Here is a 72,089-nt window from a genome sequence, read left to right on the forward strand (position 1 = left end):
CTTTGTTAGGGTGAGTAAAGCAAACGAGCGTCAACGAAAGTTAATGGCCATTGTAACGCCGTTAGCATAATTTTCCTTGTCGTGCAGGTAAATCCATGTTTTTTGTTGAAATTCCGTTAAATGTGTTATCACACCGTTAGTTATATAGTAGTTGGGTTGATGTACTTGCTCATTAATGCACTATTAATTCAAGTACTAACTTTCTCTGAATAGCCGCATATTTGTTTATGGTAATACGCAAAATTCACACAACCAATTTCTCACCAATGGGAAGCCAGTGTTGTTAATGCTATTAGATTTACATCCCATCAAAGGCAAAATTATTTTTTTACATTTCAACTTATTTTTAACTTTTTCTTTTTTGTGTTTCGGCATTTCGCAGCTGTGATAGTATAATCTTAGTATAATCTTTTTATAACGAATATTATTAGTTAAAAAAAAACCACTTCTCCAAACACAACCGACTTACGTCTTAAGATAATTATACTAGCAAATAAAAATTAAATAACCCTATAGGTGTCACCTTTTGACAGATAAGATAAAAAATGCCTAAAAACAGTGATCGTTACCCTAAATCTGCGAGTTTTTTGTCGTGAATTGTGTCCCTTAATACACATTGTATTTACCTTGTATTTTCCAAAAGAATATATTTGTAGAGTATACGTTATGAAATCTTGTCTTAGCCTAACTAAAGAATTTGCATTTTTGCTTTAAGATGTCTAATGACATTATTAATATATCTTTGATGCGGTATATTTTTAATGTCGCACTTAAGCACTAAATACGCGTACTTCGAGTATATATTAAACGTAGCTCCATTTAGGACTTCAGTTATTGCCGAAATAGTTGGTTGGCCACAATTACAGCTTTGTGTCCTTCAGCCTAAACATGCCTGACAGTTTGAAGCACAAAGGAGGCGACCAATAGCAGTGGCTCCTTGAAATATTTTTTTTAATGGGAGTTTCCTTTTTTAACCACGACAGTAACACATATATGTGCAGGAGTTTCCTTTTTTACCCCACACAAACACGTCAGGACTATAAGTTCGTATTCCTTACCAAAGGGACTTTGCAGTACATTATTCCTAGTCCAACCAGTATGCCAGGAATTAAACCATGGAATTGTGCAATATCCTAGATAACATGGGAACCACATGGTCACTTATTACGAATGGATAGTTAATATGATTATGATTTAATTACGATAACGATTACAGATAAATCACAATTATGGATAAATCACGATTATGGTTAAAGGTAATTTGAATTGGTAATTGTCCTACCGTATTTCTCCTAGATTATTATTATTAAAATACTACAGTTATGGGCGATTCGTTATGTATTGCTATACTAAGATAATAACAATTTTCTTATACCAAACCTGAAATCAACTAATTAATCCCCTTTAGAGGCATTATACTCCAAATTACTGAAAATTGCAAACAAAGATAGCTTTGCACCCTTAATGAAATGTAGTACATCATTTCAAATTTTTACCCAATATATTGTAATGCACACACACAAACCCTAATGTCAACTACCTATGTAATGTGTATTGCTATAAATAGAACTTCTACCTCCATTGACTCTTCAACCCAATACACTTTAACTCCATTCATCCTTACTCCATTATTGCATCCTTTTAAGATATGCCTCCTAGGAAGAATTCCAACCGACCTCCTCTTCCTGATATGCTTCCCGGCGGAAGGCGCCGTCGAAGTCAAAGGAGGCCAGATGGCCCTAGCCCTAGGGGTAGCATCCGCGCTCTTGCTATGCTTGCGCATGCTGCCTCCTCTATGGGAGTTTAGAATCCAATCCACAACACTCAGCCACAAGGTGACAACAACAACCAGGTCACGGATAATGTTGTTCCAGGGGTTATGCACCACGGTGCTACCCTTGAAAATGGTTGTGTTGAAGCTATCCACCTCCCTGAAAATGGTTGTGGTGATGCTATCCATCATCATGACGGTGCACCGGTCCTTGAGGGGGTTAACCCTGACCTTAACCAACCCCCCGAGGAAGTTGTTGAGATACCACCCCCCGAACCACTTGTGACTGACACTGTTGGTCAGTTGGTTCAACCAATTCCAATTAGGCCATCGTCTACATTGCCTTTTGTTCTTGCTCTTCGCCAAGCTTATGGGTACGCTATGCCCTACAACTACAACGGTGGGATACCCATGGTCACTGTCACGGTGAAGAGCACCAACCCCACTGACTTAGGTGTTGCATACACCTTGCCCGCTTCAGACACGCTTTACCGGATCTACAAAGATTACTCGGGGAGGGTTGATCTAGGTGTGGAGGATATTGTCCTTAAGTTCCAAGACTCTTTTGTTGCCACCCTGCAGACCTTGTTTGGGGCTGGAGTGAGTCACGGAGATGTGATCACTGTCGAAGCTAAGGTATGGTGATGTCCATTTTCTAAGTTGTGTTACATAAGGTTATTGTCTGACTTGTTTGATAGTGTGTAGCTGACTTTATACCCAGCCACATCAAGTAAATTTAGTAAACAAAGGAAGTCAATGACAGACCTTTTGGATACGCTTTGTTACGTCGCTATATGAATGAGCTCAGTAGTTTACACAAAAAATCACATACCCAAAATAGAAAAGCGTTGACTTTATTTAGTTTGTGTTTCCTTTAAAATGATCTTCTATTGGTTTGGCCTAATGTAGTATTTTTTGTTTGATTATTTATGGTTCTTCTCAATTATGTTTGGTGTAGGATCCGGAGAAAAATGTCGACACCCGCTTCAAGGTCTTTAAAATACAAGACTGTACTTCGTTCCCCCGTGAGGTGCGGCTGACGCTCTGCCACGAAGAGACTCTGTATGAAGCCTACGCTGATTGGGCAAGCCGGAACAACCTAATTCCAGATCATATGATTGGGATTTATGAGAACAAGGTTATCTCCCGTCTTAGCACGGTTCGAGAAGCTGGTATCAAAAACCAATTCCGCATCTATTTCGTCCCAAACCATTGGACAATGCCTTAAGCAAAATGTAGTGTGATGTGTCCGTGACAACCAGTATGGGTAGTACTTTAGATATAACTAAATAAGCAATATGGTGTAATGCCTCTGTGACTGATGTTGTTGTAGTACTCTTCTACCGTGTCTGTTATGCTACTTAGTGATATGTGTTATAATGTATTAGTGACTATGTTTGTTGGTACCTAAGTCATGTAATATGTCCAGTTGTTTGGTTTAATGCAACAATTTGTGTTATTGACTGTGTGTTGGATGTTTGGTAAAGATTGTTGATGAGAATTACCTGTCAAGCACTTATACTTGTGGCTATTACAGCTTAATCTAGTCAGTTAACCAATGAGGAATGTGATAAACAACTATGTGACTTTGTGTTGACTTAAAATCTAACACAAGTAAGGACTTTAGAGTTTCCCCCTTCTCTTACATAATTGGGCACAATGATGTTCCCTTTTGCCCAATAGTCATAAACCAGAAACAATTATTAGTTCTATTCATTTGCTGGTAGTTTGTACTTGCTCATAAGGAACATAAATGTTCCCCACCTACTAGAATTGGGTACATTTGGCAGTATAAATATGCATCATGAGTAATAAAATCTGCTGTTAAGAACATCAACATTGTTTCAAAAATCAAAAACAAAAAATGGGAGAAGAGATAGTGAGGCACTTTCTTCGCACTACAAGAAAATAACCTTTCCGTAGCGATTATTTTAACCTTTAGTATCGATTGTAATTGCAATAAAAAGCTTTCCCAACGAATGGTCATTCGATACAATATCCCCCGTTGCCTTAGCCTTTAGTAGTGGTTTTCAATATCGCTGGGGTTGGCCTCAATAATCGATACGAAAAACTACATCCAATCATAGTGATTATTGTAGCGATTACAATCGCTATAAATGTTCAACTCATTTTCTTCAAAAAAAAAAAAAAAACATGCGTATGATCTTTATAAGATTCGAACATGCAACCTCAAACTCTTATATTAAATGTTTCACCAATAAGCTATAACATGTTTTATGTATTATTTGTCAAACAATATTTATATATCTAGTGTTGAAAAGGCTTTTCGTATCGATTTTTAGGATTTAGTGGCGATTGTAAATGATACCATTTCTCAAAATTATATAAATGTGTAAAAATAGTGTGGATATGTATTATTATGCTTTCCGTATCGATTTTATATGGGAAAACCATGGCGATTGTAAAAATGATACGACATCCTTAATTATTTCACAAACATACTTGCATATTGTAGCGAATGAACAATCGCTACGAAATAATCGCTACGAAAAGTGATTTTTCTTGTAGTGTCGGCCCACCATAATTAAATCAAGTATATTTTGTGGTCCTAGGGACCGCATGAGTACAACATTCCTAAAGATCTTGATGGTTTTGACAGGCTAAAGTCGTATCACCTAATCAAAAGTATTACCTAAATCCTCTAACTAAAGTAGATAGGGAAGTAGGGTCGAATCCACAGGAAAACTGGTCTTTCTACTCCTAATTAATTAATATAGTCTAAATTATCAAGGTAACCAAATTATTGTTATAATATGAAACTATACTACGAAGATTAAGTTTAAGGAGAAAATCAGATATAAGAAGGCCTAGGGTCACAGGTTCACCAATAATTAATATTCCGGGATAAAACATAACAATCAATCAATCAACATTGCACAAATAACATGATTAACAGGCTCTCGCAATTTATTAACCAGCATAGATCTAACAGGCTCTCGCAATTTACTAGATCTAAGTTCCTATTGAAAATAGCCTTTAATATCGAATTAACATCTGCTCGATTCATCAATTCAATATTGCTAAACATTCACAATCAAATTACATCTGCTCGATTCATAATCCAATTGCAAAGAATTAGAACAATTCAATAAGAAATTATCATGCAAAGTCAATAATCAATAATAATAAATTACCCCTTCATATTAATTATGGATCCCCATAAACCCTAGAATTAAACTACTCGGACATAATCAAAACTAAACAAAGCATAATAATTAAACAAGACATAACAGAAATCGGAAAGAGTAAAATACTGAGATTAATTAAAGGAGAAATCGTACCAAGACGGCGGAATTACAAGAGTGTGAGGAACAAGGAAAGAAAATAAAATCTAGAGAGAGAAAGTTAAGTAGAGAGAAGGGAGAGAAAAAAAACTAAACTAGAGTAATAATCATGATAAGAGATCCTAATCTTGCCTAATAGAATTACATTAATACTAAGCAAGAGTTAACGCTAAAACAAAACAAAACGGAAAGCTAATCGTCTCTGAGGAACGACACGCGCCCGGTCGGGCAAGGGCTCGCCCGACCGGGCCCGCCTTTTTCTCCCCAAAAGCTTTCTCGCGCCCGGCCGGGCGCGTGCACCGGGCGTATGTTGATTTGGCCCGCCCGACCGGGCGCGCCTCCGGGCGGAGAGAGTGGACTTGGGCGATGCTCATGGGCTTCGAAATCTCCAACTCTTGGGCCTCCGAACTTGGCCCAAGTCCTCAAATCTTCATAACCGAGCCCTTAATCACCGATTTGATCCCTCCAATCGGCCTTGGGCTATCGAAAGCGGTCGCGGTCTTCCAATACTTGTAGATGCTCCTCGAAAAACCCGGGAAATTTCTCCAAGTACGCAAATTCCTACAAAACTCAAGCAAAACTACCAAAGCACTGGAAAACACAAATTAGTAATAAAAGTGGCTCGTAGGAGCCAAAAACACTACTAATTACGACCAAGGGACGGGGATAAATATATATATAAAATGAACACATCAAACTCCCCCAAGCCAAACCTTTGCTTGTCCCTAAGCAAAGAGCTCCTCAATGAACAAATAAAACATGCCTCACCCCAATATAAAAATCAAGCACAAACGATTCAAGGTAAATCAAGTGAACATGCTTCAAAATCAACCAATCTTATCCATCTAATCACCCTTCATCCCCAACAATTGTCAAATAGAGCAAACCACAAGAGCATATAAAATTCAAGACTAGTGCTCACACACTCAACTCTCATTTATGTGGCGAGTAAAAGATGTACTCGATCGCTCTCCATCCCAACCCCTTTAATGTGAACAATGCCCTCCCAAACTCACAACACTCGTGTATTTAAAAAGACATACACTCAACCTAATAGTCGACTCGGAATATGTCAAGTCATAACTTGCATTGATAAGCAACACTTTCACATCTACACAACTCTATGCACAAGGTCGGAAGGTCTTTAAAGCTTGTAATGTAAGGCTAGGGTAAAGGGTAGGATAAATTTGGGAATATGTGAGAGAAAAGCTATGCAAAAAGGGAGCCATATCCTAATAAACACATGACCAAAAATAATGGTCATAATCATCTCCAACAAAACTAACTCCAACATAAATCACCAAACATACTCCAATCATAAAAATCAATCCCAATACTTACAAAAATTCACTCATAAAAATATGATAATATAGAACAAGAGTGAATAACAAACTTTGAACTCAAAACTCAAATATTTACATTGAAACTCAAATTTTTCTTTCTTTTCTTTTGATCAACCTTCACTTAGAACATTTGAACATTAAACACTTTTTTTTCTTTTGCTCTTTTTTTTATATTATTATTAGAAGTTCATTTTTTTTTTGTTTGAAATTTCTCATTTTTTTTTCCTTGAACTTCTTTTTTTCTTTTTCATCACACTTTTATTTTTCTCAAATATATACACTTTTAAACTCATCAAAACAAAAATATGATCAAGCACAAAATACTTCTCACCCAAATTGTGCAAATAATGTGCACACTACAAACTCCCTCACCTCACTCACTAATAGCTCCCCCAAGCCAAGCTTGGGACTAGTAACCAATGGGGCAAACATGGCTTGTAATGTGGCTAAAAACAATAAAACGTCAAGGCAACAACAGGGGTAGCAAGAAGGGAACAAATGTATCTAATAAATCTGAAGGCTACCTAAAAGAACAAATGCCTTCGTCCTCCACATGTGCATAATAGTGAGTTATGAAACACTACTCATCGTTGCAAATCAATACTCAAATTCATTGACATACCAGGAACTAACACACATTCCTAACCAAATCAACTAGTCAAGCACTATATTCACAAGTAGTTAGACAAAATTGACGCATGTTTAGGAATCCAAGCAATTAAACTTCAAATCATGATCAACAAATCCACAATGCTCACAATCAAATACTAAGAATCAAAACAATTTTTCTCAAGTATGGGGCACAGGGAAGCATGATTTACAGTTCATTGGTTCGTATTTTTTTTTATTTTTTTGATTTTTTCAATTTTTTTGTATGTTTCATATAAGGAAAGCAATAAACTAATCTAAAAAGCAATAAATCTAAACTAACAAAACACACCAAAAATAAACAAAAATAAAGAAAAGGAAAGAGAAAAGTATATACCAAATCCAAAAATCCTCCCCCAAGCCAAGATCGGACAATGTCCTCATTGGCTCGAAAGTAGCCCAGCTGGCTACTCATCCTCATCCTGGTCCATATGAGAGGACCCACCTGCTCCACCACTGGAACCTGCACCATCTGCACCAAAAGAGCTACCACCAAAATAGTTAGCTTGAAAAGTCCCCCCCGGCGGTCCCCCAAAAGGAATGTCCTGGCCGTACCCATGGAACGAGGAATAGTCTGTGTAAATACCATGGGCAGTGGGATCCCTATCATATCCCTGAGGTGGGGGCTGGAACCAGTCTGGGTAAACAGCATCGTCGGGAATGTTGCCCCGACGAGCATAATCATCATAAATGGGGTAGAGTCCCCTACCCTGGTTCCTCTCTAGGTAGCCTAGCCTCTGGTCGACAGAACCAATCATCTGTCTGAACTCGGTCTGGGTCTGCTCTATGCGACCTATGGCCTGGCCAATACTCTACAAGTCCCAAACTGGGTCAGAGTCACCGTGAGGGACGGAATGGGACTGTCGGGGTGGTGATGGTGGCTGTGGAATGGGTTGAACTACGAGCTGTGGTTGAGCCTGGGCCTGCTGTGGATCCTCACCCTTAGCATGGGCAACTAACAGGGCGTAAGTGTAGGACTCTTGCCCTGGTGGAAAGGCGGTCAGGTCTGGGTTGGGCAAAGGAAAAATGGGCAAGGGTTGTTCAGTCCCTGTCCTAATGCACCAATGGGTGACCTGGTTCTCGTCTACCCGCAACCACCCAAGCTCCTCAAGGTACCTAGAGGTCATGTAGGTGTCGGGTCCCATGTTGGTCATCTTATGAGGTCCACTCTCTACAAAACCGGCCTTCTTGATGGCTATCCTAGTGATAAGGCCACCAAGACGGATAGGGGTAGTGTGGTGGTTGCTGGCCGTAGCATGCCTACCTAGGTGGTGAATAATGTACCGGGCGATGTTCAGTTTTTCATACCCAATAATGTAATGGCCAATCACAGCAAGTTCATTGGTCTGACAGTTATGGGGTTCATTTCTACCTAGGAAACATACACCGGCAAATCTTTGCCACAATTTGGGGATGGGGTGGTGAATGGGCCTAGCACTAGCATGTTGAGCAGAAACATTTGAAATGCCAGTCAAAGCTAAATAAACATCTTCCATTTTAAATTCAGCATTCCATTGTCTGTTCAAATCAGGTTCCAGTTCAAATAATTTACAAAATTCCACAAAAGAAAGAGTGATATTTTTATTGTTAAGCCTAAATATTAATTTAGGACCACTTTTATGGTTTTGAATAACAAGAGAAGACAAAAATTCACAAGTTAATTCACGGTATGTCGCATAATGCATATCTACAAATTTACGCATACCAATATCGTTTAAAAATCTCCTAACAAAACCATATAAACCTAAAGCTTCTAAAGTGGGACGGTGTAACCACCGTGAGGGAATTACCTCTCTTCCGTAGAGCACCTCCAATTTCTCCCGTTGCTCCGCCGTCGCGATCTTGATCGTCGGCCACTGAGCGAGTTGAAGAGCTGGATCGTACTGTTGGGACGAGCTGGAGCTACCCCCGAGCAAATTTCGAGCCCTTTTAGCCGCCATTAGGTAGTAGTCGAAAATTTAATTTGTGGAAATGTAGAATTTTTTTATGTAGGAATGTAGAGGATGAAGAGAGGAGTAAGAAAATGTAAAAAGTTTTGGATTTGGGTAAGAGAAGGAGGAGAAATCTTAGAGAGAAGTCAGAGGAAATTTAGAGTTTTTAGAGAGATAAAGCCGAAGGAAGAGAAATAAAATGAGAAAAGAGGAAGAAGACGGGAAGAAAAAGAGATGGGGAAGGCGCGCCCGGCCGGGCTTGAGGGCGCCCGGTCGGGCGATCTTGATTGGCACTTAGTTCAGTTCTCGCGCCCGGTCGGGCGCCGTTTCGCCCGATCGGGCGATCACATTCGTCATGAGCTCCCTCTCTCGCGCCCGGTCGGGCGCCATTTCGCCCGATCGGGCGATCAGAGGGACCTGGGTTCCTTTCGCCTCGCGCCCGGCCGGGCGTCTCACTGCCCGGTCGGGCCAATTTCTCAAGATTTTCGATCTTCTTCTCGCGCCCGGTCGGGCGACCTTCCGCCCGGTCGGGCGACCTTCCGCCCGGTCGGGCCAATTTTTAGTCCGTATACGTCAACTCTCGCGCCCGGTCGGGCGAAACTCCGCCCGGCCGGGCCCGAGAGCAAGTTTTGACGAACTTTTTTTCTTCCTCAAAATTTGACTAACTCTTTCCTGTAAACTGTACCAAAAACTCATAAAGCTCATTAAATTCCCTCCTCTCTCCTCTCATAAGAAAAAGAAAGAAAAACAAAAAATAAAGCAAGTAAAATACGGGTTGCCTCCCGCAAAGCGCTGGTTTATCTAGGTCCCGCACGACCTTTTTACCTCCATTGAGCTCATTTAGGAAGTGGAGTTAGGAGAGTCTCCTCCACATCCCTAATGGTAGCACCATCATGATACACTTTGAGTCTTTGACCATTGACCTTGAACTCTTCACCTTTGTTATTCACCAACTCCACCGAACCGAATTTGTTCACTTTTGTGACAGTGAAGGGACCGGACCACCTAGATTTCAACTTTCCTGGAAAAATCTTCAATCTAGAGTTAAAGAGAAGGACCTTATCACCCGGTGTAAACTCTTTTGGTAGGATCCTCTTGTCATGCCACTTCTTGGTCTTCTCCTTGTAGATGTGTGCATTGTCATAGGCCGACAATCTAAACTCATCCAACTCATTGAGTTGGAGAAGTCTCTTCTTGCCCGCGGCCTTAGAATCCATGTTAAGCTCCTTGATTGCCCAAAAAGCTTTGTACTCCAATTCTACGGGAAGATGACATGCCTTACCATAAACTAGCCTATAAGGTGAAGTACCAATTGGTGTCTTGAATGCCGTTCGGTATGCCCAAAGTGCGTCATCTAACTTCATACTCCAGTCCTTCCTAGACTTGGCTACTACCTTCTCTAAAATCGCCTTGATTTCTCTATTAGAGACCTCAACTTGACCGCTAGTTTGGGGATGGTAACCAAGCCCGGTTCTATGATATACACCATACTTCTTAAGTAAGTTGTCCAACTGTCTCTCGTGGAAGTGGGAACCTCCATCACTAATAATAGCTCGTGGGACACCAAACCTGGGAAATATGATTCTCTTGAATAGCTTGATGACTACCTTGGAGTCATTTGTTGGTGATGCTATGGCTTCAACCCATTTGGACACATAATCGACGGCCACAAGTATGTAACAATTCCCATTGGAAGATGGGAACGGCCCCATATAATCGATACCCCAAACGTCAAATATTTCAACTTCAAGTATCCCAGTTTGGGGCATCTCATGCCTCCGCGAAATGTTGCCAATCCTCTGGCAAGAGTCACAAGCCTGCACAAAAGTGTTAGCATCTTTAAACATGGTAGGCCAAAAGAAGCCTGACTCGTTAATCTTGGCCACCGTTCTAGAGGGGCCGTGATGTCCACCATAGGGTGAAGTGTGGCAACTAGTAAGGACGCCGTGAACTTCCCATTCGGGAACACACCTGCGAAATAATCCATCTGCACACTCACGAAACAAAAAAGGATCATCCCAAAAATAATGTTTAACATCAGAAAGGAATTTCTTTTTCTGTTGGTAGGACAAGTCAGGAGGTAGAGTACCACCCACCAAATAATTAGCAAAATCTGCATACCAAGGGTGATTCTCTACTACTGCATACAGGTTGTCATCGGGGAACGAATCATCTATAGGAAGAGAATCCTTACCCTCATTATACCTGATACGTGACAAGTGATCTGCCACTACGTTCTCTGCTCCCTTTTTGTCTCTTATCTCAATATTGAAATCTTGGAGCAAAAGAACCCACCGGAGTAGCCTTGGCTTGGATTCAGCCTTAGCTATTAGATATTTCAACGCTGCATGGTCAGTAAAAACAATGACTTTAGAACCAACAAGATATGATCTAAACTTTTCTAAAGCATATATAACAGCAAGAAACTCCTTTTCCGTGGTGGCATAATTGACTTGGGCCTCATCTAAAGTTTTGCTTGCATAATAGATAGCGTGCAAAACTTTATCCTTCCTTTGTCCAAGCACGGCTCCTAGAGCATAGTCACTTGCATCACACATAATTTCGAATGGAATGTTCCAATCGGGAGCACATATGATGGGTGCTGATATCAAAGCCTGCTTAATCCTGTCAAAAGCCTCAAGACACTCGTCAGTAAAAACAAAAGGGGCATCCTTAAGCAAAAGCTGAGTTAGTGGTTTAGCAATTTTAGAAAAATCCTTGATAAAACGGCAATAAAACCCCGCATGACCCAAGAAACTCCTAACTCCCTTAACATTAACTGGGGGAGGTAATTGCTCAATCACTGAAATTTTAGCTTTGTCCACCTGTATGCCCTTATTAGATACAATATGACCCAAGACTACTCCCTCTGTCACCATAAAGTGACATTTTTCCCAATTTAGAACCAAATTGCATTCTTCACATCTTTTCAGGATTTTAGCTAGGTTAATTAAACATGCATCAAATGAGGAACCATAAACACTAAAATCATCCATAAAGACTTCCATGATAGACTCTATGAAATCAGAAAAAATGCTCATCATGCAACGTTGAAAAGTAGCAGGCGCATTACACAAACCAAAAGGCATTCTACGATATGCAAAAGTGCCATAAGGACATGTAAATGTAGTCTTTTCCTGGTCGTCAGGGTGGATCGGGATTTGGAAAAATCCCGAATACCCATCCAAATAGCAAAAGAACTTATGGTTTGCTAACCTCTCAAGCATTTGATCAATAAAGGGGAGAGGGAAGTGGTCCTTTTTAGTGGCGACATTTAGTCTACGATAGTCAATGCACATACGCCACCCTGTAACAGTTCTAGTGGGAATTAATTCATTTTTATCATTTTTAACGACAGTCATCCCACCCTTCTTAGGAACCACCTGTACAGGACTTACCCATTTAGAGTCAGAAATAGGATAGATGATACCTGCATCAAGTAACTTCATAACCTCTTTCTTGACTACCTCTTGCATATTAGGATTCAACCTCCTCTGGGGTTGAACGCAGGGCTTGTAATTGTCCTCTAAGTGTATCCTGTGCATACAAAAATCAGGGCTTATACCCTTGAGATCATCAATACTGTACCCTATTGCCCTTTTGTGGGTTCGGAGAACCTCTAAAAGTTGAGAAATTTGTGGGTTATCCAGTGCAGTACTAATGATCACAGGGTACAATTCCTGCTCATCAAGGAAAACATATTTTAAATGGGAAGGGAGAGGTTTTAGTTCAGGTTTCTTCACCTCTGCAGGTTTTGATTCCTGAACCAAATTTACTACCTTCACACAATCATTAAGATCAGATTCCTCGGTGGCAAGAGCTCTTTCTATATCGTCCACCTTCTTGCTCCATACGCTCATGTCACCTGCAGACAAATTTCCACAAAGAATTTCCTCCAAGGGGTCCCTTGCAAGAACCTGTGGTAAGCTTTCCTCACAAATATCATCCATTATATCAAGCACATCAATCAAATAACAATTTTCTTCAAGCATTGGACCTTTTAAAACTTTCCCTAAATTAAACGTGATATTATCGTCGCCTACAGAAAGGGTTAGTTTACCATTTTTGACGTCAATAATGGCTCCTGCAGTATGGAGAAAAGGTCTACCTAGTATAATGGGAATTTGCGTGTCCTCAGCCATGTCTAGAACAACAAAATCAACGGGGATAAAAAATTTACCAACTCTAACAGGTACATCCTCTAAAATACCTAAGGGGTATTTAACAGAACGGTCTGCCATTTGCAATGTTATATTAGTAACTTTTAAATCACCCATATTTAATTTAGCACAAACAGACGATGGCATTACACTAACAGAAGCACCTAGATCACATAATGCTTTATCAATGAAGACATTACCAATATGACAGGGGATAGAAAAACTACTGGGATCCTTTAATTTAGGAGGGGATTTATTCTGTAAAAGTGCACTACATTCCTCAGTGAACGCTACGGTTTCTACCCCATTAAAGGCCCTCTTCCTAGTCAGAATGTCTTTCATAAATTTAGCATATGCAGGAACCTGAGTAATAAGTTCTGTGAAAGGAACTGTTACCTGCAAATTTTTAACAACCTCCAAAAACTTACCAAACTGTTTATCCAACTTAGTCTTCAAGTGACGGTTGGGAAAAGGTAGCTTGATAACTGGTGGTGCTTCCCTACTCTTCTCCTGGGGTGCATCCTTCCCTGGGGTTGTACCCTGCAATGAATCATCAAAAATATTAGCATCAGGAATTTTACCCTGCAGCCCTGCAGGGGAAATTGGTACAAAGGAATCAGGATTAGCAATGTCAGATAATTCAGGTTCATCCTCTTTGGGCATTTGGGGCCCATCATAGTGTGAACCACTCCTTAGGGTGATTGCATTTGCATGATCCGTTGGTTGCATTCCCTGCGCTGGTAAAGCTCCCTGCTGACGAGATTGAAGGGTAGAAGACAATTGGGCAATTTGGGTGTCCATGACTTTATTATGGGCTATAATAGAGTCAATCTGTTGGTCTCTACTCTCCATATGCTTTTGCATATTAGTCAGCATTGCCCTAATTTCTGATAAAGCAGGGTCAGATTATGTAGTAGGGGGTTGTGATGGGGGTTTCTGATTGGCATGAGGATGGTAATATTTCTGCTGTGGAGGGGGTGCTTGTTGTGGTTGTTGTGGAGGTGGAGGATTTTGAACATTGGTGCTACGGTAAGATAGGTAGGGATGGTTCCGGTAGCCAGGATTGTAGGAATTGGAGTATGGGTTATTTTGCTTGTAAGTTTGAAAAGCATTAACTTGCTCCATTGAACTCCTGCAATCTTGTTCAAAATGACCTACACTTCCACAATTTTCACAGAAAGCATCATTAGCATTATTAGAAACAGTAGAAACATTAGCAACAGAATTAGGATTGTTAGTAGTAAGATTATCTAGTTTCTGACAAATAGAAGTAAGCTGGGCTTGCAATAAAGTGACTGAATCAACATGATGCTTGCCCTTGTTAGCAAAGCCTCTAGCATTCCCATATTGGGAATTATGGATTGCCATATCTTCGATAACCTGACCTGCATCATCAACATTTAAATTCATAAATCTACCGCTAGCTGCGGAATCTAAAATTGTCCTAGATGCATTTCCTAAACCATTGTAAAAAGCTTGAATCAACTGCCACTTCGCCAAATTGTGGTGGGGACACTCCCTCTGCAGATCCTTGAATCTTTCCCAAGCTTCATATAATGCTTCATCTGCCTCTTGGGCAAAATTCTGGATGGTGCTTCTCTATAAAGCTGTTTTCTCTGCAGGGTAATATTTATTATAAAAATTCAACGCAAGAGTCTCCCAGTTAGTAATACCAAGTGCAGCTCTATTCAAACCATTAAACCATAATTTAGCTTTTCCACATAAAGAAAAGGGAAAAAGAATCTCCCTGATTTGATCCTGCGTTACCCCATTCTGCCTAATAGTATTGCAGTATTGACAGAAATCTGCAATGTGAAGATTAGGATCTTCACCCTTTGCTCCACTGAATTGCTTCCTTTCTATCATCGTAATGAATTGGGGCTTGATCTCGAACTGGACTCCTTCGAGATCGGGCGTAGGAGAAAGATGCGGAAAATCTGTCAGCGATGGTTGCGAATAATCGCTAAGCTTACGAGGTGGTGGAGGTGGTGGTGTACCCATCTCTAGTTCTGAATCAGAAGAATGCTCCGATTCACTAGAGGAAGGTAATGGATTTCCAAGAATATCACTACTCCCGGAATCTGCTAAGATCTGCCTGTAAAGATTCTTTTGTCTATGAAACGAGCGTTCGATCTCAGGATCGAATGGAATGTAACCTGATCTGGAACACCTGGGCATAAACAAAGAACTAAAAAAAAACAGATATTAGTACTACCTCAAAGAACTAATGTCCCTTGAGGCAAAAGAGAAAATAATCTAAACTATAAAAACAATTAGAAATAAAAATAAAACCGTTTCCCCGGCAACGGCGCCAAATTTTGACAGGCTAAAGTCGTATCACCTAATCAAAAGTATTACCTAAATCCTCTAACTAAAGTAGATAGGGAAGTAGGGTCGAATCCACAGGAAAACTGGTCTTTCTACTCCTAATTAATTAATATAGTCTAAATTATCAAGGTAACCAAATTATTGTTATAATATGAAACTATACTACGAAGATTAAGTTTAAGGAGAAAATCAGATATAAGAAGGCCTAGGGTCACAGGTTCACCAATAATTAATATTCCGGGATAAAACATAACAATCAATCAATCAACATTGCACAAATAACATGATTAACAGGCTCTCGCAATTTATTAACCAGCATAGATCTAACAGGCTCTCGCAATTTACTAGATCTAAGTTCCTATTGAAAATAGCCTTTAATATCGAATTAACATCTGCTCGATTCATCAATTCAATATTGCTAAACATTCACAATCAAATTACATCTGCTCGATTCATAATCCAATTGCAAAGAATTAGAACAATTCAATAAGAAATTATCATGCAAAGTCAATAATCAATAATAATAAATTACCCCTTCATATTAATTATGGATCCCCATAAACCCTAGAATTAAACTACTCGGACATAATCAAAACTAAACAAAGCATAATAATTAAACAAGACATAACAGAAATCGGAAAGAGTAAAATACTGAGATTAATTAAAGGAGAAATCGTACCAAGACGGCGGAATTACAAGAGTGTGAGGAACAAGGAAAGAAAATAAAATCTAGAGAGAGAAAGTTAAGTAGAGAGAAGGGAGAGAAAAAAAACTAAACTAGAGTAATAATCATGATAAGAGATCCTAATCTTGCCTAATAGAATTACATTAATACTAAGCAAGAGTTAACGCTAAAACAAAACAAAACGGAAAGCTAATCGTCTCTGAGGAACGACACGCGCCCGGTCGGGCAAGGGCTCGCCCGACCGGGCCCGCCTTTTTCTCCCCAAAAGCTTTCTCGCGCCCGGCCGGGCGCGTGCACCGGGCGTATGTTGATTTGGCCCGCCCGACCGGGCGCGCCTCCGGGCGGAGAGAGTGGACTTGGGCGATGCTCATGGGCTTCGAAATCTCCAACTCTTGGGCCTCCGAACTTGGCCCAAGTCCTCAAATCTTCATAACCGAGCCCTTAATCACCGATTTGATCCCTCCAATCGGCCTTGGGCTATCGAAAGCGGTCGCGGTCTTCCAATACTTGTAGATGCTCCTCGAAAAACCCGGGAAATTTCTCCAAGTACGCAAATTCCTACAAAACTCAAGCAAAACTACCAAAGCACTGGAAAACACAAATTAGTAATAAAAGTGGCTCGTAGGAGCCAAAAACACTACTAATTACGACCAAGGGACGGGGATAAATATATATATAAAATGAACACATCAGGTTTGTTACCCAAATGCAGGTTTGGGCCTGCGTGGGGTACAAGGCCAAGTTCCGCCGACTTCGATGCCATGCTCATGGCAGAAGTTGGCTACAATGGTGTTTCAGGAGCTGAAGAGTTCCCATCACCAACTTTCGAAATACCTTCGCCACATGATATTTCGGTTACTAATTTGTTGTTATTGTTGGCTATTAGGTCTCCTACTACAAGGCTGTTTTTTGATGATGATGGGGTGGACACTGGACCGCCATTTGAGGAGAACACCCAACAGCCGAATGTGGTCAATGGCTCAAGTCAAGGTGTGGATTTAAAGAAGTCGAAAAGAAATTATGGAGTTTACCAAAAGTTGTTGAAAGGGGCTACTTCAAGACTTAACAAGATTCGACGAGCCCGGTGTTGGTCGGTGTCTGGGGCTAATATGGCTGACAAGGAATACAATACCAATGTTGATGGAGAAGGAGTGCGTGGGTGTGCTACGTGTAAGGAATTGGGGCAGAAATAGTAACTTGGGTTGCATAATTGTGCCTTTTGCAAATTAATGTTCATCGTTGAATTGTCTTAGTAGTATGCTTGGTTTGCTTAATGTAATCCCTTTTGGTTAGAAATACGGGCCTTCAATTGGACTGCTAAATGTTTGTATTGTACTGGGCTAGTCTTAAAAGTTTATTCAAGTAGTCTTGCAATTGCCATTAGATAGGCCTTAGTTGTAATGTGGTCTTGTACTGTAGGTGTAATTTATGTATAATGGGCCTCGCCCTCAAGGGTATTTTTACCCAGAATTCCTATTAGAATCATGAGTCAGTGTTTCCAAGTACTCTTTATCAGAGTTTACATGTGTACCTTTTAAAACACTTTATAATTACAATGTAATGCGTCCAATTTCGTTTTAATAGGAAAACCCAGTTTAGTAGGGGTTTAAACGGCAATTTGGACATGGGCCGGATAAAAAATAGGGGAGTTCATTTAGAAATAAAAAAACCCAGTGTCGAATCAACATGGGCCATTCGTGATGATGGCCCAATCCTTTTCCACCAAAGGAAACCCCGGGTTAATAGGAAAAAAGGTAATGTTATCATGACCATATTGAAAATGAGCCACTGCAAATACAAACACAAAACACCCAGATTAGAAGGAAATAGAACAATGAGAACATGGGCCATCCTGAAAATTGCCCAATCTCTAAACACGTACAGACAACCCATCGTACTAGAACTAAGGAAAATGTGGACATGGGACATATTCTAAATGGGCCAGTGGAGTGAAAGATAGAACAGTCGCAGGAAAACAGTGAATGGTTGCACTGCCAAAACTTGATTGTCCATACATAAATACAATCCGTGCACGCATAACACATACTAGCCAAATAAAGGGAGAATATAAGAGTACTGAGTAAATCACAAACAGTTCAAGAAGCATATTGCGAATTTAGCACACAAATACAAACATAAGGCTCCGGAGATTGTACAGCATAAACCACAAAGATTAAGCAATAAGACAAAAGTCTGAGCAGGAGTAACATCCAAACAATCACTTACATACTACCCCATCAAGGCATTAGAAGACCCAATGACAAGGATGTCATCCTCAGGCACATGCCGTGGATCCCCATCTCCGTTTGCTTGAGTTGGAGTCCTACCACTCTTGCAGCGTACCTGTAACACAAATACATTCCATACGGTTTATAAACAACACTGAGAAGGTATGTATGGAAATTTGTAGGATGTCATACGTACACTTACATTCATTTTCTTCGGCGGGGGACCATTTTGGTTTCCAAGTGGATCAACATCAGCACAAACTTCCACAGCTTTCTTGACCTGTGTGTGAAACAAATTGTACAAATGAAAACACCCCCTGCACTTACAAACTGGAATATCATAAGAAAAGAATGGTTTACCTGGCCTTTTTTCTTTGTTGGTTTTTTGTACCCAATCTCAGCCAAGGACTTGTTGCGCGACCCTTTAGGCCTACCTCTCCCTCTCTTTTTTGTTGGAGGGTCCTTCAGCACAACTTGTTCTTCAGTTTGTAACTCTGAAAACAATTCTCCACCACCATTTCCATTCTCACATTGCTGTTGTACCATGGACTGTGTTTCATTATCATTCACTGAGTTCTCCTGGAAGGTATCAGGTCCTTCATCTGCATAGCTAATTGGTACTATTTCTACAAACTTGCGCTTACGCCGCTCACATACATCTGCCTTGATTTTTTGGAGGGAATTCATGACCATTGACACTGTTTCCTCGTTCACCAGGGCAGCCTCCTCGCAGATTGTCTCAAAAGCTTGCATAAGTGTGTTATACCTTTTCCCCTCTTTAGTCTTCTCCGGATCATGGTAAGACACCTTAACCATTGTATGTCGCCGGGGTATGTCTTTGCGCCAACGCTTCAGAATGTAGCTTTCAGGGATCTCAGTGACCAGGTTTAAATCAAGTATTCGAATTATATGCCTACACATAATTCCACATGTCTCAAACATACGACAGTCACAACAGACAACCTTCGTTTCCATGTCAAAAGAGGCGGAGTAAAACCTCCTCTTATCAGTTACTATTTCCTCACTACGACCCTCCGGGACAACCCACACCCTGTCTTCGATGAGGTACTGCAAAAGGGTGTCTGTGATCTTGTTCTCCTCTCGCGGGTAGCAATACATCACACGCATGCACTCCGTTTGAACTTCTTGAAATTTTGTGTCTGTGTAAATTTTCTGGAAAACTCTTTCTACCAAGAAACCTGTAACAATTCTCCTAATGTATTTGGAGCATTTGGCATCCGCATCTACCTCGGCCTCCACTCTCTTCGCCATTGCCTGAGCATATTTCTCTGGGAATTCACACAACTTGGTCTGCCTATCAACAAACCCATCGAAAAAACTATTAATGCTTTCCACCCTTTGAGTGGTCTTCATACCAGCCCAAAAGTATTCTCTCATGAATGCGGGAACCCACATATGTCGTTCGTTATACAAACCGTCTAGCCAATCATTGCCCTCCAACTTATACTTTACTACCATTTCCTTCCATCCATTCTCATACTGCATTATGGAAAAACTGTTGTAGACAACGGCCTTCATCTCCACTTTTATGTGAGCATACCTGCGACATGAAAACCAACAGTACATAAAAAGGTTCTGCATTTTTTTTGGTATAAGGAAGCTCGTACATTTATCCTAAATTATAACATGGATATCACAAACCTCTCTAATTTGCCAAGTTTATCCGGAATCTTTCGCATGATGTGCCAAATGCACCAATGATGTCTACTTGTTGGCATCACCTCCTCCAGCGGTTTTCTCATGGCGACTGCTTGATCCGTTAGAATTGCCAAAGGGGCTTTATCCTTCATGCACTCCAACCATTGGTTGAATACCCAGCGATACGTGTCACAATCTTCATGTGACACTAGTGCACAACCTAGCAGAATTGACTGTCCATGGTGATTGACCCCTACAAAATTCAGAAACGGGAGATCATACTGGTTTGTCAAGTAAGTTGCATCGAAGCAAACCACATCACCAAATTCATCATACGCTGCTCGGCTCCGTGCATCCACCCACAATACATCCTTCAACCTACCTTCATCATCAAGCCTTTGTGAATGAAAGAAATTCTGGTTATACCCTTGCATTTTGGTGAAAAAGTTCATCATAGCTGTTGAATCGCCCCCCTCCATTTTCAACTTCCTCGATTTGTAAATCTCATGCTGCAGGTCTTTAACTGTGTACGGCAAAGGATCCAGTCCCTCAAACTCTGAGCTTAAGCAGCCATGTATCTGAGACACAGGTACCCCTCGATCATAGTACTTTAGTAACTTCTTCCTAACTCGAGAAGTAAACTGCTTCATTCTATACTCTTTCACTAGTTTTGAATTGCTTGGGATGGGTTCGTGGTTTGTATGTTCCAATTCAACCCCTTTTATCACCCATTGGCCCGAACCATTAACCCTAGCATAAACCTTCGCTTCACACTCACATTTTTTGGATCGTCGTTTACTATTACTAAACTCTACCACCCCTACAATCCCTCCAACTTGCTCCCCTGCACCTGACACACCCATCACCTTAGCCCTTTTCCTGGCTTCCCTTTGGGCCCTCATATCTGGCCTACCATAACACTCACATCTCCAAGTTGTCGATATTCGATCTCTGACAATCCCCTTTGAGTATTCCCCCTGTACCCTACTCACACCAAATCCCATTTGTTCTCCATACTCCTTATAGTAGGATTCAACTTCTTGCCAGCTTTTAAACACCATCCCGACCCGAGGCGCTTCCACATAACTTACGCCACTTTGTTGATTACTTGCAACTACTGTCTGCTCTGTCTCAACTGTCTCCATTGGTGATGCATACTCAGTCCCTTCTTCATTACCTTGGGTTATCTGACCATCTATGTAGGGTGCTAAACCACCACCAGGCCTATCTGGAGTTTGGTTATCTCCCTCTCCTACATTACCAGCCTTCTCCCGAGTCCTCACTGCACTCCCCTTATCCCCCACACAGACTTCAATACCACATCCGGGACCAGGAGAATGCAAACAATTATCCATTACCAAACAGATTTGTTCACTGTTCTGGTTCAATATATAGTACACAGGATACCATTAAAATGACCACAATTAACACATCAACTACAAATTCAGGTATATAAGCAAATCAAGTCGGGTACTCAAATTACAGATTCAAAGATTTACAGCCAAAAGGTTTAAGCAGCTAATTGGATCAAACATATTATATGTCATTTTATATTGCAATTTCAATTCCATAACACAAACCACAGTTTATCCAATTAATCAAAACAAACCATAATTTATCCAAATAATCATATGTACAATTGTAGATCTCAAACACAAATTTGCATATTACACAGGTACAATTACTAGTCGGATTTACGCACAATCACACAAAACAATCAAATCGTGAATGTGGATTCACCCTGATTAAATATAAATGTAACAAATCTTGCAACTGATATTCACAAATCTTCCAATTGATACTCGCAATTCTAGCAACACATACATCAATAATCTCATAATTTATATCATCCACAATCTACAAATTCACACGCACCAACAACACATCGCACCATTACAGAACAGCGCGAATATCCTATTTCATAATTCATCATTCACCACCACCAAAATTTAAGATCGCACAAAAAAAGAAATATTTCGGATGGAAATTCGTAACAATTCAATTACAAGTACAAAGTGGAGAGTCTCACCAGATCTGAACAACAAGGCCGACCTCCAGAGCGACTCCAGGGCGGTGTTTCCTGGTGTCCGTCACACCTTCGACCTTACGCTTGGCTTCGCACTCCCGCTGAGCTTTCGCACTCCGGAAGGAGTACATTCCACCATAACAAATCCAACTAAATCGCAAATAATAGACTCCCCGTTCAAATTAACGTTCACGGAAACCCTTTACTTGATTTGCCGTTACGGCCAGCTGTAACATGTACAACACTTTTCGCCACGTTGGCGACACATCACCCATTCCTTTAAATCATATGTGTATATTTTACTGTTCCTTTTATTTACAAATCTACCCCAGGATAAACATGGAACGTTCATCATAAGGATGAATGGGGGCGGCCTCCAAGTAAAAGCATAAAAGTATTTCTTGCACTTGGAAGTATTTTTATTATTTATCTTTTTTTTTTTTCAAAATAAAATCTGCACACATGCACGGAACAACAAAATGCCAGGAATATCCCCTAATTTCTCGTTGCTTACTTAACTCGAAGCCGATTAATCTAACAAAATTTCCCAAAAACATTTTGCATTGCACCAATTTCTTTGCTATTCCAACTTTTTATTGCCATTTTCAGAGTTCACCTACTCATCTTCCTGCTGCTCAGGTGTGATTTTCTTCTTTAATCTCATCTGGGTGTTTGAATTTTCCATCTTTTTCTTAATTTACATTGATAATCTAAAGTGGGGTTTTCATTTTTTTTTTTTTAATTTTTTTGAGGAATTGGATTGAAATTGGCAAAATTTAGCGTTTTCCAAGATAAACCCAGAAAAATTAATGCTTTAATTGGGAATTGGTTTTTGGTTATTTGATGTTGCAGAGTTATAGGTCAATTTATGATATTTCCAAGTAGTTTTTTCATATATGTTGAAGTGATCAATCATATTGCATGTTTAATCAGGTTTCAAGGGGTATGAGTGTATGACTAATGAGCAAGTATTAGTGGGTACATAGTCAATAAGTCAATTATGAACGATGGGCTGCAGGTTGATGATCAACTGATTTTATTTGGTTTATAGGCCTTGAAAACTTATGATTATGAATGACTAAGAAATTTCTGTATACTTGTGTGTTCCTCTTGAGCCTCTAGAGGGGGTAGAATGTCTATTATACATTCGGGTGTAAAATAAATAATAACCTTGTACAATGAAAATTGTGCGGTTTGGGTTGGGCTGGTTAGTGTGTCAATCCTGTCAACTGTCATTTACAGTGTAAATTTCTGATCAAATATAGAGGTTTGAATCTCTTCATGAAATTTAAGGTCTGATACTCTGATGTGGTTATATTGGAAGTAATATGAGGATTTATATGAAGTTTAAATGCAATTGTTATATTTAGCATTTATACTTATAATTGGTGGTTTGAAGTACGAGACTTTGTTATAGGACATTGTTCAAGTTATGTTGCTTCTTGATGATCGTCTTTTAGGAAATTTGAAGTTATTTGCACTAGTGCTATGTCACAATGTCAACTTATATGACATTATATACTTTTTTGCTTTGTTTCAAACTGATAACTATGCCATCTTGTTTTCAAACTCATGCTCCCTTTTAATCTTGCAACCTTATTTATGTCATCTGCTATACCTTGTATAGGCTGAAAAACAATCTATGGCATCGACGGAAAATGAAGAACCTTCTTTACTGAAGAATGAAGTATGGCAAGATCAATCTTTTTTCAAGTGGAGAAAGAGAGATGCACATGTTCCACTACGCTGTCATGATACAGTAGAAGGTATAAGCTGTATCCGAATTTTGTGCTATGATTTTCTGCATGTATATCTATTGGGCAATACAGTGATAAGATATTATTTCATTTTCTGTTTAACGAATTTTTTTCTTATCAAATAATGCACTAAACAAAGATAACAATTACAAGTTACGTGATGAGGGTGAATGGTTGGAGTCTTTGGAGATAATGGCAGGGGGTATTGGTTGTCAGAAAACCTTAAATTTAGCTGGTAGGATCTATGTTGTTGGTCATTGGTGGAGGGTGTAACCTTTGTGAAATTATGATGTTGATGAAATTTGCTTGATGTCATGAATTCAGAATTGAGATATGGTTTAAGAAAATCAGTTGAGCAATAGGTCAACTTGAGCTAATTTAAATCCTCATTTATCAGTCATTGCTGCATTTAACCTTTTGATCTTGTATTTATTATGTGATATATACATCTGTTTCTGAGACAGGATCTCTCAGATACTGGCTTGAAAGAAGCAAAGTGGATATTTCAGCATCAAGCTTGGCCACATGGGATGATAATGCTGTAGCTGCTGCTCTGAAATGCGCTTCTTCTTGGGTCGAAGGCTTGCCTTTTGTGAAGTCTTTATCTGGTTGCTGGAAATTTCACTTAGCTTCTGGACCAAGTGGCGTCCCAAATTTTTTTTACCACAGTGACTTTCATGACAATGATTGGGGAACTATACCAGGTGCTTAGCATAAAAATTTTTCAGCCCCCCTCCCCCCCGATTTTGTATATAGGCCAATGAATAATGTGAACTCAAAAGTTTTATGGTGGATGACTCATATAGTTGGACTTGGACAGACTCATAAATTGAGTTCTTGGCATATATGACCTTCACAGTATGGTGACCAATTACTTTGAATTAGATGGATTACTGGATACTGTAGAATGTTTTACTGGATTTCTGTTTTAGCATTGGATGCAAAGAGAATATCCCATTGGGTTTAGGTACCCACCAAGTGACCACTTTACATTTTATGTCTGACCAGAGTTTCACTAGCATGATCATGGCGACTGGGTAGTTGTTATGCTACTCTTTCTAGTCAAACTCTCTTTCTGTGAAGAAGATTTTTATTGCTACATTTATTTGCTTATATTTGCGTATTTTGAGATGCTGGAAGTCTGGAAATTAATCTTACCTGGCATTAATCTTGTATGTATGTTATGTTTGGTCACATGGAGCGCTCTAGTCATAGAAACTAGTTTGAGCTTTGCAACTATACATATCTGAGGTGCCTCTCAATAATACATTAATGCCTGTGTTGATAAGGCTGGGTTTTACTCTGTCCTTTTTTTTGCTGGATTGACAAGTTTATAACAATGCCGGATTTTCTTCTGTTGATTGGCCAGTTCCTTCAAATTGGCAGATGCAAGGATATGATAAGCCTATCTATACAAACACTGAATATCCGTTTCTAGTTGATCCTCCCCATCTTCCCGCAGAAAATCCTACAGGTTGCTACAGGACATACTTTGAAATTTCTAATGAATGGAAAGGTACAGTCTGTTTCTTACAAGTTTGACTGAGTTGACGATGTTGAATACCTAGCTGGTAGTGCATCTTGAAGTAGCAGTACTGTTTTATGTAACTCCATCTAGTATATCTTCAACTGCATGACATGTTTGTCTTGTAAACCTCTTTTTCTGTATCTTACATTTCTGTGTCTTACATAAACATACAAGTGAAATTAATTGTATAACACTTTTCCTTGTACTTGCTGATTGATTTTGTCACCATTGTTTCCTTTTTATCCATAATATTATTAAATATTGAATTACACTAAGCAAAGTGAAAGTACCTTTAGCAAGTAAGCAACTGTAGTTCTTAAATGACCTTTGGAACAATACCTCTGTTCTAAGTGTAAAACCTTTCTTCAATGTATGCACAGTGAGTTTTTTGGTCATCCTTGCCAAAATAAAAAAAATAAAAAAAAACCTTGGTGCATTTGCAGTTTATCTATATTTGTATCACAAAAAAAAAAAAAAAAAAAAAAAAAAAGGAAAGAAAGAAAGAAAGAAAAATGAAAAAAAAAAAGAGGATAAATAGCCTGCTAAGAATTTTGGTGACTTCGGTTGAGGTCATTTTTCTACAGAGGCTTCTCTATTCTTTTCATGTAACAATTTATTACTCTTAAGAATTTTATTATTAGCCTCCCTTTATCTGTTATCAGATCCTTTGATTTTATGCAATTCATGAGATGCACTATGGATTTTTCATAGGTCGAAGAATATTGTTGTACTTTGAATCTGCTGATTCTGCCTATCACGTATGGGTAAATGGGGTCCCTGTTGGGTACAGGTAAGCTCATCAGATTAGCTTTTTGAATATTTCTTTCAGTTCTTTTTTCAATATGAAGAAGTTTCCATTTGCACCAACAGTGTTATCTTTTAAGCATTACAAAAATAGTGAGACATATGTTAGAATCTACTCAGTCTAGATCAAGCTCTGTGGCAGGATAAGAATTAGGTGATAGAAACCTGTGTGAAATGTCATTTGATCTTCCAATATTTGCATCTCTAAATGGCTTCTTTCTTGGAGGCCAAAGTCCCCAAGCAGTATCTTGGTATGGGAATCAAAGGCATTAGGGCGTCTCTTTATCTAGGATTTCTAACGAAGAATGATCAAGTCTGTAGACTGATATATATCACTATCAAAGTAAAACGTGAACTTCTTTCAGGACATATAGCTATCGTCTGCTGACTAAAACACTAACGAGGTCTGCAAAGGTAAAAAAATGGCTTTAGAATATATCAAGCACATGGTCTAGGGATGTGGGCAAGTAGATATTGTTGGCTTGATGCCTTTTTGCCTAACTTAGATTTATAATGAGGGTAAAAAAATTAGGTTGGTGTGAGTGATATATACAGGTCAATCATTGTGAAGAGCCTATTGGTCATTTCACTAATGGAATGATTGGAATCTGCTAATATTATTGAAACAGCGGTTTCATAATTCCTCTACTGCTTACTGCTTGATCTTCTATGTCTTTTGTATTCTGATCATGGTAGATTTTGTTCCTATATATGGCTATAATTTTTGCCCTACAATCTCTGTTAGTTCAAAAATTTTAACCTTGGATCTTCTGGTGAAACTGCAATCTTGTCAAATAATGTAACTCCTCTTACAAGTGATTAATAGATGACTATTTCGTTTTAATCAGTCAGGATAGTCGGTTGCCTGCTGAGTTTGAAATCACCGAATACATTCATCCGTGTGGTTCAGGAAAGAAAAATATTTTAGCCGTTCAAGTCTTCAGATGGAGTGATGGTACGTACCTTGAAGATCAAGATCAATGGTGGTTGTCTGGGATTCATCGTGATGTGCTCCTTCTAGCAAAACCTCAGGTTGGTTTACTGCTGCTCTAGATATTCTGTTATGCTTAATAAAATCTAACTTTGTTCTGATTTCCATGACCTGCCCCACCATTAAGAAAAGGCTTGGCTGTGTTTAATTCTTAACATGTGTAGTCAGGATGAACTAATTTAAGCTTTGAGCCAAGTTGTTTTTATATGTGATGTAAAAAAGTAATGAGTGTTACTATTGCATTTAAAATGACTACACATCTTCATCCGTGAATTTATATTTGATTGCATTACAAGTAAATTTAGAGTACTGCAATTTCATGTCTCTGTGCTCACAATTAGAAAGAAAAATTGATATGGATGAGTCTGTGGAGTTATAACAGAAGTATATTTGAAGAAAACCATAAGAATTAAGAACTATACTTGAACGATGCTTCTCCAATTTTGATTGATGTGATGCCAATTGTACATCTCCAAATTAAAAATTATAATCCAGTGCAAAGATCTTGATTAGTTGATGGAAACATGGTGTAATGCATCCATTTGTGGGGTTGACCATCAAGTTTGAATGCATGTGTCAGGAAGTATTTAGGTTTGATGATATTGGTTTCATTTGGATATTTCTTGATCATTGCCCAATTTTCTTCGATACTGAAATATTAGAGAGGTTCTCTTGTAAGTTAATTTGACTCGAATATATCTCTATCTTATCTTATAGATGTATAATATTACATTGAACTGTTATCCTAGAATATGAAATGACTTGTTTAGTATATGTTTCCTTTTAATGGTTCTATATACTATTATTTTCTTTTAATTTTATCAAGTTACAAAGCATTTGTTTTGACTAACATCTGATGTACACAACCAAATGAACTACCTTAATTTATCTGGTTGTCGTGATTGACGCAAAACAAGTATGATTTGACACACCAAGTATTGGGACTTTTGGGTTCACTCTATTACAGGGTGTGGGCCATTACTTCAGCGAAAACACACACACACACGCTTGTATCCTTTTTAAACAAGATTAAAACCTTTTTCAATTATTAAACAGCCTTTTAATTCTTCTTTATAGTTTGCCCTGTTGATTAACATATTATCCTCTTTTATATGGAGTTTAGCAATATAAATTCTGCATTCCTTCATTGGTGTATAAAACATTGCTAAATTCTTTGTTTGAATTTCCCCTTTTGATATGATTTAATTATTTAATGCATATTGTCAGCCTTTTGAAAGGTCTTTTCTTTTCTACTATCTTGGGACCGGATATTTAAAGCCTATTAAACAATCAACAAGCTGTTTCAACCGTTGCGATTAGGAGGGAAATATTCTTCATATTAGTCCTGTCGTAGTTATGTTACTTTCTTATATTCTTCTCTTGAGTCAAGGACATACTAAAATATATATGAAGGTTTGCTAGATTTTCTGTAGAAGGTAATTGTGAAAATTATTGGCATGCAGGTTTTTATTGCAGATTATTCCTTCATTTCAAATTTGGATGGAAGTTTCTCTCATGCAGATTTAGAGGTTAGTTTTTAATCGTATTAATTTCTTCATGTCATCATTTATTTACTTTAGATACCTAACTTGGGTGAAAAGCAATTACTGTGAACTATCTGTTGTCAGAGTAGCAGTGTTTTTCTTATGTGATAGTACTAAAATTTTATGTGTGATTCCATGATACATCGAAAACACAAAATGGAGAATTTTTTATTTTATTTTACTTTCTTTCCTGCAGAAATTGCTCTAGTTCCTTAGAATCAAAGTGGGCTGTGTTCTCTTCAACTTAACAAGTTATTATTTAGTAAAAAGCAGAATATGTACTGTATAATTTAGTTCTAATTTGCATAAGAGAAAAGCACAGGAGAATCAACAAAATTCAATGATCAGTAAATTCAGTAAAAAATCTGTAAAAAACAGTTTTCAAGGGAAAGGTTTAGGGTGGTAGGGTTTTAATGTGATTGTTCGTGGCTGGCTTATAATTTTTAATTGAGTCTTCTTCTTTTTAACATTACTTGTAAAAGTAAGGAAATATATTCTCTTTTAATGTGTGTGCCCGCAATTTCATAGAGGTAAGCAGTGGTGAATGTTAGCAACACTTTAGGATTTAATGTAGTACTTTCTCTCACTTAGAACTTGCTTCTTTTCTTCTTCGAAGATTCCATCCAATGATGGATTTATCTCACTTTCCTGGTCAGTGGAAGTTTTTGAATGGTATTTGGCTGCCTTTATGCTCCTTGATTTTCTGAACACTATCAATTTGGTGATTGGTTTCACGCTCTGCCTCCCATCAGCATATTTTTCATTTTCATGCTATGATGTCTGTGCTCAGTAATGAAATCATGGAAGATGAGCATTGAGCAATGTATCCATCAAATTATTTGCAATTGTGAATTAGTTCTTGCTAACATCAGTATATCGATCCTTGAGCATGTCATAAATATCCCTGTCCTTTTTTGTAGGTAGAGGTTAAAGTTGACATTCCACAAGGAATTTCTAAAGACCGCCTCCTTTCTGATTTTACTCTAGAAGCAGGGGTTTACGATAATGAAATGTGGCATGGAAACGATGGATCAGCTGATCTCCTTGCATCTGTAGTGACACAAATGGAACTTGTACCACCTGCAAGTTTCAGGTTCAACGGCTATCATTTTAAAGGAAAGATAGATAGGCCTAGGCTTTGGTCTGCTGAGCAGGTACGGGTTATTGTATTTAGATTAAGTATATTGATAATATTTTATGAGCTGTATAATTTTGAAACTTCACACACTTTCTAAAGGAAGAAAAAATGAAAGAGAAAACCTGGTGGTCTGATTTTGTTACCCCATTAAAAAGATCTATATTGTTCTGCTGCTGCCTGTCAATGCTGATTTATATATGCAGAATTGCTGCAACTTCCCTCCAGGTTTATTAAGGTTTGAGGTATTTATATTGAGTTTTGCAATAAAATAGATTTTCCAGTCTGGCTAAATTAATACATATTATATCTTCTACCTTCAAGTTCCGAGGGGTCATCATCAACTTTATCCCCCTTTTAGTTGACATTATTTATTTACTTTGATGTTCTTTACATCGCTTTCCTTCCTGCCTTCCAGCATTTGCAAGTGACTCCTTTGTTTCTTTGTTGCTTTGTGGAAACTATAGCAATCTCTTACAAAAAATTAATAGCTATTTACTTTTATTTTTTAAAAGTATAATTTCACCTTGATTGATAATTTTTTTTTTTTTTTTAATTAACATTTTTAGCTTTATGACCTTGTTCGTATTTGTTTGTTTTTTGCATAAATTGCAGCCAAATTTGTACACACTAGTTGTCATCTTAAAAGATGCAGATGGAAATGTGGTTGACTGTGAATCATGCCAAGTAGGTATCAGGCAAATAACAACTGCTTACAAACAGCTACTGGTTAATGGACAGCCTGTTATAATTAGAGGAGTAAACAGGCATGAGTTCCACCCACGTCTTGGAAAGACAAATCTGGAGCATTGCATGGTTAAGGTATGCCAGCGGCTGTTTTTTCTTCTGCGGTGCAATCTTAGTTTAAGAATTGAATTCAAATAAATTGAGTTACCCCTCCTTTTTTTTTTTTGTTCTATATCCAGGACTTGGTATTGATGAAGCAGTATAATATTAATGCCATAAGGAACAGCCACTACCCCAACCATTCTCGATGGTATGAGTTGTGTGATCTATTTGGCATGTACATGATAGATGAAGCAAACATTGAGACACATGGTTTTGATCACTCTGCTCCTTTTAAACATCCTACAATGGAACCTGCCTGGGCTGCTCCCATGCTTGATCGTGTTATAGGCATGGTTGAAAGGGACAAAAACCATGCTTGCATCATTTCTTGGTCCTTGGGCAATGAGGCTGGATATGGACCAAATCATTCTGCTATGGCTGGTATGAAAATGATAACAATGCATTCTCATACTTAGCATCATTCTCATAGGATTTGTTACCTTGTTTGTTGTATATATATATAGTGCTGAAGGGCCATGCATTAGAGTATACACTTTTTCTCTTTTAATAATGGGTAAATGCAAATCAGGATGACATGACTCCAGGTGTTATAGTGAAGTAGAGGTTGGAGATTGATGCTGGAATACCATGTTGAACAAAATCTGTGAAATGTTTGTGCTAAGTACCATGTTGAACTCTAGTCTTTACAACCAAAGAGAATATAATGAATATCAGCTCAGGCTCTTTGAACGAGCTTCCCTCCATCAAGTACTTTTGCTTTCTATATTAGGCTTCCTCGGCTCCTTGCCATTATACAAACCCCCTGTACTTTGTAATAAACTAATATTACTCGATGTAATAACAGTACAACGAAGGAGAAAAACTCAGAAATTTGATTAGACAAATTAATGGTTTTACAACGATAGTAGTAGGTTTAGCCTACAAAGCTCCAATAGTGACTTTAGGTCACAACTCTCCTAAGAAACTACTCCAAAATTCTGCCTACCTCTTCTTTCTCTCCTTTCCCTATTTATACTAAGGCTAACAACACTAACCTAATAATACTAGACTTCCCATATTGCCCATATTACATTTGATAATTACTAACATACTAAACTACCCATAATACCCTCCCCTAGTTAGTTCATTACATACTTATTTATCTTATTTTTACGCTCTTACATCCAACATCTTTAGATTTTTTACTTTATTAAATTTTTTAAAAATAATTATTATTATAATTGAATTAAACGAAGTACTTGGATTGCTCTCTTCCACCACTTATTTAATCTATTGCTCTCAACTAGTTGCAATTGGCATATGGTTGTTTCCCGAGTAATCTCAAAACTTGAGAATTACATGTAACTTTATAAAAAAAATTGTATAAATTTGAAAGAAGATCTGAGAAAGTGGTTGACTATATAATATTTATTTGAGTAATTTTAACATGTGTACTATATTGGTGCATGTGAAAATGTGAGTGTTCTGCGTATAATAGACGAATTCATTTACATATTTCATCTTTGAGTTTGATTTAGGGTGCAATTACTGCAATATATATAGAAGTCCTTTTTATCTATAAAAATATAAGTTTTTTTTTAAATTTTTTTTTTCTCTGTTCTGTGGAAACATGTATTTTTTTTTTTACTTATAATGAGAATATAAGATTAATATACTACGATTAATAATTTTCTACCTGCATGCCAATAATTTGCTTCTATAAAAATATGCATGTTTCATATTTTTTGCTTCATATTTTTTGCAACTTTGGGGTATTAATGTATTATGTGTGAGATGTAAAATATTCCAAAGTTGCAAAAAATATGAAACGGAGGTAGTAGTTGAATTCAACTGGCAGTGACATACGTTGGTGCTTGTTTAATGAATCTCTATGTCCTGATCCTGTCTCCATGCTGAAGTGCTTAATTGCATCTATTAATATCGTCTTGTCTGCTAATTGTACAATTTTCAGGTTGGATAAGAGGAAGAGATCCTTCTAGGGTGGTACATTATGAGGGAGGTGGATCCAGAACCTCATCTACAGATATTGTGTGTCCCATGTACATGCGTGTGTGGGACATTGTAAAGATAGCCAATGATCCAAATGAAGCAAGGCCTCTCATATTATGCGAGTAAGTTTAATGACCCCCCACCCCACACACAACCACCCCTCTTTTTTTTTGGCCTAACCAACATGTAAGATAAGAAAGAGGGGGGAGGGGCAATTTAATATAAAATAGTAATTTTTTCTAATGGTAAATGAACGTAAACTGAAATGTGCTTCTTACTGCTGCCTTGATTTTGTCATCATTCTTTTTACTGATACATGGCATGTGCTTGCTAAATTTTGATGTAAATGGCAGGTATTCTCATGCAATGGGAAACAGCAATGGAAATATAGATGAGTATTGGGAAGCTATTGATAACACTTTTGGACTTCAGGGAGGTTTCATATGGGAGTGGGTTGATCAGGTTTGTAATACACTATTTAGAAGACATCTTCTGGCAGACAAAACATGAATGTTTGTAAAGTCATTCCGTTTTGATGCATTTTGTGGTCTTCCCATATATGACTCTGCATGGTTAATTGCAATTCTTTTTATTTATTTATTTTTTTTGAAGGGAGCAATTCTTTTTATTTTGATGTAAAAGTGTTCTGTATAATAAAAAATCAAGTGCAAATTGTGACAAGTGAGGAGTAGCCAATAATTTGTAATTAGGTTCTTGAGATGGTTTATTTCTTCTAAAAAATAATTCTGTACATTGAAAAAGGATGCTCAATGTCTTTGCTTCAACAAAGAGTCTTGAATTGTTTATGGTTTATAAAACGCAGTCAGGTTTTTTTTTTTTGGTCACGTGCATCAATTATATGCTCTTGATGGGAGAGATGCACTTCAGAAAGGTAAATTTTGGCATTTTGCATGCAGGGACTATTGAAGGAAGGTGCAGATGGTAAGAAGCACTGGGCCTATGGTGGTGATTTTGGTGATACTCCCAATGATTTGAACTTCTGTCTCAATGGACTTGTATGGCCTGATAGAACTCCTCATCCAGCACTGCATGGTAACTTGAAGCAGCAGTCATCACTGAAAATTTTCCTTCTCTAAGTTTTGTTTATTTCTTCGTTTTATTTAGACAATTCCGAAAGTATTTTTCATTGCATAATTTGTATCTGCTTTTATGTTTCTTCCAGAAGTGAAATACGTTTATCAGCCAATCAAAATTTCGCTCAACGAAGGATTGCTTAAGGTACTAATTTATTCACTAAATACAGGATTTTTTTTATTTTTATTTATTTTTTATTTATTTTTTTATTTTATGTATATGGCAATTGGCTACTAAATCCTAGTTTCAAGAAGCTTTTAATTTTTACTTTTGCAGATAACAAACACCCATTTCTATGAAACTACACAAGGATTGGATTTCCACTGGGTTGTTCTTGGGGATGGATCTGAACTAGAATCCGGAGTGTTATCTCTGCCACAGATTGAGCCCCAAAAGAGCCTCTCTATGGAATGGGTATCTGGTCCATGGTACTCGGCCTGGACTTCGTGTACTTCCGAGGAAATTTTCTTGACAATAAATGTGAAGCGTCTTCACTCCACTCGCTGGGTGGATGCTGGTCATGTAATTTCATCAACGCAAGTGCCATTGCCTCCCAAGAGAAAGTCTGCTCCTCATGTAAATGCCCCTTTTCTCACATTGACAATTCAGAGTGTTTGTATCTGAGGAAAGTTGAATTTTGTTTCATCACTAACTGCAAATAAAATGGGTTTACAGGCTATCAAACCTAAAGATCATGTCCTCCGTACTGAGAATCACGGAGACTTGATCAAGATTTTCCAACACGATGTCAGTGAGATTACGTTCAACACTCGAACAGGATTGATCGAGAGCTGGAAGGTACTGTTAGTTTTCTATTGTTAATTTATTTCACTTACATTTCTAAATGGGGTCTATGTTTTATGTAAGAGGTTATCTATGCATGATTGAAGAGTAAGATGTTTTTGTGATAGGAATGTCAATAGATAATTTCTGAGGATCTGTGCATTTGAGAACTTTTTTGTGCTTAAGAAGTTAATCTATATTCAGTTTCATTACGATTAGAGCAGAACCACAGCATTTAGTACTTAAGCACATTTATCACAAATATATGCAATTTATTGACATATATATGCACTACAAAAACATGCACTAGAAACTATGCAAGTCTATTGCATACATTTGCTTCCAAAACTTTGCACATCTGATTCAAAAAATTTGTACCTTTAGTTCAAAATAATTTCTCGTTAAAAAGACACATTTGATTCAAAATATATGCACATTGAGGAGAGGGAAGGGAGGAAGCTTAGCTTAGAGCTTCAATGGTGGTTGCAATGGAAATATGGAATTAAGGAAAAGAAATTGAAAAGGGTGGGAATGGGGTTAATGGTCCTGAATCATTCTTATCTAAAGATGGTGCTCTCATTTGATCCTTTTTCTTCACATACTAGTAATTTAACTTCCTCCCTAGTAAAGTAAGTGCAACATTTTAGTTCTGCACTATCTGGTTACAAACTTTTACCACATATCTTAGTAATTATCGTAATAAAATGCTATCAGGTACAGTATTGTAGAATATAATACTAGCTTTATTTAATATATATTTATTAATTCTATTGATACGAGTAGGTAATTAAGGATATTTATGGTCAAAGTTGTGCATTAGAAAATGTGCATTACATGCTAGTAAAGATATATTTAATATTATAATATAGAGAGAATGGGTTTTTTTTTTTTTTTTTTGGGGGGGGGGGGGGGGGGGTGAAGAATCGGATTTGTAAGATTCAAATTTTTGGTCAAGTAGGATTAATGCTCTTACATTGCAGGTTCAAGGAGTTCCTGTGATGAACAGAGGCATAGTTCCTTGCTTCTGGAGAGCTCCTACAGATAATGACAAAGGGGGCGGTGCTGACAGTTACTTATCCAAGTGGAAAGCTGCCCTGCTCGATGACATAGTTTTCCTCACCAATAGCTGTTCGGTTCAGAGTAAAACAAATTTTGTTGAAATAGCTGCAGTCTTTCTTGGAATCCCGAAATCAAAAAGCAGTTCTGAACCAAAAGAATCAGATATCACTTTTACAGTAAATATCACTTACATAATCTATGGTTCTGGTGACATAATCATTGAGACTAGTGTCAAACCTCGGTCTGATATTCCGCCTTTGCCTCGGGTTGGAGTTGAATTCCATGTAGACAAAGAAGTGGACAGAGTAAACTGGTATGGAAAGGGACCTTTTGAGTGTTACCCTGATAGAAAAGCAGCTGCCCAGGTAGCAATTTATGAAAAAACTGTTCCTGAGATGCATGTTCCTTACATAGTTCCTGGAGAATGTGGTGGGAGGGCTGAAGTTAGATGGTTGACTATGAAAAATAAAGATGGTGTTGGAATGTATGCTTCCGTATATGATAATTCCCCAACAATGCAAATGAGCGCCAGCTACTACACAACAACTGAGCTTGACCGGGCTACTCATAATGAAAATCTTGTTGAAGGAGAGGACATTGAGGTGATAGTTCTTATGTCTTTTTTTCACCACACGTCACCATACTTTCTTTTCTTTGCACTTATTGTTCTCTTCAGTACTTGCTGTTATACTTTTAATCTGTTAATAAAAATTATTGGGTAACATGTTCACCGGATATCTTTGTGCTGAACTACTGTATATTTTTTCATATTTGTCTTTTATGAAGTTGAACTTGGGAAAAGTAGATAACCTTATTCCTTCTTTTGTTGTCTCTCATAAACTTGTGAATCCTTATAATTTACCTTGTCTACCAGCCAATCTCTTATTACTATGCTTTATGTGTGTGCGAGTATTTGTTATTTGGAGGGCTAAATGTAGGTTTTTCTTATTCCTATAAAGATTTGAATAGTTTCCATGTCCAAAATTTTTGGAATTTGTTGTTTCCCCATTTTGATCTTGTGCTGTATCTGTTTTAGTCATGTCCCTTTCTGTGCAGCACTAGAGTTGATTTCACTTCCGTCTCACCGTATACAATGTAATATTATACCTAGATAATATGCATTGTCAACTATAAGCTTGATTAAACTGCATTGGTTGGAGTGGAAGGCATATTCTCCCCTTTCTTTAGTCGATTGACATTTTTTTTAATGTGATTCCAGGTTCATCTTGACCACAAGCATATGGGTTTAGGAGGAGATGATAGCTGGACCCCATGTGTCCATGATAAGTATTTGATCCAACCTGTGCCTTATTCATTTTCGATCAGGCTATGTCCAGTCACGGCTGCAAGCTCAGGCAATCTTATCTACAAAGCTCAGCAACAAATCTGATAGCAAGAGTATGGCTTAAACTCCTCTGAAATGTTCGAGAATGACATAACACTTAACCTTGAAATAATCGTATGAGTTAGTTGTCTGACTTCATCAAAATTGGCCCTTGGTTTTCAATTTTCTGGACCAGCCGAGTCCATCTCACTCAGAAGATTTTTTTTTTTTTTAATAAAGTTTGTCAAGTCGTGCATAGTGATTTCAATTTCTTGACACGCATAAAGAGGCTATACTGATGTAGTCGTTTTGTAATGTTTAATAAGTACATTTTTAGCTTCATTTCATTCTCATATAATAAAAGGAAAAAAAAAAAATGTTTTATCCTCTTATATAGTTATATTATAGCTAAATTTATCGTTCAGATAATGCAATTGTAGTTTAGTGGAGTATGCTGTTAAAATTTCTATGATTAGTTGAGTTTCAGTCTTTTAGGAGTTGCAATGACCGACCTGCAATGCAGCTGTTACCATTAAGGGCGTTTTGAATGGGGCATTCAGGCATATTTGATATCCTATGCTTTTATTGTCATTTTAATCATTCGCTTCACCCTCGCGGCCTCGTCTCCCGAAACTTCCCTACACCCACTGCCCCACCACCGCCATTGCTGCTCCACCACTTCCTCAACTAATCAAACACTCTTCAATTTCATAGCTTGATTAAATGGATTCAATTGAACATTCATGAAATATTTTTATTATTTTATATGACGAGATAATACACCAATAAGTTGGAAAAATGCTTGATTTAATGATTTCTAATGTTTTTGTTCATTATTCAACTTCATACGATCATACCAAACAATCCTCTAGTTTCTCTTAAACTTCCCAAATAATACCCCTGAATAAGTGACATTTTTGTTCAATAAATGTACATTTAACATGAAACTTTCATTTTGCCAAAAAAAACATGAAACTTTCATACTTTAAATGTCCAATTGACATGACTTTTAAAATTAACAAAAAAAAAGAGGGTTAGCAATTATGAATATAGCCAACAATACGAATATACCTTAAAAAAAACGTACACAGGTCAACCCAACTCAAGTTAACGGGTTTTTAATTTGGTTGAAGCACGTGAAATCCAAGATTGTATTGACTGCAAGTCTGCAAATGTAGTTGATTCAACTGTGTAATCCGATAACCAGGGATAATGAACACACCTCTCCTACTACTGTCGTCTCTTCTAGTCTTCTTCCTCTCCATTTTTCTCCTCCAACCTCTTTCCAGTAAGTCCACCTTCTTCATTTCGTTTCTTTGTCGAAACTCATATCCGTTCTCTTTTAATCGCAACGTAAAAATCATACAAACAATACTTTATTTGACCAATGATTCTCTCTATCACTCGTCGTATTACATAATCTTGCAATTAAAAGAGAACGGAGGAATTATTATAATTTACTATAAATTCAAATTAAATTGGTCATATGTTATTTTTTTTTTGTAGAGTGGTCGAAATTGAAAGAAGCAGAAGTTGCAGATTTGTTGGTGACAAATGCATTCATATACACCAGTGATCCTTCTCTTCCCTTTGCTAATTCCATGGCCATTAAAAATGGTCGATTTTTGGGTGTTGGCAATTATTCATCTCTTCAGGTTTTTTTGCAATTATGATTATTATTATTTAGTTTTTAAATTAATTTCATAGTTATATAGTTTGAATTTAGTTTATTTTGTTGCTGTATTGAAGGAATTTGAAGGAAGTACAACGGAGAAGTTGAATTTGGAGGGAAAAATTGTGGTTCCTGGATTTATAGATTCCCATTTGCACTTGCTTTATGGTGGACTACAGGTTTGTCTGAAAAGCGAATCTCTTGTGGACTCGTCTTTACAGTAAAAGGCAGTGATGTAGACGGAATTTGATTGTTTCATGGTTTTAAATTAGTTTTCTTGTTTGGGTGATGTCTCGGGTTATTGTATATAATATTCGTATGAGATAATTAAAAAAAAAATAAAAAAGTTATTTGCTACTTCACTTAGTTGAATGTAAGTAGGGACAAAAGGGTTTGATCACTTTGATGTGTGATAAAAGTAGGATTAATGATGGTTTACAAAAGTAATGAAAAAGCTAATTTGACTAAAACAAACGAGATTGAGGTAGACTTTTCCAATTGTTACATAATGATGTTAACAGTCCTTTATGAGTATATATATATATTCTTGGTGATTAAAGTTTGATTTATTATTAGCGATTGTTATAAAAGTAGGAAACTTTTACAAAAATGTTTTTAAGAAAAGTAGATTATGATAATAGTACTCTTAATATCTTGTAAAACAGCTAAAAAGTATATTATCAATGCATGTTATTTTGGTAGGATGCAAAAGTGAAGCTGTTTGAACACTAATCTTCCAGTCTATGTGCCATTACTGATTACTGCTAACCTGTTACATGTTAAGCAGATGACTCAAGTGGAACTCCATGGTGTCAGTACGAAACAGGAGTTTGTTATGAAGATTGAAGCCGCTGTTAAAAGTATGTAAACTTTAAAGAGCTTGATATCATAAAATGGTTGGAACACTTAAGTATTACAAATTGCTGAATGAAAAATTATTTTCGGGTATCCCATGCATCATAAAGTGGCTTTGCTTTGGATTTAAGAGATTATAAAAACTTAAAGAGATTATATTTAGTGGATAATTAAGCAATAAGAGAAAAAGGATAGGGATTATTAGCACAGTCAGTTTGAATTCACTTGAATTGAAAGTTGTATTCTGAAATAAAGAATGGGTAAGTTGTTGTCGTAACCAACCAAGCCTTTGCTCGTCCATTTTTGAGGGCTATGTTTTTGCAAATTATAGATGCTTGGACCAAAAAATGATATCTATATGATTGGAAACTGTACTAGCTAACATAATATCTGGATCAAAAGTAACAAGAACAATTCTATCTTGATAGTACCCAATAAAACAGATCCTGTTAGTGAGCAGCTGTAGCTAGCCCATGAAGGCAATAATACTGGGCACAAGAACAATCTATTGCGACTCTACAACCTGTTGCTTCTAATCTTCTTTTATGCACTGCATAAAGATGCTCCAAAACAAAATAAATAAGATCTCATGAATATAAGTCCATATTTCAGCTGCTGGTGGAAGAGAAAAGCTCTCATTTATGAATTTTCCAGCTTTAGATTTATTTACCTGCTATAGGAACTGCCGACATTTTTCTTCTTTCTGTGACCATAAGTAAACTTTTTTTTATAGACCAACTATATAAGTATATAGTCTACTGGGTCTAGTTTAGTTTGTCTGTAATAGGTGCACCATTAAGATAATCTAGTTATTCCTTTGATACCAGTTGTTTGTTCAATGTCTCATTTTGTCAAATGTGAACAATGCTACATCAGATTTAGAGTCTGAGCATGATAAAATCTCTTGAGATCTTGTGAGACCCTTTCATGTGTGTTAACATTCATGCCGAGAGAAGTACACAATCACTCTCAAAGGCAGCAGTTAGGCTTGGTTATGCACCATTTTGTCGTTGAGACTAGGGCGGCTAATGGTAGTATGTGGGTTCTACTTTAAATGGTAGATTTGATAGTTAGATATCCTGATTCCCTTAAGAGTATATTTTGAACCCATGTCACTGGTTACATCTTAGGATTAATAAAGAACTAGAATTTTATGTATTTTGGAAGATGCCCCTTCTAATTGCTCTCTTTCTTCTCAGTTAATATAATTTTTTTTTTTTTTTTTTTTTTTTTTTTTTTTTTTTTTTTTTTTTAACTTGGCTTAAAAAACATTGCAGGTAAGAAGGAAGGTGTTTGGGTTTTGGGTGGTGGATGGAACAATGACCTTTGGGGAGGAGAACTGCCAATGGCAAATTGGATTGATGATATAAGTCCTCAAAATCCTGTAAAGTCAAAATTTCAAATTTGACATGGTTTTTTACAGCTTGATACTTTGAAGCATCTTAAATATTTATGCTGCACTATCTTGCAGGTTTGGCTATCACGGATGGATGGTCATATGGGTTTGGCTAATTCACTGGCAATCAAGATGGCTGGTATTACTCGAGAAACCAAAGATCCACCTGGGGGCACATTAATCAGAACTGCAGATGGAGGTAAATATCAGTTATATCACTTGTATAGTCGATGCATCTTTTCCCAGAGAATAGCCGCCTGAGCTAGGGGGGGGGGGGGGGGGACCTCTATGTATGCAAATATAAGCTTCAGAAGTTCTTTGGTGTCTTTTCATGGTATATTGTGGTGTTCAATATTATTCTAAGTACCGAGTAATGTGACTATTTTATATAGTGATATATGCACTTATTCTGTGGTTTCATTCTTCTATTAGAGCCTACTGGATTGCTGATAGATGCTGCAAGACAGCTTATTCTTCCGAATATCCCAGAACCCACCATTGATGAAAGGAGGGAAGCATTATTAAAGGCCAGCTATTATGCTTTGACCAAAGGTGTAACAACAGTGGTTGATATGGGAAGATATGTTCCCGGTTCTTCATCAGAGTTACCATGGCAAGATTTTACAGGTTATGAAGTACACAAATTATGCTTATATGTGCTCTATTTCCAAAAGTTTTTTCCTTTTATAATGTAGTCATATTGTTTTCTCTTTCTTGAGATATTTCTTGGTTATTTACATGCTAGTCTCATACTGTATCCATTTTCTGTATGCTATTTGAATAATCGTTTTGATATTATCTGCTCAAATTGTGTTTCCTCTGGACAGAGCTTTTAGTCCAATGGCCTAGTGATTAGTTAAAATCCCTACAAGAGGAATGCAGTTCGTGGAATTCTTTTTTTAGTTTGATAATTTATTTGTTGAACTGACCATGTGTTAGTTATTTAGCAATCAAATAATTCTATCCTTTTTTTTTTTCTTGCTGAATGTTTAAATTGAATTTTCCCCTTTATATGGTTTGGCAGATGTCTACAACTGGGCAAATGCTTCTGGAAATATGATGATCAGAGTTTGTCTGTTTTTCCCCCTTGATACCTGGTCACGTGTATCTGTATGTACTACTGTACTATTGTTAAGTTAATTTATTTGGCTTTTTCTTTCCTTTTTTTTTTTTTTTTTTTTTCTGAAGGTATCCAGTCAATCTATGTTTTAATTTATTTACTTATTTACTATGGGCTTACATATACTGCTTAATCAGGATCTTGTGCAGAAGTCAGGTCGTATGGTTAGCAAGTGGCTTTACCTTGGTGGTGTCAAGGCTTTCTTAGATGGATCGTTGGGGTCTAACAGTGCCCTCTTTTATGAGGTTAGCATGCACGAGCTAATATCTACTCCATGGTTATTTATTTAGATTGGTCATTTTGATGTTAAGAATGCTTATGTACCAGATATTCTCAATTCTTGTAATGCTTGGAATGAAAATTGTAATTATGATGAACTAACTGTGCACTCTTGATTCTTGGTTTTCCTATGCAGCCATATGCTGATGATCCTGAGAGTTCAGGCTTTCAAGTGATGGACCTTGACGATCTGCTCAACATGACTGCACTTTCTGACAAATCTGGGCTGCAGGTGGTCCCTTGACACTGCATCTAATTTACTCAATAGAATCTCTCAAACTGTCAGGATAGGATAAAAATTCTATAAGCGCTTTTCATGACTATACCAGGTCGCCATTCATGCTATTGGCGATAAGGCGAATGACTTAATCTTGGATGTGTATGACTCAGTTGCTTCTGAGAATGGAGAAAGGGACCGAAGATTTAGGGTAAGTAAATTTTCGACTTTCGTTGTTATCAGCTAAGTGGCCTGCAATTATGATGAGACCACCGTACATTGTTGCATGTTTAAATCTTATTTATTACTGTCATGAGTTCGTGGTCATGTTATTTTAGATTGAACATGCTCAGCATTTGGCACCTGGTTCAGCGGCTCGATTTGGTAAACAAGAAGTAGTTGCTTCAGTACAGGTTTGATTGGGACTTTGTTCTTTGCATTTTCTCATTTACTACTTACTTTTTGATTGGGTTTACAACATGCATGATGTTTCATCTCATGTGATACCACTTCAAGAGAAGACAATTTGTTCACCAGTATGTTTATGTTTTGCATCACATCAATATTAAAAGATTGTTCAGAGATTCTGAAATTTCTGTTAAATTTTGGCAGCCTGTGCACCTTCTTGATGATGCTATTTCTGTAGAAAGAAAATTGGGGAAGCAACGGGCTGAACATGGATCTTTTCTCTTTCATTCACTTCTAACAAGTCACTCACTGCTAGCTTTTGGATCTGATTGGCCTGTGCGAACTAAACTTCTTGCCATTACTATCTTCTTTTTTTTTTTGGCACTTTTCCAACTTCTAATATCTGTATTTTCCTGACAATGTATTAGGTTGCAGACATTGATCCTTTGAACAACATTAGGACAGCAGTAAAAAGGGTTCCACCAATGTGGGAAAGATCATGGATTCCATCTGAATCCCTCTCACTCAATGATGCACTTGATGCGTAAGGCTCATCTTTTGTCTTGACATTTCTGTAGATCCCCTATGATTGATGTTTCCAGTGAGAGCGTTTTTTTAGTTTGTCATATCTGAATACTAAAATCATTCAAGAATCATTCTGTAGACCTGCTTACTGAAAAACTCATAGAGTGTCGTCTGTTAGTGACTCCAGAAACACTATTAAAGTATTAGGGTTATAGTATGTCAGCTTTGCTTGGCTTGTCATTCTCTTACCTTGAAGTCCCAGTTTTCCACATTCAATTTTCCGGCAAGGTTACATAACGAGGCTTTCTCTTGCCTTATTCCTCTCACGATCATATTGCAGGGGCGTAGTCAACATACTAGACAACCTGATGTAGGCCTAGCCTAGGAGGAATGAATGTCTTTCGGTGTGAATGGTCATCCTTCACTCCAGCTTGTGCTTGTGCATTTTATTTTCATAAACCAATAAAAACAACTCTTAAATATTGCAAAATTTTCTGCATGCAGGCACACGATTTCAGCAGCTCGTGCGTGTTTTCTTGACAAAGAAATAGGGTCAATATCTCCAGGAAAACAGGCAGATTTTGTTGTATTGTCCACAAACTCATGGGAGAAATTTATAGCTGAAGCATTTACTTCTGTAAAGGCTACATATGTTGGTGGAATTCAAGCCTATTCTTCAAAGAATGTTGTGTGATTATATATTTTGGCATGTCTGGTAAAATAAACAATTCTATTGAGTATACCACATTTGACAATTTTTCTATAGCTCGCTCCTACCTGCCTTCACTTGATGGTGAGCTATAGCTTGCTGCTACTACGACGCTTACTGAAGCCTCGCGAGCTAGCACTTATATATGCATTAATGGCCACTCGTAAGGCTTGGTTCTTAGGTCGATTGGTCATCTTTGTCAAGTGGTCTTGCCATATCATTGGCTCATTGCCCGTCATCCAATAATAATATAGCTTATGTTTGATTATTTTATTTTTCTATTATCTTTTGTAATTTCTTTAGCTTAGAATTTAAGGGGCTATGAATACTCAAGGAGATTTATTTTTGCCTTATGCCTTTTATTATTATTTTTTGTTTTTTTTTTGTTTTCCTTTAGTCATAGGTTTGGTAATTCCATGGATTCTTCCATAAATTGCTCTTGAGCTTCTTACATTAATTCATAGAGGTATTTTATTTCTTTTTCTTTTTTTTTTTTTTATTTTAATTATGCTTACTTTATTAGATTTAATCTTAATTTTTATTCCTCCTATCGCATGTTAATGTAAGCTGGTAAATTTTATTTGTGTTGTTTTCACTTGTTATAATAGCTTAATGGTAAATGTCGTTAATGACCTTAGTTGAATAGTTGGTGTTGTGTAAGGGCTTCTTACTCATGTTACTTTACTTTCCTTTCGTTTGTTGTAAACTCTATTTAATTAATGTGATTTCAATCGTTTTCAAAATAAATTTAACAAAACTTATCAAAATTGATATAAGCTTTGGTGTGTGAAAATAGTACTACGTATTTGAGAAATGGAAAGACGAAGAAAAACTAATACCAGTACTTTTCATTTTTTATTTTTTAAGACGCGTTATTTTAAATCCTTAGAAGACTCGTCCCATTTATTTAACGTTCTCCCATGAAGCGCATTTCACGTTCTCAATTGAATACTTGAATGGCACCGCGCATTCAAGTAATCATACCGGCCGAAGCTGAACATTATGGGGTAAGAAGTTGTTTGTTTTTGTTATCATCAAGTCAAGCTGAATACTTGAATACTATCAGACTGCTGGCGTCACATAGTCATCAAGTCAAGGATCTTTGCATTGCTTTGATAAATAGTAGTTCTGCCCAAAAATATGCTGTATTATTGTTGGTTGCTTGGGATAAGCTCATGGTCTCGTCTGCTGAGGGGGACCTAGAGACCACCCCAGTTGGGCAACACTGTCATGGTTTGCTGGTGGGGTTGATGGGGGTGGTGGCTGTTGGTATAATAATTTGGTGGTGATTGTTGGTGTTAGTAATTACTTAGATCTTAGTAAGTTAGATATAGTTTGATTTTTTAGTAAGTTAGATTATTACCGGTAACCTGTATTTATGTTTAAAGGTAGGAGTATAGCAGGTTTTTCATAAGCCTATTCTTAGCATATGAGGAAATCAAACATTTGTTGCTAATAATTGTAAATATCCAAAATATCATTTGTTGCAAAAATGTAGTATACTATCAATCTATCATAGTCATATGAGGATCTATCATGATAAATATGCCACCAACAATCATCTAAGGTGCCACCATTAGTATATGCCTCCTTATTGTATGGCATACTAGCATGTTAGGAACTAGTATATATGAAAAGTGATGAACGCATGATTAGGGAAGGAAGTTTGATTAAGATATGTAATTTGGGAAAATTTTCTGAGCGGTGACTTGAGGTTTCATACTTCCTCCGATTTTTTAGTTGTGGTACATTAATTAAAAAGCTCTGATATTTTTGTCAAAGTATCACAACAACAGCGACAAGAATAACAACATCAAAAGAAAAAAACCGAGGAAGTATAATTATATGGCCTATGATAAAATATTTAGTGAAATACAACTGCGGGAAATAGAGGTTTTTTAAAGACATTTCAATCCAAGATAAATATTTAGCACAGAACCCTTGCTATTATTAAAATTATTTAATAGGTGCTAAAGCCAAGTAGTTTTAAAAACCAATGTAAAAGCCTACTTAACTTTTAAAAAAAGAGCCAACATATACTGTAAATTTGTGTGAAAAAAAGAATTGAAAGAGTTGAGAAGATCAATTAGATTATCATGTGGCCGAAGGAAAAGAAAAATAAGATTGAAAAGAAAATTGTGGTTAACAACTCAAATAAAAAAAAATAAAAAAAAAAAAGAGGAAAGGAAAACAGTATAAGCTGTCAACCACACTACTAGCCTACTAGGCGTCATATGAAATTTTTATGTTTTTTAAAGTCACGTGAATAAAAAAAAGTGTTGTAAGAGAGAGAAAAACAAGAAAGGGTAAGGCATTCCTTTCTTCATTCATAACTATGGCGTATAATTTTGTAGATCTAGGGTTCTTACCAAATCCAACATACGAATTTTGTGGGTGTCCGAATTTGTGTCATGTTGAGTGACTGACATAGTTCGGTGGCCTTTTAGCCAAGTTTAAGTAACATAGCAAATTTAGTATATCAAAGATGTTACAACAACAATGCCTTAATCGCAATATATATTAGGGTCATATAGACATTAGGGGAAATCCAAGTTAATCTTCTTGATTGCTATAATATGTTAATCTAAGGGCTGTATTGGTATTTTAGCCTATTAAGTTGAGGATGCACTTGTAAATTCCATCTCTTGACATGGACAATTAGCATGACCAAGCAGCCACGTAACATCACAAACTTACAGTTGGATTAACGCCATATACAGCCGTAACTTAACGACAGACTAAGGTTAGGAAAACTCCACCTGACCACCTTCAAAGTTCAAACAACATTGTCTCTCTCCTTTGTAATTGCTCAATCTTGTATTTGTTCAAACATTAAGTTTGAAAACCAGCCCTTCAAATCTGCTTTGAAACAGACTTCATTTATGCAAAATTTGAAAAGCTTATTAGGTGGCTTGAAATTCCCCATAAAAGCGACGGCTCAGGGCACCCTTTTGATGGGCCTCGCGTTGATCACAGAGGTTCTAGCGGCCAAACTCCATTAAAGCTGAAGTTTGAGCTTACTAATCCTGGAAATGGTGGATCTACTAAGGAAACAGGGGGGTCACGTGCTACCCCGGTTTAAAAACAATTTGTTGTTTTGAATATTTATTAGAATGCAATTATAAATCACATCATCGTCATTGTCGTAGTCGTAGAACTGTAGACGCATACTGGGTTGATGATTATTGGAGGCTTGGCAATTTGCAAGTTCGATTCTTTAATCAAGCATCAATGTTTTATTATTTAGCAATTAGTAGTTTAGTACTATAAGATCATTTAATTAAAACAATTCCGAGGCAATTATGAATAGTTACAAACTTACAGTTTGTTTTTTTTTTTTAAAACCAACTTACAGTTTGTCAATACAAGATGTTAAGTTATTTCTTTTAACAACAAAAATGCTTATTGTATTTTTTTTTTTTTTGTTTATTCTCACACACTTATAAAAAAAATTTCTAGACTCAAATTGGAAATTTTCAATATTTATTGTATAACTTAGTGCTTGAAAAAGGTTACTTTAATTTTAATTATAAGAAATTTAAGTTTCTAGTATGGTGCTAACGTGCTACCCCAATTTAATAATTCCGGATCCGTGTTAAATACGGATATGGGCCGCACCAGTAAATTAAGAGAGAGAGTCCACTTTACAAGTCCAAGAAGGTTTCATTCCAAAACCATATGGCAATAGGAGGACTAGCTCCTTAGCCTTATAAAGTTATTAGCTCTTTCTTCATCAGTCAATGTGGGCACTTACATGTGGTGATACTTGAAAGGTTTATTTTTTAATAATCCGCCTCTAAGCCTGGTATGGTGGGTAAAACATAGAGAACTAAAACGATTTTGGGAAATTCAATATAGGGCCCACCATTCCACCAAATTATTAATTTGAGAAATTCATTATGGAGGCCATTAAATGACAACCAAATTGTATAAAAAAAATTAAAAGATTTGGAAAATATTTTATTACTACGTTTATCATAGCATAATATACCCGTAACACGCATATTCTTAGGTGCACACTCATGCACCTAGAAATAGGTGTAACAACAGCACAATATGATTATTAGCTTTTCAGAAAGTGAACATATGTATAAAAAATATGAATATTATCTTTTCAGAAAGTGAACATATGTATAAAAAATAAAGAGTATTATCTTTTCAGAAAGTGAACATGGGCATAAAAATGTGTGATTTTCGATTTCTTATGTGGTGACTTTGTGATTAACTTCGATTGATTAGGTTATACTACCTTCGTTAGCATTTAGTTGCAACTTTGGGGTATTATTTGAGAGACATAAAATATTCCAAAGTTGCAACTAAATGTTAACGGATGTAGTATATGATTTTCTTAATTCTAACAAATTGAATTTTATCTAATTTTCTGCATTTTTTTTTATTTGAACATAATCATGCAAAATATGAACATATGCATAGGTTCCCATAAATGTGAACTTTAACTTTTCAGAAAGTGAACATAGGCATAAAAAATATGAATTTATGCATTTCAGAAAGTGAACATAACATTTCAAAATATGAACGTAAGCATTGGTTTTCTTAAAGTGAATATAAGCATTCCAAAGGTGAACATATACGTAAAAAAATATGAACATAAACATTTAAGAAAGACAACATATGATTAAACAGATTTAATTAATATATCATGAACAACACCACATATTTACATTATGAATATTTGAAATTATATGAACATATAAAATATTATTATGAATATAATGCATTTAATTATGAACATAAAATTTAAAGAATTAAAAAAAATGAAACATATGCATTATAAGTATTACATATTCATTTTTTTTATATCTTCATTTTTTATTATTAAATGTTCATTTTTTTCATGTTCATACTTTTTTTACTAAAAGTTCATATTTGTTTACTAAATGTTCATTTTGTAAAGCGTAGTATTAATTTTTTTTACATTGTTGCACCTATCTAAGGTGCGCAAGGGTGCACCTTAGACTAATTGCCCATAACATGCCAATTTCATTGATCCAGGGATAAAACTAATGGATATATATGAGAAAGATTCATACATTTCCTATTTATTGATATTTATACCCATAACCTACCAATATTTTATCCTCCCTCTTCTCTCTCTTATCTCAAATCTTGTGGCATCTCGCAAAATTTGGATATGATGGAAAAATATTTTATCTTTTAAAAAAAAACATATAAGGTTTTTTTTTAGGAAGTCCCAAAAGGGAACCAATGCAAATTACTCATTATTTTTTTTTTTTTTTGTTGATTATAACTCATTACTTAATAAAGCATCATTTGACAACAAAATACGAGTAGTTGTCCCAGACCAAAATCTACGAGCAGACCCCAGTTTATTACTTTGATAAATAAAATTTATTTATCAAATGACAAAATGGTAAATAAATCAAAAACTCTTTCCGTCTTAATTAGAGTCTCATTTCTAACATTTATTACTCACATAATAAAGAGAAAAGAGACTCTAATAAAAGGACGAATAGAGTACTACTTTGTCTTTTCCCAAAAGGGGACTAGGTATGTCTACGTATCCAAAAGGGAACTCGGTAATGACACAAAATGAAGAAGATTATTTAATAGAAAGAAGGTTTGTTGATTGGCTAGGATTAATTGCTTTTGTGAGGGAGGTTAAGGGTTCTACTCCTATTCTTAGCCACTGGTTGTACCTTACTCCTTATTTTTTTTAATTTTTTTAACATATTTTTTACTCTCTATTGGACAGATACTGACAAATACAGGATAAAAAGATAATTGAATGACTTGATTATTATTACTCGATAGGTAGAGTATTTATACAAAACCTATATTCATAAGATAGGAAACAATCTTCCTACAAAATATACTAACCTAGCCATAAATCTTACAAATATATTCACTAAATAATAACTTTAACATAAATAAACCTAGATATATCATTCAATTCACCTGATAAGATCTATACGGAAAATATATCACACTTATATTTTCTGATAATATTGGTTATCTCATATCTAACCCTCTTCCGCAATCGTAACATATTTAACGTATCTTTGCTTCAACCTAATGACTAATCTCTTAATTTTTCTTAATTTCTTACACAAAATTACACCTAATTTTATTTCTCAAATTCACCGGTACAGTTGACAAATGTTCTCTATAAATATAAATTTGATTGATAGAGTTCTTTTTAAACAAAATTAAGTTGCTGAAAATTTTATGAAAATACATTTTGCTATATTTTTTAAGAGATAAATTGGCCTTGAAAGTACTAGTATTGTAAATGAATTTGTATTAAATAAAATATGTAGCATCAGTACGGTACCTAATTAAAGTTTGAACAACCACTAAGCACTAACCTTTGAATGGTCTTCAAAGTCCAAACCACCTACCTGCAATAAATGTATATAATGTAATAAATCTCCACCAACTACCTAAACACTAACTAACGGAGTAACTTCATATAAGGAGCAGCGCAACATTTCGTTTGCCTACGTGTTGCTTCCAGTAGCTGACTCAACATGCTCTCACTTCAATTGCTGACATGGCGTAAAAGATTGACATAATAAAACAATCAAGAAGATCAACTGGGCATCCCCCTAGACATTATTGCATGAGTCATATACATAGATCCTTTCTCCATTCTTCTTTGACATTTATCACTTTCAACCACCCTCATCCAAACTTGCTTTCGTCTTCTTCTATTTCTCACCTTGTTTTCTCTTTGCCATTCTTCAAGCCTCCTATATCAATGTGGTACTTGGTCTCTGTCTTACATGACCAAATCTCCTTAAATCATACACCCTCATCTTATAATTATGCTTACAATTGAAGATTTTATATGAAAAATCTGTAATATTATTAAATCTCAAATGGAAAAGATGTTGACAACATGTCACTCTTATGTCATGATGAGATTTATGACTAGGCGCCACATGGATAATGACATGGATTATACCTTTAGCGTCTACATGGATAAGTATCAAATGTCTACCTGTAATGTGGAAGCCATTGCAGCAACCCATTTCTTAAAATAAAAGAGGAACTCTTAAAGATCAAGAAGCAATTGAATGACGATTGGAGTTATCTACAACATAATCTAGTCACTTGGAAGTGGTTGTCAGTATAGAGACTAGTGTTAGTGCTTTCAGAAACCTAAACTTTGTGATAAAAGCTCTTCTAATATGTTTGGAGTAATGATATAGGAACTTCAACGTCTCTTATCTTTATTTATGTTTTGTTTTTCTCCCTGATTCCCTTGCATTGTTTCTTTACTGACATTTATTTTCCATCTCTTTTCAAGAGTGTACCGATGTATGAGCTGCCAATCCACATTCTTTCTGAGCTTCAAGATGCGGGACTTGACTTGAAGCCCGGTGGTGCCAACATACAGTGGTATAGAGAGTTTGATGCTATATTACATGTGCAGTCTGTTTTTTACTTCTATTTGGTTGCCTGAGTAGTTTGTTTTTTGCTAGTGTAACCCCTTAATTTTGGCAAAAATGGTCACATGAATATCTTGTCATTGAAAGATACATTACAAAATTTGTGTAGTCTATACATACAATTTGCATCCTCCCCTTTTAACTGAAGTGCTAGCATAGGAATTGAGAAGTAATTCTGAAATTATGCCCATTAATTTGAGTAGGTTATGGCATGATGAAATCCTCTGAGTTAACAAGCAATTTCATTAGAGATGTGAAATGAGCATAACATTTTCCAATAATTGCAGTGCATTCATTAATGAGAGATTTGGGTGCTGGATCATCTGACCCAAACTTGAAATGTATCTGTAGTTACTTAATTCAGTTATCAATTTCAATGACTTATAGTAATACTGCTTAATTGGCAAAAGACTCAACTGGATGGCTAAAACTCTTGGAAATGACCTGAATCAAATTTGATCTAAGTGACCTGTTTTCCATACCTTTTTCCTCGCCGAGGACTGGGCATTAGGCCTGTACAAAACTATCCGAAAATCCGATAATCCGATCCCTAACCGATCCGAATTTTTGGATATCCGATCCGAGTTTTCATTTCGGATCGGATATCCGATCCGAAAAAGCGGATATCGGATGCGGATTTGGATATTAATTTTCATAATTTCGGATATCCGATATCCGAAAGATATCCGAAATATAAAGCCTAAAATAGTGAAATATATATAAAATTTTTAAATTGTTCATATAAAACTAACCCTGTATTATTAACTTATTGTAATATTCTTAATATATTTGATGATAATATTAATTGCAAAAGGACTAGTATTTTTGTTAAAATATTTTGTACAACTTAGCGATAAAAAAACGGTAAAATTAGTGAAATTTAGAAAGTAATCATAACAATTTAACTTAATATTGGATAATGGATATCCGAAGCATCCGATCCGAAAATTTTGGATATCCGAATATCGGATATTCGAATTTTTCAAATCGGATTTGGATATCAATTTTTGATATCCGAGTCTTTGGATATCCGATCCGAAATCACATTTCGGATCGGATATCCGATCCGTGAACAGGCCTACTGGGCATAACCATATTGCATTTTGATTATGGGCATTTTCATTTATTTCATTTCATTTTTTAAAATTATTGTGATAGCCTTGTGTCACTTCCCTATCTTTTATAGTTTGAAATAGCTCTTACGAATAGTGTTTGGACATGGCTAGCTATAGCGCACGTGTTAACTGCCCTATTTTGCACAAAAGGATGATATTTTTATACGAGGGGCTTGCTTAATCATACAGAAGTAAATGAATGTAGTAGCCTTAGTTTGAATCATGAAGATAATAGCAGTTGATTGATCGAGCGTTGCTAATGATCTTTCGTTTCATATTTATTGCATGACAATGTATAGTGAAAGCTTAATATGGAGTGTTGAGTGGTCAATTTTATGTGTTGCTAATTAGAAGAGATCAACTGTTCAGAATTAGTTTGCAATTTTATTCTTTTATTTATTCATAATTTTATCTTATAGAAGCATCTCCTTGTAGTTATTTTGTGATAGAATCATCTCCGTATAATTTGCATCTTAATATATATATTACTTAATATGTTTGTGAACTTGATATCCTATTTCGATTGATGAAGTCTCCTGCCCAAGGTCACGTCAAAGGCTAAAACTAAAGGTATGTAGTTTTGATTACAATTGAACTAAGATTTTTATACAACAAATACTCTGTTTAGTTTTGTTAAGTGGTGGAAGGGCTTTTGATGTCATACAGTGCTGCCAGAGCAAAAATATTATGTGGAGCCACGACGATCTGGTCCAATTTTCCCTTCTTTCATTGGGGTAAATATTCCAAAAGTTTTACTATAATTAGCTAAGTTGACTCACTTTGACTAAATTTTTGACCGCATTGCAATATTCGATAGTGATTTCAAATTAGTAATACTACTTGAGTGACTTGACTCACTTAACATTTTTTTTTTTTTGGTTTATTTTCGTTTCTTGAATAATTCTTGCAAAGCATGTTATATACTTGACTTGTTATACTGGTTGGTTTTACTCGTGTTTATCTAAATGGCATCTTTTCGGGATGCTTTTGAATATAGCTTTGCTAGTTTTTCAAATTTAATGCATCGAAGTTTAGTGCAAACTACTTTATAACAATCATTAGATTTACATTACAGTAGTTTTGTATGTATTGTATGTTGATGTTGCATTAATTGATTATTTGTTGCAGAAGCCTGTGACAGGTACATCCGGGTCTCCGTCCTTGTTACATTTTCAATACCGTACACTTCACATCCTTAATCCTATGGAAAATCATCTACGGAAAACCGCACAAGTAGTGAAGCCGCCATCATCGCATAATGTTATAGAGTTAACAAAAGTATGTGCTCCTCTAATGTGGTTTGCCAAGAGGAGTTTCAAGTAGGTACGATATGAATGTGCGAAAAAGCTTACAAGGCCATGGATTTTCTTGGAGCCCTTATCTCACTTATCTAGCTTCAGTCCTCTTAATAATAACCAACAACATTTTAATAGCCTAGTCTATATTGGTTATAATCTATTTGGAGTAGTTTCCTTGTGTTCCTTTGTAAATACTTCGTAATAGCTTGGGGTCTTGTGTTACATCAAGTTAGGATTCCTTTGAAAGGTTTTGGTTTTTAAACACATGAAGTGATGCTGTAATTATCAGTTCAACTTGTGAATTATTTGCTGTAATAATATTTTAGCAAGTGTTTGTATTTTCTGTATTATGTTCAAAGTAATTCACACTAATTTCAAGATTAGTGTAATGTGCAAAAATATGAGGGTGCATGTTAATTAGTGTTTTTATTTCGGGAAAAAATAGTCATCCATTTCATTAAGCGTACAATGTATTGAGGATTTGATTAAGTTTGGCTACTAGTTGAGCTGTTTAGACCATGTGAGATGACGAGAAACTTAGTTGGGTCATGCAGATGGAGATATTTGGAGATTAGTGTGGAATGTTAGAAGGCCACCTAAAATGAAGCAATTTTAGTGGAGAGCATGTACTTGTTCCCTGGCAACAATGGAAATACTTCATTTTTTAATTTTTTCTACTAATAGACTTCATAAATAAAAGCAATAGACAAATTACGACCTAAAGAGCTTAGAACATGACTAGAATTGACGCGCGCATAAACCATTCTAGTGATAGGAAAAAATAAGTATATGCCAATTGACAATTTTTCTATATCTCACTCCGACCTATCTTCACTCGATGGTGAATTATAGCTCGTTGTTGTTTTGACGCTTATTGAAGCCCCATGAGCTAACACTTACATATGCATAATTGGCTACTCGTTGAGGCTTGGTTTATAGGTCGTTGCCTCGTCATCGCCCGTCATCCAATAATATTGTAGCTTATGTTTAATTATTTTATTTTTATCTTTTGTAATTTCTTTAGCTTAGAATTTAGGGAGCTATAAATACTCTTATGCCTTTTATTATTATTTATGTTTGTTTTGTTTTCCTTTAGTCATAGTTTATCTTGGGTAATTCCATGGATTGTTTTGGAGTTTATTACATTAATTCACAGAGGTATTTTATTTCTAAATTTTAATTATGCTTTTTTTATTAGATTTAATTTTAATTATTTATTTCAAGCTTGAGTAGTTTTATTTCTAGGGTTTGAGAATCCATGTTTATGCTATAAGTTGATTGATATTTATTGATATTTTGATTATTGATTTTTCAAATTAATAGCGTTTATATTGTTAATAAGAGTTTGAATCGAAAGATCATACTTTTAGAAACTTACCTACAATTAGCAATTTTGATTATGCAAGCGAACGTACTGCATATGTTAATTGAGAGCGTTAAGATCCAACTGTAGGCTTAACAATTGCTCATGATACTTAGATTAATTAAATTGTTAATGGTATTTTGATGAATTTAATTTAAAACTATAAACATGGTGAATCACAACCCTAGGCCTTTTGCAGAAGTTAGATTGAATATCATTTCCATGTGGATTTGACCTACTTACCGTTGTGCCTAAATTTTTACTACAGGTTTAGATTTCTGCAGGTTGCTAGGTCGCAGGTCACGGGTTGCTAGATTACAGGTTACAGATTGCTACGTGATCAGCTACCTGGTTCCATGTATTAAACGAAATCAAGCAAAGATATTTTCAAGGAATATTCTAAGAGAACCCAAGTTTGAACGAAGTCAAAGTTGTTATAAGCTTTCCTACAATCAAGGAGGAGATATTTTTCACCAGGAATAAATCAATTGGAAATGTTAAATGTATCCGCACCACAAATAAGTCCACATTCGTTGAAGACCAAATCAAGGAGTCAAAATACTTCTCCTATTTTCATGTAGGACACTCCCACTATCCTTCAACTAACCAGCAACAAAGAATAAGTGAAAAGGCAAAGGATAAACACAAAGAGAACATGGCATGAATCTCGTAGCTGAATCTGGCAGCTAACTCCTACTTTCAAGGAATCATCAAGGAAGTTATTACAAGACTTCAAAAGACTCCCCTATTATAAATAGGATGGAAGACCATTGTAAAAAGGCAAGATAGGAGCCTTAGGCATCATATTTCGTAGTCATTAGCAATTAATACTAAATTACAGGTTCATTCTTAGTCACAAAACAACCTGTATTGTATCTGTACTTCATTCTCAAACTAGTGGATTGGTGAACTCAATGCCACCCGCAATTATTACAGCTATAAATGCTCCATTCAAGTTTGATGACCCAAAATGGAAGCACGCCTGAAGCGTGGAAGACCAATAGGTTTCAAAGACAAGAATCCTCGAAAAAGGAAAGGAGCAATGGTTGATGATGGCCAAAATGATGATACAATTTCTGAAGAATCTCCAGAAGATACCTTAGATATGATACAAAAGGAAACTCAGGTACCTGATAATGAAGAAATTTCAACAAATTATATCATGTCTGGCATTACATGGAACCGAAACCAAATCGACGCCGATGATGCTTTTACATGCAATGTGGCATTAGATGTTATGAATGCTAATGAGGATCATGAGCCAAAGTCCTATTGATGAATGTCATTAAAGAAATGATTGGAAAAAATGGAAAGAAGCAATTGAAACATAATTAAAACCTCTTAGAAAAAGAAAAGTATTTGGACCTATAGTCCATACACCTGAAGGTGTAAAGCCAGTGGGATATAAATGGGTTTTCGTGCGAAAGAGAAGGTGAAGTTGTGAGATATAAGGCATGATTAGTTGCACAAGGATTCTCACAAAGACCAGGTATATATAGATTTCTCATTAGTCTGGCAATAACAGAAGGACTAGACTTACGTCTGATGGACGTAGTCACAACTTACTTGTATGGCTCAATGGATAATGACATTTACATGAAACTCCCAAAAGGTTTTAAGGTGCCTGAAGCAGCAAAATCTAGTTCTCGAGAACAATTCTCTATTAAATTGAATAAATCTCTTTATGGACTGAAACAATCTGGGCGTATGTGCTATAATCGCCTTAGTGAGTATTTGTTGAAAGAAGGTTACAAAAATGATCCTATTAGCCCATGCATTTTTATAAAGAGATTTGGATCAGGATTTGTTATAGTTGCAGTGTGTGTTGATGATTTGAATATAATTGGAAATCCCGAAGAGATTTCAATGACAGTAGAATACTTAAAGAAAGAATTTGAAATGAAAGATCTTGGAAAAACAAAATTTTGTTTGGGATTGCAAATTGAGCACCTAAAGAATGGAATCCTTCTACAACAATCAACATACATAGATAAGGTTCTCAAAAGGTTTTCTATTTATAAAGCACATCCATTGAGTAATCCCATGGTTGTAAGATCATTATATGTAGAGAAGGATCCATTCCGCCCTCGAGAAAATGATGAAGAGATTCTTGGTCCAGAATTACCATACTGAAGTGCGATAGGAGCATTAATGTACCTTGTTTGGCATACTCGACCTGACATATCATTGTCAATAAATTTATTAGCAAGGTTTAGTTCATGTCCAACTCGGAGGCATTGGAATGGGATTAAACATGTACTTCGTTACCTCCAAGGTACGAAAGACATGGGTTATTCTTTTCTAAATCGTCCAAAGATGATTTGATTGGTTTTGCAGATGCAATATATTTATCTGATCCACATAATGCCTGATCACAAACTGGATATGTGTTTACCTATGGTGGTACTGCCATTTCAGAGCGATCCATGAAACAAACCATAGCTGCTACTTCTCTAACCATTCTGAGATTTTAGCTATTCATGAGGCTAGTCGTGAATGTGTATGGTTGAGATCGGTAATTCAGCATATACGAGAAGATTTTAGTTTACCTTTCGGAAAAGAAGCACCAACCATTTTATATGAGGATAATGCAGCATGCACTGCACAGCTCAAGGAAGGGTACATTAAAGAAGATCGGACAAAGCATATTTCACCAAAGTTCTTTTTTACTCGTGATCTTCAAAAGAATGGTGATAAAAATGTTTTAATTATTCGTTCGAGTGAAAATTTAGCAAATTTGTTTACTAAGGCGCTTCCAACTCCGACAATCAAGAAGCTCCTCATTCGTTCAAACCTCCTCATTCACATTAATCATATATTTTTTTCAATATAATTGAGACAACATATAGTATTGTTGGTTCTGTGGATGACGTGGCATATTGAGGTGTTGAATAGATGACGTGGCATAATAAGAGGTTGAATAAGTGATGTGGCGAAATGAAGGTGTTTACGTGGCGTATAGACGTTTTTAGGAACGTCTTTTAATAGATTAGTATAGATATTCTACATTCTCTATCCCTTCCCTCTATTTTTCATCCCTTCTCTCTATTTTCATAATAAACCTAGATTTTTGATTTTTTTTTAGAAGGGTTTAGGGTTTTAGGGAAGTCTTCAAATGTTGTTTTATTAAGTCCAAAATCACAATTTTCTACCATTTAGTTCAGTTTTCAACATCAACCCATTTGGAAAACTTAAACCCTTGCTACCGATTTGAGCATCATAGTCAGGAACTCAGGACATGTTATACCCTACTTCCAATAGAATCACTAACACCCCTTTGGAGTTGGGGAAACGAAACCCTTGCTATTCCTTGACATTGCCCTACAAATTTGGACACTACATCAAACTATTTACAGGTATTACTCCGTAGTCCGTATACGTATGATGTGATGTTAGTACCTTTTGATCGTCAATATAAGAAGTGTCTCCAAGGTAAGAGCAAAAGAAAAACAAGCATGCAAGAGATACATCACAAGATAATTCATATTTAAAATCCCCTTAAAACTATGCAAATTTTTTTCATCTGAGATCTCTCTGCTATTACAGACTTTGCAAAATCCCCTTAGACTCCACTTGGACGATGAGCAAAACTATACTAGTACTTCGAATAACAGTTTTCTTTTCAAACATATTTATATATATATATATATATATATATATATATATATATATATATATATATATATATATATATATATATATATATATATATATATATATATATATATTTGAAAGGAAAATTTGTCAAGAAAAAGTCAACCTTTGCGTGGTTAGCTCAAAATAAGCCAACCTTTTGATTAACTTAAAACAAGTCCACTTATAATGGGTATTTTCTTTGAATAGGTCAAATGACCTACAACCTACCAAACAAGTCATTTTTTTAAAATAAAAATACTTTATTAAATTTAATTAAGTAATTTACTATAATTATATTAAATTAACATTTTCCTTAAAAAAATTAACATTGCAAAAAAAAAAAAAAAAAAAAAAAAAAAAAAAAAAAAAAAAATTTAAAAAATTAGAAAAAAAAACCAGCCATCCCCTCCCCCAACAACTACCAGCCTCCTTCCAGCGGCCGGCGCCGGCGTCCACGTCCATCCCCTGGCGCCGGCGACCCCACTCCATCATTCCTCCATCCACGACACCCTATCCTCCTTTTAACCCATTCCCGCATCCTCCACCCATACCCCGATACCATCCTTTTTCCCCTTTCCCCGTATAAGAAATTACCCCCTCCCCTCGTTCGCTAGTTGGATCGGCCCCCTCTCCCTTTCCTACCCAGAAACGATAGCCTTAAACAACCATAAAACGACACCCCAAAACCACCATAAACGACCCAGAAACGAGTTTGGGTTTCGTTTATGGTAGTTTCGGGGGTTGGTTTAGATTTGGGGTTTGAGAACTTGAGATAATTAGGGACGAGAATGGGAGAAGGAGGGGATGGGGTCGCCGGCGACGGGGGAAGGAGGTGGTCGCCGGCTGCTGGAAGGGGGAAGGGGATGGCAGTATGGTGGCTGGGATTTTTCAATTTTTTTATTTTATTATTTTATTATTTAATAATATTATTTATTTCTAAATTGAATTTATTTTAATGATTAATAAAAAATAAATAAAAAATAAAGAAGGACCAACCACATAATGACACGTGTCATATTTTACCTTAATAATCGATTACAATTGAATCTAACAGGTTTTGACTCATTTTGAGGAGATATCTAATAAAAGTCGACTTATTTTAAGTTAATTGAAAGATTGACTTATTTTGAGCTAACAACATAAAGGTTGATTTATTCTTGACAATTTTTCCTATTTAAAATGCATCTTAATGACCGTCTTAGTACCCTCAAATCCTCCATTATATTTAACTTAAATAACTTCTGAAACTATGCTTCAACATCGGTGCAGGAACTCAGTAACTTCCCGATTTCTTCATCATCACTGCAGCACAAAAGAAAGGCAAAAATCAAGTTAGGAAAAAAAAACTCAAAGCATAGAGCCATAGAGTAGCATAAAAGGTTGATTATCATGCATGCCCCCTTAATGAGAAGAACCAAAAACCAAACGAGCCTCACTGTATAAACAAAGTGTTTTGAGAACGAAAACAATTATAAAATCCTTGAAAAAGCAGAGTCACCACTTAGGCAAACAACCCTTAGCTTCCATAAGTACATAATTAGTTAAAAAAACTATTTCGGATTAGAAGTGGAAAGTAGAAATTTAAAACAAGAGCAAGCCAAATTTAGTATAGTAGTGGACTAGTGGTTCAGTTTTATACAGCTAAAGCAATGAAAGAACTAATTTCATCATAATGCATGCTACATTGGACATTATACATCATATATATAATGCATGCTACAACCAGATAAAGGCCACAAGTCTTGACTCTCAACACTACTAAATATATAGCAAATCATCTTACTAATGATAAATAGCTTAATAAGTTTGCTGCGCCAATGCCACAAGTCAAAGACCATGGTATCAAGATTATCCACAAAAATGGAGTAATTGCTAAAGAAAGATGAAGATGACAAAACGAGATGATGTGGACATAGCAAGGAGATGCAAAACTCACATAAAAAAAAAAAAAGGGAGGAACACATAAAAGAGTGCACTCTTCCATCCTTTTAGGCTTGCTCTATTTGACCCATGAGGCTCACATATTTTAATCAGATGGAGCAAACTAAAATTGACAGTATATAGATCACATAGCATCACAGATCAGAAACAAAAGTGCAAAAGCATAAATGAAAGTCCAAATCAAAACCAACAATCCATTAATAATAAATGTCATGAGTAACCACATTTTCCTATGTTCACTCTAGTAAAGTGTAAATGGGTTTGGCGCCTTACTTACAAAACATCCACCACAAAAAAAAAAAAAATAAAAAAAAAAAAAATAAAAATAAAAAAATACTTCCTCCGTTTTTTTTAAGTTGACACAATTTGACTTTTGCACTATTCACAAAATACACTTTGACTAGCTTTTGTGAGTTATAGCCACGATAACATAATTATATTGGATCATGTTTGAATCGTCTTAATGTATATTTTATTAAATCCACTTTTTATAATTTTACAATGTCGATAATTAGATATATTAATCGTGAAAATAGTGCATTAGCAAACGTGATTAAAGAAAGATGTCAACTAAAAAACAGAGGTCGTATAAAACAAAGTTAATAAACAATACCTCTTTACTAAGATGTGACACATAAAGTCATCAGATTTAAGCTTTCACAGCAATTTTTCTCGCTTATCAACCTCAATAGTTGAATTTAATTAATATTCCTCTATTGTTTATTTTCAAGTTTTTATAACTTGCATCATTTTTCCTTTTAAAATGTTATAAATGAGTTGCATCATTTCCTTTTTTAGAAGGTGCTTGTTGTTCCCTTTTTATACAAAAGGTAATTTTCCATAACCAAGAAAAATAAATAAAATTGGCGTTCATATTCTGCTTATAGTTCTACAAAAGATCAATGGAAAACAATTAAAATTAGGAAAATTTGTCAGAAACCACCCGTTAAAAACTGTTTTTTGTCAAAAACCACCCGAAAAAAAATATGTTGCCAAGGACCACCTGTTTTTTAAAAAAAGTTGTCTAACACCACAAGGGTCTCATTTCCGGCATTGACTGACAAACTCCGGCGTTGACCTATGTCACGTGCCTAGCACGTGACTTTTAATGACCCCCCCTCCAAAATTTTTTTTTTTCCTTTCGAAAATTTTGGACTTCCCTCTCTCTAATCTCTCTCCTCTTCTTCTCTCTCCTGTTCTTCTCTTTCTTCCTCTCTCTGCCATTAATACTCCTCTAATTTGCAGAACCGATTGGACAACAATCTTAATTGCGAAGGTAAATTGAAGTAATTGGGAGTTGTTGGAACAGTGATTTCGTCTTTTAAAAGGTAAATTTTTTCTATTTTTGCCGTAATTTGTACGAAGCTTTTATCTTGTTTTTGCGTTCTTTGTTCTCTGGGTAAATTTCTGATCAAGCTGAGTGATAATCAATGGGTAAAGGTACAACTAGCAAATGCAAGACAAAATCAGAAGGGGGGACCAAATGGGAGATAATTCATAAAGCAAGGTTCGATTTTTTGATTGTTATTATGCTTTAATGGTGTATTTTTGGGTTGATTTTAAAACTGATTTATGTCCTTGTACCACTAATGACGTGTGTTTACCACTAATTATGTGATTAATTTGTAAATTGTGCATAGTGAATTGTTTGAATTGTTTTCAGTAGTTGAAGCAATTAAATATTGTGAATTGAGTTGCTTTATTGGTATTTGAAGCTTTAACTTGATATTGTTAATTGTTAATTGTTGCATGTTGATTTTTTAATTAGTAATGTTGTTAGTGTGATAATGCCAGTACTCTATGTTGGTTTTTTGTTGTTGTTTATCAGGTTTAATGGGCAAAAGTTTATAGGTGTGCCTAGGTATAGATTAAAAATTGGGGAAATGAACTTTAGACTGTATTATGGTGGGGTTTTTGTCACTAATAAGAAGAAAAGACAAACCACTTATGAACCAGGGCCTACTGGTTTTCATGGCCTTAGTTTACACCCAAATGTAGGGGAATGTTGTTACTTTGAGTTTGCATACTGGATTAGGCAGGAGTTGAAGTATGAGGATGTTGGTGAGATTTGGTTTAGGAAAAAGAATTGTACTTTATTCACTGGGAGGAAGCAATTAGAGAGTGATAAAGAGATTCCTGAGCTGTTGGAATCTCCAGAAGGTGATGGGTGGTACAACTTGTATGTTGTACATCATGAGAGAGTGGATAATGTTGGGGGAGGGAAAATCCAAGAGGAGGGGCCTCATGTCTGTGATGAGTTTGTTGAAAGTGAGTATAATAATGAGTATGAGGAATATGAGAATCTTGATAATGTTGAAGAGTGGTTCAACATGCACCAGCTGTTAGGTGTGAACAATAAAGGAAAGGGAAAAGCTGGTGAGTCAACAAGTCAGAGGGCCCCACATGTTGCACAACCTAACCCTAGATCTGAAAACACACTCTCACTTATTTCTTCAACTGCTAACCAACCTTGTACCCCTTCCTTCAGCTAAAAACAGCCACAAAAATATCCTTCTTCACGCATTAAAGGGAAAGCTACTGCTAGATCTAGGAAATGGCAAGCTTGTGAGGATCTTGGGAATGCAGAGACTGTAGTTGAGGGGGGTTTAGGGAAGGAGCAGGAGGAAGGCAGTGGTTCAGAAGATGACAGTGATGTGGACTTAAGTGATGATGACTGGGAGGATCAAGAAGATGAGGATTTGTTTGCAGCAAATGTTGATGAAACAATCACTGAGAGAGTGACTAGAAGTCTAGGTGGTAGTCAGGCTTTGCAAGTGCACCAGCCACAAACAGAACAGGCCCCTGTTACAGAAGAGCCTGATTTGGTGGACTTGGGCTTAGGTGATGATGTTGATTTATGTGAATCTGATGATGATGTTGAGAGCTTGCCAGACTCAGATGATGAGAGAGGGATACATTATCCAGTTTTCAACCCACAAGTGGACTTCAAGGACAAGATAAAGCTGAGCAAGGGGTTGAAATTCCCATCTGTATCCATACTTAGGAAGGCTTTGAGGTATCATGCAGTTGAAAATGGGTACAATTACTATTTTCTACATAATGACAACTTTAAAGTGACTGTGTTCTGTGTTAATAAGTGTGACTGTAACTGGAAGCATTGTAGGATTGTAAAGTGTAGTTGTGATAGCAAGAGAAAATGCAAGTTTAAAGTACATTGCAAGAAGGTCAAGGGTGAGGCTACAATTCAGATCAGAACTATTAATCTGAGTCATGTGTGTGGAAGACAACATGAAAACAACAAGGTTACTGCTTTGTATTTAGCTGAGAGATTTTTAGATGAATGGAGGGACTCACCAACTTGAAAGCTTAGAGACTTTATGCTTAGAGCTAGGAGAGTGACAGGAGTTAGTCTTGGGTATTACAAATGTTATAATGCAAGGCAAATAGCAATGAGAATGATTCATGGAGATGCTGCAGATCAGTATAGGAGGGTTTGGGACATGCTGAAGCCATTAGACAATATAATCCTGGTAGTACAGCTGTGGTGAAGTGCATTGGAATAGAGCATCCACCACCCCTATTTCAGAGAATGTATATATGTTTGCAGCCATGCAAAGAAGGTTTTATGGCTGGGTGTAGGCCAATTTTGGGGGTTGATGGATGCCATTTAAGGGGTGCAGTACCTGGGATTTGTTTGACAGCAGTGGGAAAGGATGGAAACAACAATTTGTTTCCTGTTGCATGGGCCATTGTAGAGACTGAAAACAGAGAGACTTGGGAGTGGTTTCTGGAGCTGCTTGTAAAGGACTTGGGGAGTGTGGCTCAAGATTTGACATGGGTGAGGCAAGGGGAAGAGTCTGTCACTTATATGTCTGACAGGCAAAAGGTCAGTCACACCTACCATATTCATTTGATTTGTGTTCATTTTTTGCTTGATAATTGGACTTATGTAATGTTGCAATATACTGTGTTTTTAGGGTCTTTTGGATGCTTTCAACAAAGTAATTCCTAGAGCTGAAATAAGGTTCTGCTGCAGACACATATGGGCCAACTTCAAATTGAAGTTTCCTGGCCAGCTTTACAAGTAATACTTTTACATGGCAGCTAGAGCATCAACTAAGGTAAATAATCTCCTTTTCATTCAAGTGTTTGAATATATAATCTGTTAAGAGCAACTGAAGTTCCCTTGTTTTAATTGCTGTTGTGTGTCAATGTGAGTTTCATTTCAATCAACAAATGGAAGCAATTAAAAAACTTTCTCCAGATGCTTACAACTATTTGAACAACATTCCAGCTTGTCATTGGTCAAGACATGCATTTAGCACTAGGTGCAAGTCTGGAATGTTGCTCAACAATTGCTGTGAGAGCTTCAATAATGTCATCAGAGAAGCTAGGTCTATGCCTATCCTAGGAATGTTGGAATGGATTAGAAGGTGGGTTATGAAAAGGTGTTGTGCAAAGAGAGATGGGTTAAAGAACTTTCAGGGAATGATTATGCCTTCAGTGGTTAAGATGATTGATAGGGCAAGTGAACAAGTCAGCAAGTGTGATGTTACACAAGCTGATGTTCATGAATTTGAGGTAGATCATGTGTCAACTGGTGAGACTTATGTGGTTAATTTGCAAAGTAGAACTTGTGGTTGTTTTAGGTGGGAGTTAATGGGGATCCCATGTTATCATGCCTTGGCATGTATTGCAAAGAAAAGGTTTAACTGGGAGGACTATGTGCACCCAGCCTATCATGTCTCTACATATGCTAAGTCATATGCTCCAGCCTTCCACCCCATGCCTGGTAAAAACCAATGGCCAAAGACCACATTCCCAGAGCCACTGCCACCAGCATATAAGAAGCTGCCAGGAAGACCCAAGGGTAAAAAGAGAATAAAGGAGCCAGGAGAGGGAGAAGATGTAAGTTATGTTGTCAAGAATAAAAAACAATCTACTTGCAAGAACTGTGGTCAGTTTGGGCACTACCAAAAAACTTGTAAAAATCCACATGTTCCACCACCACCACCAACTCCTGTCAATAAGGGTGGCAGACCAAAGAAAGGAGCAGCAGCAACCACCAATGCACCACCTACTACAACCACCACTACTGCAACACCAGCCACCACCAATGCAGCAACAACAACAGCACCACAACATTCCCTGCAACCAGCCTCAACTACAGCCACTCAAGCAACAGCAGGTCCTTCAATCAGAATACAAGCACCAAAGTCTGCAAAGTCTGGAAAAAATACTAAGCAGAAACAAGGGTCCTCAAAAGCACCACAAGTTTCTACAAGACCAAGCTCAAAAAGACAGAAGACCAATGCAGATTCCTCAGCTTCAGTGTTATGTTCTCAAGCAAGCTGCACAGCACAACAATCTCAAGCCTCAAACACAAACTCATAATTGTGCTAGTTGTTTATACTGTCATGTGAACTCAGTTTATTAAGCTAGGATTAACTTTTGCAAACTTGATACATTCCTATGTCTTTATTGTTGTTTATGCAAACATTTGCAAACTTTTGCAACCATGTCTTGTTAAATGATAATCAAGTTGTTACTTTTGGCAATGCATTTGTGCAAACTAATTTATAGAAAAGGAAACCATTTCATTCATTACTTAGTAAAAAGGATTACAAACTTAGTTGTTAAACCAGCCTTAATACAAACTAATAACCTCTACCACTACATTAGGCTACTGCATTCCCAACTTAAAGTACATTAGGCCACTAATTTCACCATGATTAAACTAAGCAACATAGACATCACAACACAAACTACCATAGTCAATCCAAAGTTCCCACCATTCAGTCCTTTTCTTCAACTTCAATTTCAACTTGTCAACTTCTTCCTTCAACCTCTTCTTCTCATTTTTTGCACAGCACAACCTTGTTCGTAGAACACTGACTTCCCCTTTCAGAAGTTGTTTGTCAGACAAAATTAGGTTCAGAGCATCTCGTTGCCAATTTGTCATTTCCTCATCGACCCATCGAAAGAATTTGCAGCCCCTATGGTTAGTTTCTGGGTTATAGAACTTACAGGCTTCAAATCTACGGCTAGGGTTGTCATGAGTCCAGGACTTCAACCTAGCAATTGGGACGCCACAACCGCACTTAGTGTTTGCTGGAGATTGCGACATTAAACCTAAAATTTGCACAATCCCAATCAATTAGTAAACCCTAAATTAAGCAAATTGGGGGAAAAAAATTAAAGACAACCACGACATTGAAATTGTAGGTTTCGTAATTATCTGAGGTTGTTGATACTACTTTCAAACCTTTTCGTCACTAACAATGGAGCTTTTACAGATGGTGGAGAGTGAAAGAACAGAGGAAGAAAGAACAGAGAGAGGAAGAAAGAGAAGAACAGGAGAGAGAAGAAGAGGAGAGAGATTAGAGAGAGGGAAGTCCAAAATTTTCGAAAGGAAAATTTTTTTTTTTGGAGGGGGGGGTCATTAAAATTCACGTGCTAGGCACGTGACATAGGTCAACGCCGGAGTTTGTCAGTCAATGCCGGAAATGAGACCCTTGTGGTGTTAGACAACTTTTTTTAAAAAACAGGTGGTCCTTGGCAACATATTTTTTTTCGGGTGGTTTTTGACAAAAAACAGTTTTTAACGGGTGATCTGACAAATTTTCCTTAAAATTAAAAGCTTGAGAAAATAGATTCTAAGCAAACAATAATTTAAATTCTAAGTTGATGAAAGTAAATATGACGTAAAAAATAATGCGGAAATAATAAAAGATTAGAAACTCACATCAAGCGGGCATCAATAATATTGATGGAATCCATGGGAAACGGAAAAGTGAGAGTTGTCACCACGGAAGCTGTTAACGAGGGATCAGGAAAGTCTCCAGAATGGTCATACAACTCTAATTCTCTCAAGAGAGAAACTCGCAAAAGGGAAATATGCAAACAAGAACCGTAATAATAGCCAAAATCTTTAGGAGCAGTGGAGCACCAAAACAGGCCCAACAAATGTCTGGATATGGGAAGCAACGCTAAAGGGAAGTCAAAGGTTTCATTCAAGTGAAAGTCAATTTGAAGACCTTCAAAACCAGTAATGAACCCTTCATAGTACTTACCCTTAGCCTGACCTTTACCCAATCTATAAGCACAAAGAGGACCAAGGCAATGCATCCAGTAGATAGTGTCATCAAAAATTACAGGGGATGAACCCCTCTTAAATCGACCATAGAGCCGGATGTCCAGACCCGTACAACCATCAAAAGGAAGCCACATCCATGACAAAGTGTCCAACTTGTAGGAAATTTGAGAGTAGGCGCCTAAGACTAAGATGTAAGAGGATTTAGGAAGGGGGAAAACAAAGAGTTCACAGTCGGATAACCTGCCAAAGGGAGGGTTTGGAATGGCCTCCCAAAATCCTAAATCAGGGTCATAGACCTCGACAAAAGAAGCTTCTTTATCGGTGGGATGAGTACCTCCAAAAGCATAAATCTTGCCATCGAAAGAAAGCAATTTAGGAGAAAAACGAGGAGTGATGAGAAGGTGAGGACTCACTTGCCAGTTGGGAATCTCCTTGCTGAAATCACACAAGTGAAAGCGATGACATGTATCAACATTGGAGTTAGGCCTTGGGGAGGTGCTGCTGAGGGAAGTGGAGGGGCGGCCACCACAAACGGGAGGACCAGTAATTGTGCGTTTCGGGGGGCGTCCTTTATGGATGGGGAAATTAAGGTCATCGTCATTAATATAGTCGCGTCTGCGATCCCCAATATTGTCATAGTCGCCACCAAGGGCGTAGATGAAAGAACCAAGAGCAGCACAACGAGCAAAGCGGGGGTAACAGAATTGGTTTTTTACAAGGGGTGTGAAATGAAAAGGGACGTTGATAGGATGAAGCCTGCACCTAATCTCTCTCCAACCGTGAAGAATAACCGAGTGGGGGTCATTTAACTCATATTCAGTGCTGCTAGCGTCTGAACAGGGGGATTTATGGTTATGCTCATCCTTGTCCCTCGGGGTTTCCATTTCCATTTCCATCTCTGTTTCCTTTCCCTCATCCCCATCAACCTTCCCGCCCTCGTAGTTGTTGTCTAGCTCCTCCATTCCCATCAAAGAAGAACAAGCTAATGAAGAATGAGATACAGTGGAGATACAAGGGTCATCAGTTGTATCGGTGATTCCAAATTCTTCAATCATGGTACCTGGGATCTTAAGCCTCAACCACTTAATACACCCATCTTCATTATGATATATCAAATGAACACAGACACAGACATCCTTTACCCCTTGTTGCAGTGAAGGTGAGGGTGAGGGCGACTTCAATCTTATCCTCTTTTCCGTGCTTCCTGTAGCCCACTTCCTTTCTTCCAACATTGTAAATGAACTTTCCCCAACAATCTAGCCTAAACAAGTATCAAAAAAAGGCTCATAGATTATTCGTATGCCAGATATAAATTCAATTCCAAATTTACCAGCAAGGAAATCAATTTGTCGATAGAGTTAGAACCAACTACAAAAGCAACTAACTTGATAATACAGTATAGCTAAAAGCCTAAAACACTAATAGTGAGCTTAGCACTGAACATATACAAATTCAAGGCAATTATTCAAAATCACTAATCACTATATCCAATTGACCAATTCTAATATCAATTTCAAAAAAATTGAAATGCAATTATCCAAACTAATCCATTCCAAAAAAAAATCAGAAACCCTAAGTTCTTAACCCCCTAATTTCATAGATTAAATATGAAATAATCAAATTTACTAGCCCATTGTCAATTTATAATATCAATGTCAAAGAAAAGAAAAATCAGAAATTCAATATTATCAATTCCAAAAAAATCAGAAACCCTAACTCTCTAATTTGACAAATTTAATAACAAATCAACAATTTCAAAGAGCATACACACTAATTGACTTAGATTAAATAACACAAACAACTCAATTAAGCACAAAATCAACCCAACAAGTCAACAATTAGTGTATAATACGATGGCTGGAATGTGCGGCGGCAGCGGTGTGGCGATTTCCGTGACTTTCAATTTGTCGAAGAGAGAGAGAAGGGTAATAATACTGTTGTTTTGTTTTTTCCCTTTCAATTTCTTCGTTCAGCGCTGTTTTGTTTTTTTAAACCTTTTTTTTTGGAAAAATTGAAAAGAATAATCCCACCTTTGGTACATCTGCTCAAAATAATCCAACCTTTGCGTATTCCAGAAATAATCCCACCTTGTACCCTTGTCTTCTCAAAATGATCCTTTTTACCTTCAACCTGTAAAACAAGTTAAATTTCCTTTTTTTTTTAATTAATTTTTTCCTTTAATCCCTTGTCTCTCACCTCACCCCTTCTCCACACCACCACCACACACCACCTGCAACGCAATCACCACCGGTCCATCACCACCTCCCACGCAATCACCACCAGTCCATCACCACCTCTACACACACAAACTCCCACGCAGTCACCAGTTCACCACCTCCCACGCAATCACCACGACCTCCCACGCAATCAACTGCCACGTGATTACCACCACCGTACCTCCCACGCAATCACCACCACGTCCACACACCAACTCACTGTCAACCACCTCCACACCACCACCCACAATCTTAATTGGGCTGCAAATGCTGAAATTAGGTTAAATTGGGGTTGCAATTGGGGAAATTGGGTTGTTAGAGGCGTTGGATTGCGGGACTACGATTTTGCTGTTATTGGTTTGGGTGAATGGTTCATGGGGAGTGACGGGGAAGGAAGTTGATTAAAACTCCACCCTAGCCACATCCTCACCCCCGAATCTGCAGACAATGTTAGTTCTCACGCTCACCCCGTGACTGGTTTTAATGGTTTAATGGTCATCTATTTGGCGAGGATAGGGGGTGGTTGCTGTTCGGTGGGGAAAAGGGGAGTTGGGTAGGAAGAGGGGAGGGGGAAGGAGAAGGAATTGGGGAGGGAGAAGAAATCGGGGAAGAAAGAAGGAGGGAGGCGTGGCAGCTATGGAAGGGGGTGGCAGGCGGTGGCGGGCCATTTCAGTTCGGTGATGAAGGGGGTGGGTCGTACATGGGCTGGGCTTGGGAGTTTTTTTTTTAATTGTTTTTTTTATTTTAATTATTTACAAAAAAAACGGACCAATTAGAAGGTGACAAGTGTCAAGTCACCTTCTAAAATAGGTTACTAATGTCATAAACCGGTAAAAGGATCATTTTAGGAAGATGGGGGTATAAGGTGGGATTATTTTTGGAATACGCAAAAGTGGGATTATTTTGAGCAAATGTGTTAAAGGTGGGATTATTCTTTTCAATTTTTCCTTTTTTTTTAAACCTTTCAATTTCTTCGGGTTCGTATTCATGTCAACATTAAATGGATTGATAAACCCTTGATCCAAACCTAATCTATTTGTTAAACGAGTTGAAAACCCTTGATCCAAACCTAACCCGTTTATTAAATGGGTTAGCCGTGTAACCTTTTACCCACTTCTTTTATTAATTCATACAATACATTATATAGTTTTGTACTTCATAAACTAATTATTATTTATATTTAAAAAGACATATTTTATTTTATTTAATAAAAAAATAATAAAAGGTTAGGGTTAAGGAAAAGAGGCGTAAGAATTAAAGATATAGTAAGTCAAAACTATCGAAGATTTTAAAGTGAAAGAGTAGTAAGATTTAATTTGTCCGCCCAAACCAAAAAAATTGTCTCACTAAAAGTTTTACTTAAGTATTTATACTACGAAATTATGTAGTTAGAAGGGTTAGTACGATTGGCATAAGAAAGTTCAATTATTTTATATTTTTTACTACTTTAATAGACAAGTTAAGCATGTCGAATTTAGGTTAACGGGTTGACGTTCAACCTATTAATATAATCGAGTTATGCGTGTCGGTTTCGGGTTGAAAGTTTCAACCCAAACCTAACCCATTTAATTTCGTGTCGACCCAATTACTTAAACGGATCGAGAATTCTTGACCCAAACATGCTTATTTCGTGTCGGGTTTGTGTCGACGCGAGTTATTATGCCGTGTCAGCTTTTGCCAGCCCTAAGGCTAAGTCCCCCAATTTTTTGTTCGAAAACACCAAGAGTGGTGGTTGAGGGACCAAAAGTGTACAAATGAAAGTTGAGGGACTAAAAGTGCACAAATACAAAAGTTGAGGGACTGTTTTTATGCTTTACTCTTACGTACTTGATACTTCGTATTTTTAAAAAATTATCGATATTATAGAGACTGATCGAAATATTTTATTGATTGAATATTCTGGTTTTGATTAGTATAATAGTAACATTTATAGTATTATTTTATGT

General features: G+C 36.7%; 3 protein-coding genes and 1 long non-coding RNA gene across 4 annotated transcripts; 3 read left to right on the forward strand and 1 right to left on the reverse strand.

Moving 5' to 3' along the window:
- Window positions 1-18,400: 18,400 nt before the first annotated feature.
- LOC145594361 (protein FAR1-RELATED SEQUENCE 6-like) lies at window positions 18,401-21,413 on the reverse strand. The gene is made up of 4 exons (XM_081650689.1): window positions 20,062-21,413; window positions 18,760-19,960; window positions 18,602-18,679; window positions 18,401-18,514 (listed from the first exon to the last, which is right to left on the reverse strand). Exons 1-4 carry the CDS (start codon window positions 21,411-21,413, stop codon window positions 18,401-18,403), a joined length of 2,745 nt encoding a protein of 914 aa, XP_081506815.1.
- Window positions 21,414-22,539: 1,126 nt separating this feature from the next.
- LOC145593666 (uncharacterized) lies at window positions 22,540-37,290 on the forward strand. The gene is made up of 18 exons (XM_081649966.1): window positions 22,540-22,723; window positions 23,712-23,850; window positions 24,306-24,545; window positions 25,211-25,357; window positions 26,081-26,159; window positions 27,022-27,205; window positions 28,628-28,693; window positions 29,629-29,862; window positions 30,459-30,665; window positions 30,770-31,073; window positions 32,605-32,764; window positions 32,996-33,104; window positions 33,560-33,695; window positions 33,826-33,881; window positions 34,014-34,313; window positions 34,413-34,535; window positions 35,501-36,181; window positions 36,799-37,290. The coding sequence occupies exons 1-18, from the start codon at window positions 22,547-22,549 to the stop codon at window positions 36,967-36,969; spliced, it is 3,513 nt and encodes a 1,170-aa protein (XP_081506092.1). The 5' UTR covers window positions 22,540-22,546; the 3' UTR covers window positions 36,970-37,290.
- A 766-nt stretch (window positions 37,291-38,056) lies between these two features.
- Window positions 38,057-44,562, forward strand: LOC145593667 (protein LONG AFTER FAR-RED 3-like). The gene is made up of 15 exons (XM_081649967.1): window positions 38,057-38,191; window positions 38,410-38,558; window positions 38,653-38,754; window positions 39,363-39,435; window positions 40,708-40,814; window positions 40,902-41,025; window positions 41,259-41,453; window positions 41,851-41,936; window positions 42,084-42,191; window positions 42,362-42,457; window positions 42,555-42,653; window positions 42,781-42,855; window positions 43,055-43,186; window positions 43,279-43,394; window positions 43,880-44,562. Exons 1-15 carry the CDS (start codon window positions 38,116-38,118, stop codon window positions 44,067-44,069), a joined length of 1,728 nt encoding a protein of 575 aa, XP_081506093.1. The 5' UTR covers window positions 38,057-38,115; the 3' UTR covers window positions 44,070-44,562.
- A 6,319-nt stretch (window positions 44,563-50,881) lies between these two features.
- On the forward strand, window positions 50,882-53,366 carry LOC145595993 (uncharacterized). Its single transcript, XR_014103057.1, has 4 exons — window positions 50,882-51,209; window positions 51,376-51,467; window positions 53,165-53,202; window positions 53,299-53,366. It is a non-coding gene; the product is annotated as an uncharacterized LOC145595993 (long non-coding RNA).
- The last annotated feature ends 18,723 nt before the right edge of the window (window positions 53,367-72,089 follow it).

This window comes from Chenopodium album, chromosome 19 (assembly GCF_948465745.1).
Source record: "Chenopodium album chromosome 19, dcCheAlbu1.1, whole genome shotgun sequence".
Classification (NCBI taxonomy): domain Eukaryota; kingdom Viridiplantae; phylum Streptophyta; class Magnoliopsida; order Caryophyllales; family Amaranthaceae; genus Chenopodium; species Chenopodium album.

What these genes read in the sequence shown, in the direction of transcription:
- LOC145593667 (XM_081649967.1), top strand. Translation starts at nt 38,116, where the DNA reads ATGAACACACCTCTCCTACTACTGTCGTCTCTTCTAGTCTTCTTCCTC. An exon ending in GATTGAAGCCGCTGTTAAAA is followed by an intron (nt 39,436 to 40,707) that starts GTATGTAAACTT and finishes AAAACATTGCAG; the next exon opens with GTAAGAAGGAAGGTGTTTGG. An exon ending in ATATAAGTCCTCAAAATCCT is followed by an intron (nt 40,815 to 40,901) that starts GTAAAGTCAAAA and finishes ACTATCTTGCAG; the next exon opens with GTTTGGCTATCACGGATGGA.
- LOC145593666 (XM_081649966.1), top strand. Translation starts at nt 22,547, where the DNA reads ATGCACGGAACAACAAAATGCCAGGAATATCCCCTAATTTCTCGTTGC. An exon ending in TGGAGCATTGCATGGTTAAG is followed by an intron (nt 30,666 to 30,769) that starts GTATGCCAGCGG and finishes TTCTATATCCAG; the next exon opens with GACTTGGTATTGATGAAGCA. An exon ending in AGGCCTCTCATATTATGCGA is followed by an intron (nt 32,765 to 32,995) that starts GTAAGTTTAATG and finishes TGTAAATGGCAG; the next exon opens with GTATTCTCATGCAATGGGAA.
- LOC145594361 (XM_081650689.1), bottom strand. Translation starts at nt 21,413, where the DNA reads ATGGATAATTGTTTGCATTCTCCTGGTCCCGGATGTGGTATTGAAGTC. An exon ending in AAACTTGGCAAATTAGAGAG is followed by an intron (nt 19,961 to 20,061) that starts GTTTGTGATATC and finishes TTCATGTCGCAG; the next exon opens with GTATGCTCACATAAAAGTGG. An exon ending in CAACAAAGAAAAAAGGCCAG is followed by an intron (nt 18,680 to 18,759) that starts GTAAACCATTCT and finishes TTTCACACACAG; the next exon opens with GTCAAGAAAGCTGTGGAAGT.